At 44.2% G+C, this 72,089-nt stretch overlaps 1 protein-coding gene across 2 annotated transcripts; it reads right to left on the bottom strand.

The window, feature by feature from the left end:
• Positions 1-24,722: 24,722 nt before the first annotated feature.
• On the bottom strand, positions 24,723-67,067 carry LOC144691849 (lysozyme C-2-like). 2 transcript variants are annotated; one of them, XM_078560405.1, is made up of 5 exons: positions 66,753-67,067; positions 47,127-47,331; positions 44,700-44,849; positions 30,268-30,346; positions 24,723-25,496 (listed from the first exon to the last, which is right to left on the bottom strand). In XM_078560405.1, exons 2-5 carry the CDS (start codon positions 47,254-47,256, stop codon positions 25,430-25,432), a joined length of 426 nt encoding a protein of 141 aa, XP_078416531.1. In that variant the 5' UTR covers positions 47,257-47,331; positions 66,753-67,067; the 3' UTR covers positions 24,723-25,429. The 2 variants fall into 2 exon arrangements, with proteins under 2 accessions (XP_078416531.1, XP_078416530.1); XM_078560404.1 differs by lacking the exon at positions 66,753-67,067 and adding an exon at positions 54,928-55,062.
• Between the last annotated feature and the right edge of the window lie 5,022 nt (positions 67,068-72,089).

The following is a 72,089-nucleotide window of genomic DNA, read 5'->3' as shown; positions in this document are numbered from 1 at the left end:
CTCTGTCTAAAAATCACTAAGTTTACAATGACATATAGTTAAGATATTTGTAACTACACCCTGTGTTTCCTTAACTCACACTCTATGTTCCTGATAACAAAGCAAATATTGCATACTTTAGTCAAAGATAGGATTCAATGTGTTTGGAGTGATAGAGGTTGTTGATTGAATAGGTGACATTTGCCTTGACAATGCAAAAAGCCACTGGAAAAAATTATGCTTTAATTGGATGGTGGTTCATTCAATGTTGATGCACCAGGTACTGAATGTACTCATGATAGAAAGCTGTGATTTAGTTAAATTTGCACTGAGATTCAATCCCTGCCACTTAATTGAAACAAAGTAAGAAAATTGAGCAGATATTTCCCTGAAACTGAAGCCACTGCAGTCAATTTCAATAACTACAGAGGCATAAGCCTTGGATCACAGACTTGGTCCAAGCTGAATTCAGGAGGTGAGGTGAGAATGCCCTTGACATCAAGGCAGCATTTGACTGAGTGTGACATCAGGATGGCTGAGTGGCTGAGCAAAGTTGAAGCCAATGGGGTTTGGAGGGTGGGGGGGAAACTCATAACCGGTTAGAGTCATACGAGCACAAAGGAAGATAGTTGTTGCTGTTGGAGGCCAATCATCTCAACCCCAGGACATCACTGCAGGATGAATGCAAAATACTGTGGATGCTGGAATTTTCTTTTTATTCAACACGGGGTGTGAGCATCGCTGGCAGGGCCAGCATTTATTGCCCATCCCTAATTACCCTTGAGAAGGTGGTGGCGAGCTGCCTTCTTGAACCGCTGCAGTCCACGTGGTGTAGGTACACCCACAGTGCTGTTAGGAAGGGAGTTCCAGGATTTTGACCCAGCGACAGTGAAGGAACGATGATATATTTCCAAGTCAGGATGGTGTGTGACTTGGATGGGAACTTCTAATTGGTGGTGTTCCCATCTATGTGCTGCCCTTGTCCTTCTAGATGGTAGTGGCCGTGGGTTTGGAAGGTGCTATCTAAGGACCCTTGGTAAATTCCTGTGGTGCATCTTGTAGATGGTACACACTGTTGCTACTGTGCATCAGTAGAGGAGGGAGTTGAATGTGGTGCCCGTCAAGTAGGCTGCTTTGTCCTGGATGGTGTCAAGCTTCTTGAGTGTAATGGGAGCTGCGCTCATCCAAGGCAAGTAGGGAGTATTCCATCACACTCCTGACTAGCGCATTGTAGATAGCGGACAAGCTCTTGGGGAATCAGGTGACTTACTCGTTCCAGGATTCCTAGCTTCTGACCTGCTCTTGTAGCCACAGTATTTATATGGCTAGACCAGTTCAGTTTCTGATCAATGGTAACCCCCAGGATGTTGATAGTGGGGGATTCAGTGATGGTAATGCCATTGAACATTAAGGGGTGATGATTAGATTCTCTCTTGTTGGAGATGATCATTTCCTGGCACTTATGCTATGGTGTGAATGTTACTTGCCATTTGACAGCCTGAGCCTGGATATTGTCCAGGTCTTGCTGCATTTGGACATGGACTGCTTCAGTATCTGAGGAGTCATGAATGGTGCTGAACATTGTGCAATCATCAACGAACATCCCCACTTCTGACCTTATGATGGAAGGAAGGTCATTGATGAGGCAGCTGAAGTTGATTGGGGCAAGGACACTATCTTGAGGAACTCCTGCAGTGATATCCTGGGACTGAGATGATTGACCTCTAACAGCCACAACCATCTTCCTCTGTGCTAGGTATGACTCCAACCAGTGGAAAGTTTTCCCATTGACTCCAGTTTTGATGCCACACTCGGTCAAATGCTGCCTTGATGTCAAGGGCAGTCACTCTCACTTTGGGAGTTCAGTTCTTTTGTACATTTTTGAATCAAGGCTTTAATGAGGTTAGGAGCTGAGTGACCCTGGCAGAACCCAAACTCAGAATCAGTGAGCAGGTTATTGCTAAGCAAATGCCACTTGAGAGCACTGTTGATGACCCTTCCATTACTTTACCGATGATTGAGAGTAGACTGATGGGCCGGGAATTGCCTGGGTTGGATTTGTCCTGCTTTTTGTGTACAGGACATGCCTGGGCAATTTTCCACATAGTCAGGTAGATGCCAGTGTTGTAGCTGTACTGGAACAGCTTGGCTAGGGGTGCGGCAAGTTCTAGAGCACAAATCTTCAGCATTATTGCCGGAATATAGTCAGGGTTCAGAAGGGAAAAGGTATCCAGGGGAAGGTAGACATCCATGGGGAGGGGGGAGTTTGGAGGGGGGGAAGTGTCTGAGATAGGAAGGTGTCCGGAGAGAGGAGTGAGTTCGCAGAAGGAATATGTCCGGCAGGAGGAGGGGTTAAGGGTGGAGTGGGGAGTAAGGGGATGGGGGTTGTCCAGGTGAACGTGCAAGGGAGAGGTCTGTGGAGTCAAAGACTGCCTCCTGGGGAGTGACCTGAGGGTGGGCGCGGTAGGAGGGCATGTTACGAGGGAATGATTAGTATGAGAGGGCGAAGTGGGAACCGGAAGGGTCAAAGGGTAAGGGTGCATCAGTAGAAGGGATGGCAGGAGAGGTTGGTGGGGACTCAGAAGCAGACGCAGACAATGGGGGTGGGAAGGAGGAGGTTGGGGAGGTTAATGTGGTTGGAGGTAGGATTCTCAGGAAGGTAGGGAGATAATTAGTGCACGGCAGCAGAGTCAAAAACCAGGAAGAGAGCACTCACAGTTGCGTTGCTACCGCACCTAGTGCAAATCTGGGACGATTCCGCGCAACATGTTAAACTTTGGGAGGAAGATAAGGGCAGGCCTATACTATGAAAAATAAGAGTCTAAAAAGGTTGAAGTATCAAAGGAACTTTGGGGTACAGATACATAAATCACTAAGAGCAGTGACATAAGACCATATGTTCTAGAGGGATAGAATTGCAAAGTAGAGAATTTATGTTAAACTTATAATGAGCCTTTGTTATTCTTAACAGCTCTGTGTACTATTGGTTTTAAGAATGTTGGAAAATGACTTCAATGGGTTCAATTGGACCTTTCTTGGATTACGCTATAAAAAATACTGGTCCACTCGCGACCCTCGAACATACCAACAGGAAGGAAGTTAAGATATGGATGCTGTGGCTGCCAGACACAAAGGAGAGCTGCAAACAGAAAGGAAAGCTACAAGCAGAGGGGCTAGAGGGATAAGACCCAGATGCAGACGCAAAGATAAAGTGGAGTACAGAAAGAGGAATACACTGAATTCTTGTGAGAAGAAGAAGCAAATCACTTTCAGGAAGAAGTCAGCTTTTGTGTTTGGCAGAAAAGGAGGCAAGAGCTCTTGGAGGAACTGTGAGAGGTGACTAAAAATGATCTAAAACCTGGAAAGCTGTGTGAATAACTCTGAGACAGTAAAGGGCTGTGTGTCAGAAGTGGCCAAACTGTAAATTGGGATGTTATTGGTTAGTTGGTTGAAAAAGAACTCTGGAAAGCTACACCAACAGAACTGTAATCACCCGAGGGAGGGAGGGTTCATAGAAGTGTGCTTTGTTGATGATAATCATGCCCATGACGCTTGAGGGTGAAAGCTTTTGTTGATTAGGGCTCCTGACCTATCCTGCATGAATAAAGAACAGCATATTGTGGAACTGTGTAGCTGTATAATGAAGAGAGTACAGGGGAGCATTAACAGAATGGTAGCAGGGACATAGGTTTTCAGTTATATGGAGAAACAGGGATTGTTCTCCTCAGAGCAAGAGAGGGTAAAGAGATGATTTTAGACGAAGGGTGAAGGAAAATTCTTGTGGTTGTATAAGATGTCTCTTCGTTGTACCGACAATTTAAAGTGAAATTTACCATTTTGTTTGATGTATTTTTTTGACTGTTTAGTCATGTTTAATTTGAGCTCGTGGAACCTTGCTGGTAATTTCTTCATTTGAGGGTCATTTGGTAAATTTTGTTGGCTATTTTGGCTTCCGATCCCCTACGGGGATTGTAACATCATCATATTATAAAAAGAATGCAGTCACTGGAGGAGGTTCAAAATAACTTTACAAGGGCGATACCAGAACTGAGAAGGTATGTTTATCAAGGAAGCCTGAACAGGCCGGGATGCTATCCTGTCATAAAGAAAAGACTGAGGGGTTACTACAGAGATCTTCAAAATTATGAAAGCTTTGATAAGGTAGATGTGGAGAGATCAAAACCACGGGCTGTGAATATAAGACAGACATCAGTAAGTTGTATAGGGAATGCTGAAAGGGGTACACAAAGTGGTAAGTTTAGCAGAAAGGGTTAGTAGCTATTGTGCTAATAACTAATATACATCATCAGTGTCAGATCACGTGTGATGAGAGCTCAGTGAGAGGTGGTTCAGGAATGAACCTCGTGCTTACCCATCCCTGTACATAGCTGTATAAAGTTGACAAATGTTTGGAAGTTGCTAAATTACCTTGTTTCCAGCTGACTATGGGACCATTTATGACGATACTTCAGTAAGGCTGTGGAACTCGTTACCACATGGGTTTGAGAGGAGGCTTGTTCAGCACTTGAAGGGGAGAGGGATAGAAGGACCTGTGAATAGGGTTAGGTGTAGATGGATGTGAGAAGGCCTGTTTCTGAGCTGTAAATTTCTATGCAATTCCATGTAAATTAGGATTGCAAAGGGCCCAGCTTTAGTGCTGACCTGATCAGTGGAAGCCCAAATGGAACGATCATAGAACAGGAGGCCTTTTGGCCTGTTGTGCCTGTTCTGGCTCTTTGAAAGAGCTGAGCACTTTAAGCCTTTTCCCAATACCCTTGCAAATGAGTGCCCTTCGAGTAAGTGTACAAACATCTTTTGGAAGTTTCCATGGCACCTGCTTCCCCATCCTTTCACATGGTACATTCCAGGTCTTAGCAACCTCCTGTGAGAAACCATTTCTCCAAGTTTAACCTTGAGTTCTTTTGCCAATTTTTTCCTATGATCTCTTACCAACTAACCTACCAGAAAAAAAAACAGTTTCCCTCTACCTGCATTATCAAAACCCCTCATATAAAATCTTCTCTTTACCCTCTCTGGCTCTAAGGAGAACAATCCCCGTTTCTCCATATAACTGAAAACCTTTGCCCCTGCTACCATCCAGTTAATGCTCCCCTGCACCCTCTTCAAGGCTTTGACATACTTCCCACAAGTGTGTTGTTCAACATTGGACACAATGCTCCAGCTCAGGCCTAACCAGAGATTTGTAAAGTTTTATATTGTCTTTTCATTTACAAAGCTAAATATCCCATCTAGTTACATAACCGCCTTATCAATATGCCCTGCTACTTTCAAATATTTGCAAGTGTCCACCCTAAAGTCCCCCTGCTCTTGCACTCTCCCCAAAATAATGCCATTTAGATTGTACGACCTCTGCCAGTGGTTTGTCCCAAAGTGCATCCCTTCACACTGTGCAGCATTGAATTTCATCCACCACACGTCTGTCCGTTTTACTTATCTGCTGATTCCTCCTGAAATGTGCTGCCATATGTCTCATTCCTTACTACATTACCAAGGTTAGTATCATCCGCAAACTTCAGAATTGTACTTCATATATTCAAGTTTAGGTCATTTTTCTATAACAAGAAAAGTAATGGCCCCAATACCGACCTCACAGAGGACCTCAATGAAAACTTCTCTCTGGTCAGAAAAGCCCTCTTCTCTGCCTCCTGTCCATTAAGTTCCCAAGTAACCAGCACCCCTAATCCAATGTGCTTCTATTTTACCAGTAAGTCTGTTATGTGGTACTTTATTGGATTCCTTCTACTGCCCTAACTTCATTAACCTGTCCTGTTACCTCATCAAAGAAGTCGATCAGATTAGCCTCTCATGGCTTTCCTTTAACAAACCTGTACAACACTCTTATTAACCCAAGCTTCTCCAAGTTAGAATTGATTTTGTCCTTGTCAATGGTCGCTAGTAGTTTTCCCACCAATATTATTAGACAGACTTCTTCCAGTCATCAGGCTTGTCCACTTTTTCTTCAGCAATTCTCAAGATCTGTACCACCAAACAACACTTTTTTTGTTAAGAATGTAACTCTCAGTGCCCATGCATTCAACAATTGCCATGCACCTACCTTTTATTTTCCTAGCAATACATTCAATGTCTCCTGTTGATTTTTGAAAAGCCATAGTGCTGAAATTGGGATGACTCTTCAACATTGTGCACCGATTAGCCCATTGTCAAAGATGGTGAGTCAATAACTCTCAATCCTGACATATCTCCACTAACAAGTGGCACACAATCCTAACAGAAATACCCAGAGTAAGTATCTGAGACCATCCTTATGATCATTGAATTCACTATTGATTAAAATGCTTCTATGTTAAGACCAATAGGCTCCAATAGTATAAATCAAGAAAAAAAATGGAGGCTTGTAAGAAAGATACTGTAATAATTGTGGGAGATTTTAACCTTCATATAGTTTGGATGAATCAAATTGACAAAGGTAGAATGAGTTCATAGAGTGTATTCAGGACAATTTCTTAGAACAGTACTGCCTGAAACCAATCAGGCTGTTTTAGACCTGGTAGTGTGTAATGAGACATGATTAATAAATGATCTCATAGTAAAAGATCCTTTAGGTAAGAGTGATCATAACATGATGGAATTTCATCTTCAGTTTGAGGGTGAGAGACTTGGGTCGAAGCTAGTGTCTTAAACTTAAATAAAGGCAAATGCAAGGGTATGAGGACAGAGTTGGCTGAAGTGGAATGAGAAAATATGTTATAAGGTAAGAGAATAGGAAAGCAGTGACAGACATTTAGGAGATAGTTCATAGCTCTCAACAAAGAAAGAAGGACTCTACAAGGAAGATGCATCACCCATGACTAGCTAAGGTTACTACACAAGATAAAAGTTCATGGTGTTGAGGGTGATATATTAGCATGGATAGAGGATTGGCTAAATAGCAGGAAATAGAGAGTCAGGATAAATGTGTCCTTTTCAGATTGGCAAACGGTAACTAGTGGAGTGCCACAGGGATCAGTGCAAGGACCTCAACTATCTATGGTCTATATTACTGCCTTGGATGAAGGGACCGATTGTATTGTAGCCAAATTTGATTATGATACCAAGATAGGTAGGAAAGCAAGCTGTTGGGAGCATGGAAGGAGCCTGCAAAGGGATATAGATAAGTTTAGTGAGTGGGCAAAAAATTGGCAGAAGGATTGAAATGTGGGAAAATGTGAGGTTGTCCATTTGGCAGGAAGAATAGAAGAGCAGAATATTATTTAAATGGAGAGAGACTGCCAAAAGTTGCCATACAGAGCGATCAGCAAGTCCTTGTACATGAATCAGAAAAAAGTTTGCTTGCAGGTGCAGCAAGTAATTGGGAATGCAAATGGAATTTTGGCTTTATTGCAAGGGAGATGGAGTATAAAAGTAGGGAAGTCTTACTATAAGTGTACAGGGCATTGGTGAGACCGCACATCAAGTCCTGTGTACGGTTTTGGTCTCCTCACTTAAGGAAGGGTTTACTTGCATTGGAAGCAGTTTGGAGAAGGTTGACTAAGCTAATTCCTGCAATGAAAGTGTTGTCTTATGAGGAAAGGATGAGCAGGTTGGGCCTATACTTATTGGAGTTTAGAAGAATGAGAGGTGGTTTTATTGAAACATGGGCCTGAATTTTCAGCTGGGCAGGCGGGTGCGATCGGTGGGCCCGGGATCAACCGGGAAATGGACAACCGACCGCGATCGGCCCCCTGACCGCGATTTCACACTGGCTGGCCAACTGACAACCAGCCAGTGCGAAATGCGTGTTGAAAAGCTCAGCACTGCCGGGGTGGGGGGCGGGTGGAGGGTGGGCGATGACATTTCTGTGGGTGCGGGCACTGAGAGAAGGCTTCCTGAAGGCCGAGAGCTGCCTCATGGAGCTGAAGACCTGAAAAATCAAAACTAAAGGTTTCAAAAGCTGAAAAAAGTGCCCATGCATCATAATAAATCACCTGAAAATTTAGCTTATGAAAAGACTGCCCACAGAAATTTATTTATATTTTATTTCGTTACAGAAATCTCAATCCTGCATGCGGATGAGGTTTGTTGAAAAATGCAAAGGCCGCCAGGCTGATTCGCCCGTCTGCCAACTGTAATGTTGGACGGGCAACGTAAAATGACAAACAATTGTGCCATTAATGGGCTTAATTGCCTTCTTAATTGTTGGTGGGTGCGCTTCCGACTTTTGTGCGCGACCGCCAACTGAAATATTGCGCGAGCGCGGGATGACATTGGGATACTCACCCAAAGTCTCCTTGTGCGATTTCACGCCCGATTGGGTCAGGTGCACGCCCGCCCGATCAGCGTACAATTCAGCCCATATAAGATTCTGAGGGGTCTTGACAGGTTAGATGCTGAGAGGGTGTTTCTTCTTGTGGGGAATCTAGAACTATGGGGCACAGTTTTAAAAATAAGGTGTCTCCCATTTAAGAGGGAGATGAGGAGGAATTTCTCCTCTCAGAAAGTAATTAATCTTTGGAATTCTCTTCCACAAAGAACACTGGAGGTTGGGTATTTGAACATATTCAAGGCTGAGTTCAACAGATTTTTGATTGACAAGGGAATCAAGTGTTAGGGAGGGCAGGCAGGAAAGTGGAGTTAATGCTACAATCGGATTAATTATCCTACTAAATGGCAAAGCAGGCTTGATGGGTCAAATGGCCTATTCCTCCTCCTATTTCTTATGGTCTTATTTCTTATGGTCTCTGAAAGTTTCTTATTTATGCTTATAAAGGTATATATTGCAGGATGTGGCAGCACACACCATAGTTTCCAGCACTGCTAAAAAGAGAGACATGTTACTGAAGCTTTTCATCTTGCACTCATCAGGACAAGCACAAGAATGCCAAATTTGAAACAATCACAACAATTTGTACTACAGGAGAAAAGGGTGCTGATTGGTTGGCAGGTCTCTAATTGGCTGAGGCATTGCCATGGAGAAAGCTCTTGGCTCCCCAAACTCCAAGATAATTCAGAAAAGGCACAGACTTGAAAATGTTCCTTTTGTATTTGTTCATGGGATGTGGGAGTCACTGACTAGACCAGCATTTATTGTCCATCCCAAATTACCCTTCAAATTTCATCATCTGCTGTGGTGGGATTTGAACCTGGGATCCCCAGAGCATTATGCTGGGTTTTTGGAATGCCAGTTTAATGACAATACCACTACATCACTGTCTCCCCAGGGAACAGGCCCTTGTTTGCACAGAACAGGCCCCTGCATTTTAACATACATTGCTTTCGCACCACTTTCTCCTGTAGTATAAATTGTAGTGATGGTTTGAAATTTGGTATTCCTTTGTTTGTCCTGATGAGTGCAGGATGAAAAGCTTCAGCTCTCTTTTCAAGTTCTGTACTACTAATTGGCTGTTTCCAGTTTCTTCTAAAGACCAATTATCCATGTCCACATGAGAGGACTGGTGAGGTGAGGAGATAACTTTGGAAGCACAATGAAATGTCCTGAGGTTTTTGAGGTACTATAAAAATACAGCCCTTACTTTTATTCTTTTCAATGTAACTGTCAGTCAACATTAACAGATATTCTCCATGGCAACACTTCTACCAATCAGAGACCACTTGCCACCCAATCAGCACTCTCTTCTCATACAGTATAAAGTTGTTGCTTCCCTGACATTGGTATTCTTGCAATTGTCCTGATGAGTGCAAGATGAAAAGCTTCAACACAATGTCTTTTTTCACCAATATACATTCTTGTTTAATTTGATTTAGTGGCTGTCCCTTTAAACCTAGCTATAATTAATAACAGCTAGTTATCGATTCCCTAGGATCTTCCTGATTGCCCACTGTGACTTCATGACTTCAGCAAAAGATTGGCAAAAGTACCAAGCTGTTGGTACTGACTTAGTGATAGCACACTTGCTGCTGACTGAGATAGTTATAGGTTCATTACAGACCGATTAGCCTGACCTCAGTCGTTGGTAAGATTTTAGAGTCCATTATTAAGGATGAAATTTCAGAATACTTGGAAGTGCATGGTAAAATAGGGCAAAGTCAGCATGGTTTCATCAAGGGGAGGTCATGCCTGACAAACCTGTTAGAATTCTTTGAGGAGGTAACGAGTAGGTTAGACAAAGGAGAGCCAATGTATGTTATCTACTTGGGCTTCCAGAAGGCCTTTGACAAGGTGCTGCACAGGAGACTGCTCAGTAATATAAGAGCCCATGGTGTTAGAGGCAAGGTACTAGCATGGATAGAAGATTGGCTGTCTGGCAGGAGGCAGAGAGTGGGGATAAGGGGGTCCTTCTCAGGATGGCGGCCGGCGACTAGTGGAGTTCTGCAGGGGTCAGTGTTGGGACCACAACTTTTCACTTTATACATTAATGATCTAGATGAAGGAACTGAGGGCATCCTGGCTAAGTTTGCAGATGATATAAAGATAGGTGGAGGGACAGGTAGTATTGAGGAGGCGGGGAGGCTGCAGAGGGATTTGGACAAGTTAGGAGAATGGGCAAAGAAGTGGCAGATGGAATACAACGTGGGGAAGTGTGAGGTCATGCACTTTGGAAGAATAGAGGCATAGACTATTTTCTAAATGGGGAGAGAATTCAGAAATCTAGAGTGCAAAGGGACTTGGGAGTCCTAGTCCAGGATTCTCTTAAGGTTAACTTGCAGGTTGAGTCGGTAGTTAGGAAGGCAAATGCAATGTTGGCATTTATTTCGAGAGGACTAGAATATAAAAGCAGGGATGTGCTGCTGAGGCTTTATAAGGCTCTGGTCAGACCACATTTAGAATATTCTGAGCAATTTTGGGCCCCTTATCTCAGGAAGGATGTTCTAGCCCTGGAGAGGGTCCAGAGAAGTTTCACGAGAACGATCCCAGGAATGAAAGGCTTAACATATGAGGAACGTTTGAGGACTCTGGGTCTGTACTCGATGGAGTTTAGAAAGATGATGGGGCATCTGATTGAAACTTACAGAATACTAAAAGGTCAGGATAGAGTGGACGTGGGGAAGATGTTTCCGTTAATAGGAGAGACTAGGACCTGAGAGCACAGCCTCAGAGTAAAGGGAAGACCTTTTAGAACAGAGATGAGGAGAAACTTCTTTAGCCAGAGAGTGGTGAATCTATGAAATTCATTGCCACAGAAGGCTGTGGAGGCCAGGTCATTAAGTGTATTTAAGACCGAGATAGATAGGTTCTTGATTGGTAAGGGGATCAAAGGTTACGGGGAGAAGGCGGGAGAATGGGGTTGAGAAACTTATCAGCCATGATTGAATGGCGGAGCAGACTCGATGGGTCAAATGGCCTAATTTCTGCTCCTATGTCTTATGGTCTTATTGTCTTATGGTTCAAATCCCACTTTAGTGATTTGAGTACATAATCCTGGCTGAAACAAGACTGCAGCATTGAGGGAACATTTTTATGTCATCTATCGGATGAGATGTCAAGCCTAGGCCGAACTGTGATCTCAGGCAGATATAAAAGATCATATTGTATTACTCAATGCAGAGCAGGAGAATCCTGGTGTCCTATGGTGTCCTATCCATGGTGTCCTATCCAATATTTATCCCTCATCAAACACTCTCAAACAAATTATCTGGTCATTATCGTATTGCTGTTGGATGGGAGCCTGTTGGCTGCCATGTTTGTTAAAATGCAATAATGACTGCACTTCAAATGGACTGCAAAAGCCCTTTGGGCCCTGACAATATGAAAGGAAAATCTATCTTTCTTGTTTGTAGTTGATGATGAGGAGAGAGTTGGGTCGGCTTTGATGCTCCCCAAAAATAATCTGCCTGAACTCAGCAACCGAATGCAGCCATTGGCAATTTGAATGATTATCACATGAAAATCCACCTTCATCAGAGATGGGGGCAGTGTCCAGAAATAACATCAGAATTTATATCTTTCCAGTCTGTCTAAATGTATGCTTTAGGTGCAGGGTATCTTTGTAACTGCACCCTGTCTTTTCTTCAGTCACACCCTGTGCTCCTGATAAGAAACCAAACATTTGCTAAAGATAAGATTCAGTGTGTTTGATACCAATGTTGCTTTCGGAGGGCTGAAGATTGTTTGTTGAACCGGTTACTGTTGTGTTGGCAGGGCAAAGGACTCTGGCACAAACTGTATTTTAATTGATCAACGTTGTTATTCAATCTTGATATATCAGACATATTGAGCAAATGTGAAATTGTTCATTTTGGCAGGAAGAATGAAAAATAAGCTTATTATCTAAATGGTGAGAGATTGCAGAGTGTTGTGAATTGTGGTGGACGATTAAACAGCTCAGTGGAGGAGGCTCCATAAATATCCCCACTCTCAATGATGGGGGACCCCAGCACATCAGTGCAAAAGATAAAGCTGAAGCATTCGAAACAATTTTCAGCCAGAAGTGCCGTTTGGATGATCCATCTTGGCCTTCTCCAGGGGTCCCCCAGCATCACAGATGCCAGTCTTCAGCCAATTTGATTCACTCCATGTGATATCAAGAAACGGCTGAAGGAACTGGATACTGCAAAGGCCATGGGCCCTGACAATATTCTGACATTAGTACTGAAGACTCGTATTCCAGAACTTGCCACGTCCCCAGCCAAGCTGTTCCAATAGACCTACAACACTGGCATCCATACGACTATGTGGAAAATTCCCCAGTTAAAATGTGTACACAAAAAGCAGGACAAATCCAACCTGTCCAATTACCACCCCATCAGCCAACTCTTGATCATCAGTAAACTGATGGAAGGGATCATCAACAGTGCTATCAAGCGACACCTGCTTAGAAATAGCCTGCTCACTGATGCTCAGTTTGGGTTCTGCCAGGGCCACTCAGACCCTGAACTCCTTATAGCCTTGGTTTGAACATGGAGAAAAGAGCTGAACTCCCGAGGTGAAGTGAGAGTGACTGCCCTTGACATCAAGGCAGCATTTGGCCCAGTGTGGCATCAAGGAGCCCTAGCAAAACTGGAGTCAATGGGAATCAGGGGGAAAACTCTCTGCTGGTTGGAGTCATACTTAGCACAAAGGAAGATGGTTGTGGTTGTTGGAGATCAATCATCTCAGTTCCAGAACATCACTGCAGGAGTTCCTCAGGGTAATGTCCTTGGCCCAACCATCTTCAGCTGCTTCATCAATGACCTTCCTTCCATCATAAGGTCAGAAGTGGGAATGTTCACTGATGCTTTGACACCATGAAGTGCTGCTTCATGGTGTCAAGTACAACATACATGGGTCACCAAAGAGATGGTGGAGGTATCCAACCAACACAGGAGAAGGCTGAGGGGATTTTGAAAGCAAAGTGACCAGAGAACAAAGAAGCATCGTTTCAAAATGCAATCACAAAGATTAAAGATAGGCATGACTGAGCACATTTAAAACATTCTAATTCAGCTGGTTTCAGTGATGATGTCAAAGTTTGTTTTCTTTTCAAACACAAAAAACAACTCCGCTTGAAGCCATTTTTTTACCCTTTACCAGATAGCCCTCCTTTTTAATTCACCAAGTAACAACTTTGAAGAAGTCAGTAATTTGAGGGATACTGACTGATTAATAATCTTGTCACTCAGAAATATGTATGACCAGGAAAGGAAGCTGCTGTTGTGTGCTACTAAAAGCCTTAGAGACATTTACAGCATTATGAGTGATGGAATTATTCAAGGAAGTTTAGAACAGATGTGCAACATTAGAGCAGGCTCTCCAACGTCAAAGAATTAGGTGCCTCATTGGAAAAATGTAACTTAAGGTAGGTTTTGATAGAACAGCGTTAAGCTGTTGATGAAACATCTTGGAAAGAAAAGTATAAAGAGCTACAAAGTGTGATCTGATGCTATAACTGGGCAATTTAGTCAATTACTGAAGAATCTCATTGACAGGAGGTTGACCACTTGCTTGGTGATCGTATGTACAACTCCTTGCTCCATATTTGTGATGGGTGTATTGCTAATGGATATATTGCATTATGAAGCGGTATTCCTACCAAATCTAGTAAAGTTTGTAATGTTTAATTTGGGTTTTGAGGGTTGTCGCATTATGTGTCATAATTCTCATGTCATTGTAGAATAACCTGTCAAGTATAGATGTTTACAACTTACACAGACCTGACAGTGGAGTGATTGGGGCCAATTCAGCAATGATAATAGCGTTGAATGTCAACGGAGCTGGTTAAATTCTCTCTTGTTGGAAATGGTCATTACCAGGCACTTGTGTGGGATGAATGCTACTTGCCACTTATCGTCCAAGCCTGGGTATTGTCCACGACTTTCTGCATGTGGACACAGGCTGCTCCCAGATTAGTATTAGTAAGAAGTTTGTATTGGCGAAATTAATGGGACTGAAAGTTGATAAGTCCCCAGGACCTGATATTCTATATCCCAGAGTGTTGAAAGAGGTAGCTATGGAGATAGGAGATGCATTAGTGATCATCTTCCACAATTCTGTATATTTTGTAATGATCCCTATAGATTGGAAGGCAACAATAGTGGTCACCCCACTATTTAAGAAGGGAGGGAAAGAAAAAAGGAGGAACTAATGACCTGTTAGCCTTTCATCAGTGGTAGGGAAAATGTTGGAACCTGTTATACAGGATATGAGAAATGGACACTTATATAATAATAACTCTGATAGGGCAGAGTTAGCATGGATTTTTGAATGGGAAATCAGGTTTGATGAACCTGTTCAGGTTTTTTGAGGATGTTACTAACAGAATTGATCAAGGGATGCCGGTGGATATAGTATACTTGGATTTTCAGAAGGCTTTTGATAACGTCCCCCACAGGAGGTTGGTTAGCAAAATTAAAGCACATGGGATAGGAGGTAATATACAGGCATGGATTAAGAATTGGTTAACAGGCAGAAAACAGAAAGTAGGAATAAATAGGTAATTCTCACATTGGCAGGCTGTGACTAGTGGGGTACCACAAAGATCAGTACTTGGGCCCCAGCTGTTCACTCCATATATCAACGATTTGGATGTGGGGACCAAATGTAATATTACCAAGTCCGTAGATAACACAAAGCTAGAGTGGGAGTGTGTGTTGTGAGGAAGATGCAAAGTGGCTTCAAGAATTTTTGGACAGACTTAGTGAGTGGGCAAGAACATGACACATGGAATATAATGTGGAAAAATGTTCCCCCTTTGATAGGAAGTACAGATGTGCAGAGTATTTCTTAAATGGTAAGAGATTAGAAAGTGTAGATGTACAAAGGGAATGCGTGACCTCGTCAATAAGCCACTGAAAGCTAACATGCAGGTGCAGTAGACAATTAGGAAGGCTAATGGTATGTTAGCCTTTATCACAAGGGAGTTTAAGTACATAAGTAGTGAAGCCTTGCTTCAATTGTATAGAACCTTGGTTCAACCGCAACTGCATTACTGTGTGCAGTTTTGGTCCCCTTATCTTAGGAAGGATATTATTGCCATAGAGGGAATGCAACAAAGGTTCACTAGATTTGTTCCCAGAATGGCGGGATTGTCCTTTGAAGGGAGATTGGGGAAACTGGGCCTGTATTCTCTAGAGTTTCGAAGAAGAAGAGGTGATTTCATTGAAACCTGCAAAATACTTAAAGGATAGACAGGGTAGATGCAGGTGAGATGTTTCCCCTGGTTGGGGAGTCTAGAACCAGGGGGCACAATTTCAAAATAAGGGGAAGCTACTTAGGACCAAGATGAGGAGAAATGATTTTACTCAGAGGGTTGTGAGTCTTTGGATTTCTCCACTCTAGGGGGCAGTGGAAGCTCAGTCAGTGAGTATGTTTAAAGCAAAGATTGACAGATTTCTAAATACCAATGACATAAACAGATATGGGGATAGTGTGGGGAAAAGGCATTGAAGTGGATAATCAGCCATGATCGTAGTGAATGTCAGAGCAGGCTTGATGGGCTGAATGGCTGACTCCTGTTCCTATGTTCTTAAGCAAGTATTTCTGGAATCGTGAAAAACCTGCAGTCATCCGTGAATATCCCCATTTCTGACCTTATGATGGAAGGAAGGTCATTGAGGAAGCAGCTGAAGGTGATTGGGCCTCGGACATTAACCTGAGGAACTCCTGCAGTAAATTCCTGGGACTGAGATGATTGACCTCCAACAACCACAACCATTTTCCTTTGTGCTAGGTGTGACTCCAACCAGTGGAGAGCAGGTTTCCCCCGACTCCATTGATTTCAATTTTGCTAGGTCTCTTTGATCCATATTCAGTCAAATGCTGCCTTGATGTCAAGGGCAGTCACTCTCATCTCACCTCTCGAGCTCAGCTGTTTTGTCCATGTTTGGACCAAGGCTGTAAGGAGTTCAGGAGCTGAGTGACCCTGGCGGAACCCAAACTGAGTGTCAGTGAGCAGGTTATTGCTGAGAAAATGTTGCTTGATTGCACTTATTGGAATCTAATCAAGTGATGATTTATATGCAGTTGATAGCAAGTAATGAGTTATGTACTGAAATTGAGGGATTTGAACTCCAAATCTTGGGAAACATTACATAGAGTAAGAAAATAAAATGGCGAGGGTACAATAGCTTTGTGATAATCCAGACACCATGACTAACAATCCAGATATATGGTGCTGAATAATACAAGGCATCAGATTCCACACAACCCCCAATTAAAAGGTCGGTGGGGGGTGCCTGCGGAGGGGAGCACCAGCTCTCCTGCAGCCATTTAATGGCCAAATTCAGGAACAGGAAGTTACACCTCAGAGCTGCCGGCCAATCAGAGGCCTTCAAGACAAAGGCATGCAGCGTTGGATCGGGGTTTGGGTCAGTATTTGGGGGTCTCTCTGGACGCTGAGCTGGTAGGCCCTGGAAAGAGTGGGGGTGGGGATGGCGGCAATGAGGTTGGGGGCTTGGAGTTTGAGAGGCAAAGGCAGGGAGGGCTACCTGACAGGGTGTAAAACCTTCGGGGGGTGGGGGGTGGGTACTCCGATAGGCTCAGGGGTCTGCTCAGGAAACCTGCCAGGTTGGGTGCTTTTCTCAGGTCTCTCCTGCTGCCTGAATCTAGCAGGTGGCAGCAGGATGGGGCCCTTAAGTGGGAATTAATTGCACAATTACAGGCCTCAATTGGGCAACAGGCGGGTGGACCACCCAACACCACACCAGCCGCTGGTATAATTGTAGTGGGGGAAGGGGCAGGCTGCCTGCTGGATTTAACGAGTCTCCCCCACCTTCAAGCCCACCAGTGGGGGGGGAGTAGAAAATCTAGCTCGTGAGTTTAAATCCCACAATGGCCACTAGCAAATTTAAAATTCAATAATTAAATAAAAACTGTGGAATTGAAAAGCTTGTAATGGTGACCATGAAACTACTGGGTTGATGTCAAAATCCACCTTGTACATGATGTCCTTTGTGTCTGCCTTCCTTACCTGGAAATGTGGCTCATATGTAACTGTAGACCCTCAGATCAATGTGGTTGATTTTTAATTGCTTTCTGAAATGGCCTGGAAAGCCACTTAGTTGTATTCAAAAAGATTTTTCAAAGGCATTCAGAAATGGGCAATAAATGCTGGCCCTACCAGTCACGTCCACATCCTGTGATTGAATAAGCAAATTGCTATGCATTAAATGAGGGGTTCTTAAGCAGGGCTTGAGGGTACAAGAATATTTAAGAAGTATTTAGATATTCGCTTGCGTTGCAATAGCCTCCAGGGCTATGGGCCAAGTGCTGGAAAATGGGATTAGTGTCGTCAGACCTTTGTTGACCGGCACGGACAAGATGGGCCGAGTGGCCTCCTTCTGTGCTGTAAACGTCTATGAATCTATGAGTCTATGAGAAATCGGGTTCGTGAAAACCATGGCTTCAATCAAACTAAAACTAGTGCTTCGTGTCGGCGATGATACCCAAAATGGTGCCCTCACCCAGTGACTCACCTGGGAACTGCGCTGAAGATCTCTCGATAAGTTCAGCCTCTGCTTTCGTTCCCAAGAGCGGGATTTCCTGGCCCCGCCCACCACCGGGATCATCCAGTCCCGCTGAAAGCCAGAGGGTTTTTGGTTGGGCTGGCAAGTCTCCTGTGACGGGTCCCGCCACAACGAGATCAGAAAATCCCGGCCTCAGTGTTTTTCACAGGGGTAGAGAAATGATCCATGCACAATGTCCTTTCAGTTGGTGGCCCACGTGATTGCGTCTGGTGAGTAACGGGAAGCAGATTGAACTGTTGCACAGGCTCAACCATTTATATCAAAGTTTATCAATGTCACACCTGATACTTTCTGCCTCTGCTACAAGATATCCACAATAGGAGATCAGTATTTACAATCACCAGGTGATGAAAACAAACCAAGAGTGTACAACCCTAGTGCTCCCTTAGAATCCACGTTACATGCCATGTGATACTCAGGAAAGCTCCATACAAAGTGAACATGCTGAGCGAGAGTCGAACAAGAATTTGAACTCCTCAATCATTTTCTGGGGACTGTGACAATTAAAGACACCAACAAATTAATTTAGAGTTAGATACTGCACTGCCAGAGCAGAATGAAGGAGGGGCAACTGAGAGATCAATGGCTCTGGTAAATCAGGGTCAAGAAACAAATTCAGGGTCAAGGTATGGATTGCTACCCCTGACAGACACACTCTGTTCATCTAAATCTGCAGAGTTTAGGTGCAGGTTGACAAAGCCAAAGGTTTCGAACCCCCAAATACATCCAAGTTCTTATGTCGATCCCAAGCCAGTTGGTGTAGTATGAAATTAGATACTCATACTTTTCTTGATAATAGGTTTATTTACAGAATGCAGCAATTACATATGCCTGCTTCCTACCTTTCAACCTAGTGCCCCAGCAACATCTCTTTATAGATAAGTACTTAATTAAATGAAGCCCTTCATCAGTGTATCTAAACAATATAATTAACCATACCATTTACAGAAGTGTCCAACTGAAATTTACCCAACAAATGTTGTGTTCATTTTCCAGTACAGGATGGCTCTCACTGGTTAAGTGCCCAATGGCTCTCCTCTCACACCTCAAAGAGTTTCTCCTTTAGCCATAAGATGGGGTGGCAGTTAGGGCTACATAGGGCCAGTGGCCTGGGGGACAGCCATTACCTAGTTCATTCCTCATGGCAATGCCTTGGTCAATCTGAGTCAACAAATCAGGATAACAAATCCGTACCCTCTTCTCACACAGTATAAATTGCTGTTCCTTTTGAGATTTGGTGTTCCTACATTTCTCTTCTGATGAGTGCAAGATGAAAAGCTTTGACATGTCTCTTTTTTAATCAATACTCAAGTTCTGTTGTACCAAGCGACTGTTTATGAAACAAAAGCTCTGGAATTTCCTCCCTAAACCGTGGTTCTCTCCTCTTTTAAGATGCTTCTTAAAACTTATTCACTCAACAAAGATTTTCATCACCCACCTTAGTATCTCCTTATGTAGCTTGATGCCAAATATTATCTGATTATAAAAGCAAAATACTCAAAATTTCTCAACCAAAGATACTGTCTCCACAACACCCACAACCCCTAACCCAATTGTGGTGAGGTCTCGACCATATCCAAATCATTTTGTATGCTCTCACCCCTTCCCCTCCCTCCCAGAACCACAATAGGGTTCCCCTAGTCCTTACTTTTGAAGGCCTGACATTTGAATTCTCCACCTTGCTCTCACGCTCATATTTTTACTCTTACCCGGCTGTAGTGTGCCAATGAAGGTGCATAAAATCTCCAGGAACAGCACCGTAGTAATTGAAAGTATGACCTTTCCCACTGGCTATCAAAGGTCACGTGATTATTCTCGGAGGCTCCAACCAATGAGCCCTAAGCGTGGGTAATTCAGGGGGCGGGGCTTTCTTGTCGAGAACCTGGTTCAAGCATGCAGCATCTGAAAAGCTCTCTGTAATAAAGTTATCTGTTGCAAGTTCAAACCCTGCTCCGTCATTACATTTGGCGATGAGGGTAAAATAGCACTGACGCTGCACCTCTCCTTGTTAATGTGAGTACATCAGATCTTAAGAGAAAAGTAATGAATACTCACCAGCCATGCCACTCTTCGGCAGAATCGATCCTTACGACGTGACTATGGCAGCCTGGAGCCAATATGAAGAGCACCTTGGTTTTTATTTTGTAGCAAACAAAATTACTGTGGAGGAGAAGCAGAAAGCAATCCTTTTCAGCTTATGTGGTAGCATGACATACAATCCAATCCACAGCCTGTCAGCTCTGAACGCATCCAATTCTAAGTCCTTTAATGAATTAGTAGATGCCAGGAAAGTGCATTTTCAGCCAAAGCTATCTGTAATAATGTAGAGATTTAAGCTTAATTCCAGGGAAAGGGTCCTGAGAGAGTCCATCACAACCTAAGTAGTGAAGTTGAAGTAGCTGACTGAGCACTGCGACTTCAGAGACATGCTCAGTGATATGCTGCTGGACAAGTTAGTTTGTGGAGTTTACGATGATGCTGTTCAGCGTGTTTACTCACAGAAGTCAACATTGATTTGAAGCATGCCATGGAGCTAACACTAGCCATGGAAAGAGACTCGCAGGCTTTACAACACATACAACATGGCGCTGTTCTCCATGTGGGGCGGGAACCTACCACCAGACATGGCACGGAAACCAGAGACACAGGAGGGAAGCAAGAGGCAATGTCCACTATTTGAAAAGCGAAAAGACCTAGTAGAAACACTTCAGCAGTGACCCCAAGATAAATCTGTTATAGATATTGGGGTAACCATGGACTGGATGCCTGCAGATTCAAGGAGGCAGAATGCCATTACTGCCATAGGAAAGGCCACGTAATAAAGCAACGCAGGGCGAAATCGAAACTGCCCATAAAGCAGCAAACCAACATGACTGAATTGAATAATACAACACAACCTGAAGCTGCCGATAATAACATCTATTCCCTGTACAATATCACAGCGGTAAAAACTGAACCTGTCGCTGCGACAATCCAAGTGAGTGGGAAGCCACTAATAGTGGAGGTAGATATGGGACCCTCAACCACAAGGGTGGGAGAGCACACATTTAAATACCTACATGAAGGTACCCAGCCACTGAATCTGGAGCAAACAACGGTCCAATTGAAGACATACGCTGGAGAACCTATACAGATAAAGGGCATCACCACAGTACCTGTGTCCCAGCTTCCAGTGATCATAGTAATAGCTCAAGGACCTAATCTTCTGGACCAAGGCTTGGTTACAAAAAAATCAAGCTCAACAGGTCTGAAATGTTTCACTTGAAGGAGGAGATCCTGAACTGCTAAGGAAATATGACAGTGTATTTCGTAACGAATTAGGGAAGTTAAAAGGCTTGCAAACAAAAATGTATGTGGATTCTCAGACGACATCCTGTTTCTTTAAGGCCAGGCCTGTGCCTTATGCCTTAAAGGAAGGAGGCGGATGCAGAACTGTGCCAGTTAGAAAAGCTGGGCATCATCCAACCTGTCCAGTTTTCAGAATGAGCAGCGTCCATAGTCCCAGTGGTGAAACCTGACTAAACTATATGAATTTGTGGGGGCTATAAATTGACAGTGTACAATGCAGCCAAACTAGATAAGTATCCTACCTCGAGGATAGATGACTTATATGCAAAGCTAGCTGGAGGCAAATCCCTTACAAAACTGAACATGAGCCATGCTTACCAACAGTTAGAGCTGGATAGCATGTCTAGAGGATACGTGACCATTAACATGCACAAGGGTCTTTATCAATATATTTGCCTAACCTTTGGAGCATTGTCTGTATATGCAATCTTCCAAAGGACAGTGGAGAGTCTTTTGGAAGGACTTCGCCAAGTAGCAGTATACCTAGATGATGTTCCGATCACAGGGCCAACTGAAACTGAGCACTTGGCCAATCTGGAAGAGGTGCTCAGAAGATTGTTGGAAGCCACTGTACGATTAAAGAAAGAGAAATGTACAATCCAAGCGCCAGAAGTTACTTACCAGAGTCACAGGGTGGATGCCATGGGTTTGCATCCGGTAGAAGAGAAAGTTAGGAAATCAAAGATGCACCCTCACCATCCAATGTAACTGAACTCAAGTCTTTTCTGGGCATGGTCAGCTATTCTAGCTGCTTCTTGCCAAACTTGTTAACAGTGTTAGCATCATTACACCTGTTGTTAAAAAAGAGTCATCGTTGGTCATGGAAGTCACAACAAGAGGAAGCCTTTGTGAAAGTTAAGAAGCTATTACATTCATTATGTTTATTGGTACACTACAACCCATCGAAAGGATTGGTACTAACATGTGATGCCTTTCCTTATGGTGTGGGAGCTGTGTCATCAAATAGAATGGAAAATGGATCAGGAAAGCCAATTAGCTCTGTCTCGAGAACCCTCTCCACAAGCTGAGAGGGGTTATTCCCAAATAGAAAAGGAAGGTTTATCAGCGATATTCGGAGTGAAGAAGTTCCACCAGTACCTGCATGGGTGACATTTCACCATTGTGTCAGACCATGAACCATTAATGGGTTTATTCAGTGAGGATAAGGCCATTCCACCAATAGCATCAGTAACAATTCAACGTTGGGCTTTGATATTATCTGCATATGAGTAACCTTTATGCCCTGTCCTGGTTTTCATATTGCAATTGCGGATACACTTGGTCGTCTCCCGTTACCAGATAGCATTGTACATGCTCCAGTGCTACAAGAGGCTGTGCTTGTGCTGAATTTCTTGGACTCTTTGCCCATGTGTGCGAAGCAAATTAGAAATTGGACGAACAGAGATCCAATATTGTCAAGAGTCAGGGACTTTGTATTGCAAGGGTGGTCAAATTCACAAGTGTCTGAAGAGGTGAGACAGTCCCATTCCCGAGAAACAGTTAAGTTGTCAAGATGGAATCTTGTTGTGGGGATCAAGAGTTGTCGTACCTTCGCAAGGAAGAGAACCACTCTTGACAGAGCTTCACAGTGCGTATCCAGGCATTTCAAAGATGAAAATGCTTGTGTGAAGATGTGTCTGGTGGCCAGGCATTGACAATGACATTGAAAGCATGGTCAAGCACTGTCTCCATTGTCAGCAACAACAAAAGTTGCCTGTTTCAGCTCCACTGCATCCTGAGGAGTGGCCTGTTCGACCCTGGGTTAGACTACACATTGATTATGTAGGCACATTCTTAAGTATCATTTTTATTGATCATAAATGCACATCCTAAGTGGTTAGATGTGTATGAAGTCAGATCACTGGCATCCAACGCAACTATTGAAAAGCTGCGTCAATATTTTAGTGTACATGGCCTACCGGAAGTCATCGTTTTGGATAATGGTACAGCCTTTACCAGTACAGAATTCCGGAGATTCATGAGTTTAAATAGAATCAGACATATTAAATCAGCACCACATCATCCATCATCAAATGGTTTAGCTGAGAAAGCTGTACAAACTTTCAAATCTGGAATGAAGAGGTTATCAGAAGGTACTCTACAGACTCAACCTCCTCGCTTTCTTCTCAATTATCCTACAAAGCCACATTCGGCTACGGGTTCAACGCTGTCTGAATTATTGATGAAATGCCGGCTACATACACGGTTAAACCTGGTATTTCCAAACTTAGAGGGGAAGGTTGAGAAGAAATCAGAGTAATCAAAAATTGAACCACGATATACATAGCAAAACTCAAAGATTTGCTGTAGGCAATACAGTTTTCATGTGGGATTTTGGAAGTGGGCCTTTTGGGTTTCAAGTACAATTGTCTCACAAACTGGTCCCCCCTTGTCCTTCCAGGTGGAAGTGGAAGGCCGAATTGTTTGAAAACATGTGGGTCATCTAAGGAATAGAGAGACAACCAACTATTCCGCCTATGATTAACGTTGATCTCTGAGGTGACAGATAGACCTAGAGTAGACATGCCTGATGTCTCTATAGAGTTGCCAAACCCTGAACTGTAACTTTCCAATAATGTACCTGTTGCTGCAGTTTCTGGTCATGTCAGTCCAGTGGAAGAACCTCAAGTGGTAGAGCTACGCCACTCTAACCGAATAAGGAAACCACCTCAGAGACTTAACCTTTAATCACCTGAGTTGTGTATATGTATATGTTGTGGGATATTCAAAGGTTCTCTGTAAATAGAAACTTGCAAAAAAATTAAAAGGGGAGGAAATGTAATAATTGAAGGTATAGCCTCTCCTACTGCCGACCAGGAGTCACGTGATTGTTTTTGGAGGTTCCAACCAATGAGCCCTAAGCGTGGGTAATCAGGGGCGGGGCTTTCTTGTCGAGGACCTGGTTCAAGCAGGTAGCATCTGAAAATCTCTCTGTAATAAAGTTATCTGTTTCAAGTTGAAACCTGTCCCCTATGTTAAATCATTACAAGCACATTACCTTTTGATTAGTTGCGCTCAACCCTTCAGGATTCAACACTGAATTCAACAATTTCTGATTGTAACGTCTGCCTCCATTTTGCTTCCATTTCTTTGCATGTTTCAGCTTTAATCTACTTTTGCTCTTGTTTTTCTTGTGGAGAATGTCTGTTCATTATTCTGCCATTCTCACCTCCTCTAGACCTGTCTTTTGTGCCTATATTAGTCCCATTACCACTCTCTTTGTTAATGAATGTCTTCCACCTTCCATCCTCTCACAGAGCTTCCCTTTTGTTATTTTTCTATCCTCCCGGTTGACCTACATAAAGTTATTGTCTTTCTAATTTTTCCCAGATCCGAAGAAGGATCGTTGACCTGAAACGTTGACTCTGTTTCTCTGTCTGCAGTTGCTGCCGGGCCTGTAGAGCATTTCCAGAACTTTCTGTTTAAATCTGATTACGCCTCTCTGAAATATTTTAGGATGTTTTACTATGTTAAAAACATGATGTAAAGACAACTTGTTGTTGTTGAAAGACTGTTATGGACACCAACTGCTTAGATTATGTTGCTGCATTTATTTATTTCAAATTCTTGTGGGTACAATTGTGAAACAATTACCCACAAAGCTGAAGCTCAAAGTGTTACAGAAGCAGAATGGAAGCAATGAAGGGAATTGGTGCAAGGTTGGGACAAGTTAACACATCTCATGGTAGCCCTCTCTGTCCCTCACCATCACACTCTCCAAGCATAGGGAGGTTTTGAAACAGACTCAGGTCCCAAAAGTGCCACACCATCGATTGAGGTTCAGATGCACTGTACCAGGGGCAATCCACTGCTTTATTTTCACCCTCTACAGCCCAGGGGCATTGAAGCTGATCAAAGTCTCCTCCAATCTCCTCACACTCAGCAGAGAGAAGGGAACAGATTCAGGAACTCCATGGTAATCATCCTTGGGATTCACATTGGATGGTGATTCACACTGATGCAGGGAATGGACATCTCCAGGATCAGGTCCACATGACCTCCCTCCAAATGGTGATCAGATAAGGAAGTTATAACTCCTGACAATGGGCCACCCCACTTGCCCCAGCCTTACCAACCAAATGTGTAGAAAACGATCCCAGGGGCCTGACTGCTTACCATCTCTGGCAAGTGCAGTTTAATGAGATGTGAATGTCCCAGCAATGCAAAGCTAACTAGTTAAAAGAGTGTCGTGCTGCGATAGGAGGGGTACGAAGCGGAATGCTGAGAATAGTCTCTTCCATTTTTACAGTTGACAATCATCCAGAATGTGACTGTGATCTCGCCCCAAACAGCTCTTTCTCCAGCCAGGCCTGCAATGGAAAACAATGTCAGTGTGGAAGGGACAAGGACACTGAATAAGCAGAAGCTCACAGCATTTATACATAGTATTTCATAGTAATGATAAGACAGAAACAGGCCATTCAGCCCAATTGGTTTGTGCTGGTGTTTATGCCATGACTGTCCTTGCACATGACTCCATCTAATCCTATCAGTATATTCTTCTATTCCTCATGTACTTATCCAGCTTCCCCTTAAATGTATCCAGATTATTTGTCCCAGCCACTCTATGTATTTTTTATTCATTCGTGGGATGTGGGCGTTGCTGGCTAGGCCAGCATTTATTGCCCATCCCTATTTGCCCTTGTTCAGAGGGCATTTAAGAGTCAACCATGTTGCTGTGGGTCTGGAGTCACATGTAGGCCACACCAGGTAAGGACGGCAGATTTCCTTCCCTAAAGGGCATTAGCAAACTAGATGGGTTTTTACAATAATCGACAATGGTTTTATGGTTATCATTAGACTTTTAATTCCAGATTTTAATTGAATTCAAATTCCACCATCTGCCGTGGGTCTCTGGGTTACTAGTCCATTGGCAATACCACTGTGCCATCGCCTCCACTTGGGTGAAGTAAAAATACTGAGAGTGCGCATGAGTGGAGGATAAACAACAGAACAGACCAGTTGGGCTGAATGACAGCCAGTCTACTCCTAGCAGATCCAAACAAACAGGAATGAGATAATTGAACAGAGAATCTCTTTTAATGACTTTGTAGAAGTGATCAATTGCTCCTCGGGATTATTTATGTCCACATAAGAGTGCAGTATAATGTCTCATTTGAATGATGACACCTCAACAGTGCAGGTCTTAACACCACCAACAGCAAGTTTCCCTCCCAGTCACTCACCATCCTGACTTGGAACTATATCGCCATTCCTTCACTGTCACTTCATCAAAATCCTGGAAATCTCTCCTTATTAGCACTGTGGGTGTAACTACACCTCAAAGAATGTAGCGGACCAAGAATGCGGCTTACCATCACCTTCTCAAAGGACATCAGAGATGGTCAATAAATGCTAGCCTAGCCAGCGACACCCAAAACCCATGTATATGTGAAAAAAATGCATAATGTGCTCAAAGTTTTATCTGGGTTGAACCCACAACCTTCCGATCGGATTGCTAGTCTTATAGGAAGCTGCTGTAAGCAAATTCTTTTCTTTCAGTATGTGAACACCACTGGCTAGATCAGCATTTATTGCCTCTCCCTAATTGCCCCTGAGAAGGTGGTTGTGAGCTGACTTCATGGAATTTGAATTCAATAAAAATCTGGAATTAAAAGTCTGATGATGACCATGAAACCATTGTCAATTATTGTAAAAACCCATCTGGTTCACTAATGCCCTTTAGGGAAGGAAATCTGCTGGCCCCCAAACCCACAGCAATGGGTCTTTCAAAAGCAATGACTCTTAAAAAAAAACAAATGCCTTCTCAACTAGGGATGGGTACTAAATGCTGCCCTGGCAGGTGACACCCACATCCCATGAATGAATCAAAAAAAACCACAACCATCTTCATTTGTGCTAGGTGTGACTCCAACCAGTGAAGATTTTCCCCCTGATTCCCAACCACTTCAGTTTTGCTCGGGCTCCTTGATGCCACACTCGGTCAATTGCTGACTTGGTGTCAAGGGCAGTTCAGGAGTTCGGGAATTCAGCTTTTTTGTCGATGTTTAAACCAAGGCTATAGTGAGGTCAGGAGCTGAATGGCCCTGGCAGAACCCAAAGTGAGTGTCAGTGAGTTATTGCTGAGTAAGTGCTGCTTGATAGCACTTGTCGACTAAACCTGCCATCACTTTGCTGATGATTGTGGGTAGACTGATGGGGCAATAATTGGTTGGGTTGTATTTGTCGTACTTTTTGTGGACAGGATATACTTGGGCAGTTTTCCACATTGTTAGGTAGATACCAGTATTGTAGTTGTGCTGGAAAAGCTTGGCAAATTCTGGGGCACAAGTGTTCCGTGCTACTGCTGAAGTGTTGTCAGGGCCCATAGCCTTTGTTATATTCAGTGCCTTCAGCCATTTCTTGATATCATGTGGAGTGAATTGAATTGGCTGAAGACTGACGTCTGTGACGCTGGGGAGCTCCGGAGGAGGCAGAGGTGGATCATCCTCTTGGCACTTCTGGCTGACGATTGTAGCAAATGCTTTAGCCTTGTCTTTTGCACTGTTGTGCAGGTCTGCTCCATCACTGAGGAATGGGATATTTGTGGAGCCTTCCTCTCCAATCGGTTATTTGATTGCCTTCCTGCACTTTTCATTGAACCAGGGTTGATCTCTGGCTTGGTGGTAATGATAGAGTGGGGGATATGCTGGGCCATGAGGTTACAGATTGTGGTTTATTACAATTTTGGTGCTGCTGATGGACCACAGTGCCTCATGGTTGCCCGGTTTTGAGGTGCTAGATCTGTTCACAATCTATTCCATTTTTCACGGGGGTGGTGCCACACACACGATGGAGGGTATCTTCAATGTGAAGATTAGACTTCATCTCCCCAAGAATTGTGTGGTTGCCACTCCTACTGATACTGTAATGGACAGGTGCATCTGCCACAGGCAGGTTGGTGAGGACAAGGTCAAGTATGTTTATCCCTCATGTTGGCTCCCTCACCACCTGCCGCAGACTCAGTTCAGCAGTTATGTTCTTCAGGGCTTGGCCAGTTCGGTCAGTTGTGGTGCTACTGAGCCACTCTAGGTGATGGAGTTTGAAGTACATTCCAGAGTACATTCTGTTCCCCTGCCACCCTCAGTGATTCTTCCAATTGGTGTTCGATATGGAACAGTAATGTTTCGTCAGCTGAAGGTTAGAGGGTCATGTTTGACCTGGTACCATGGAGCTTTATGGGATCCAGAGTCAATGTTGACAACTCTCAGGACCACTTCCTGCACAACTGCATACATCTGGTGGGTATGTCCTGCCTGTGGGACAGGACATATATACTGTCCCAATGGCAGGACAGATCCAGAGATGGTGATTGTGGTGCTTGGAACATTGTAAGCTATAATTCAGTGAGAATGACTATATCAGGCTGTTGCTTGATTAGCCTGTGGACAGTTCTCCCAATTTTTGACACAAGCCCCCAGATGTTAATCAGTAGGACTTTTCAGGCTTGACAGGGCTGAGAGTGCCATTGTCATTCCTGGTGCCTGGGTCGATGTGGGTGGCCTATCTGGTTTTATTCCTTAAATTGTGGAGAAAAATCACTGGGGACATATAATCTTGTTTTTCTTTCATTTCCTTAGAATCTTTACTTTATTAGTGATAAAAATATAGAAGATAGAGAGAAAAGGGCTGTTTGACAGACAGTCAAGACACATTGACAGAGGATATATCCACCTGCCAACTGGCTGTAGGAAGGCAGTGTGTCAGGAGGGTGGAGAAACGGTGGGAACAGAGGGTGGGGAAGTTTACAGTGCAGTGGTCATTTGATGGCACCTCCAGGAATTTCCCCAAACAGAGTTGGCTGCACTACCTCCAGACTCAGGGATAAGAGTGCTACAACTGAGGAATGGTTGATGCAAATCACGTCTCATCATGTTGCCATTTTCTTCTAACTAATTCTTCAAAGTCTTGGAGCTCCTCATCATCCGGTCTTATTACCTCATCTTTAGTTTTGAACCCTGAGTTTTAATTGCTATGGCTCGGCTGATGGTAAATGCCCAGCTGCCCAAATCCTGGAGGGAAACTTGCAACAGTTGCCAAAATGGTTTTTGCAAATTGTATAATATGAGGAGAGGTTCTGAAATCAGGAAATGATGTCCCCAACTACTTGTGATGATTTTATAGAAGAGTGCATGTTTTTTTTAAAATAAAAACACAATTATGCTTAAACACAAGAATGCCTTCACACAGTAAACATTAATTTAAAACAGTTCCACAATATTTTCACTATGCTCAGAGCTAACCTTCCCCTTTTCTATTTAGTAACTATCCTTACAGATTTCAAAATCTATAGAATTCCGGTAATTTTTACCACACTGTGCCTTTTTCCTTGGAGTATCCTCTGAGGCTGACAGCAACTGGTTCTCCCGATCTGGCCTTGTTCACACTGTCTTCTGGCAGGTCTGACCAGCTATCCTGCTGTCTTCTGGGAGATATAAATGGCTAATCCCCCACCCTCCATAGGCTTCACTATTTCCCTAAATGTGTTCCTTCCCTTTAATCTATTGTCTCAACCAGTCTCTTTACAAATGCTTTTGTTCCCAGACTTGATTAGGCTCTTCTTTACTTTAGCTCTTAGGTACTTCTTAAAATAATTACCTTATCTTTACCTTCTTTACTTACACCTTTTTACAACCTGCATATATCCCCCTTTGAGCTAAAAAAAAACCTAAATTAAAACTGCTCCTGTTATTGTTTTATGTAGAACTGATTGAAGTTCCTCTTGGTTCATTGACATATTAAAACCATTTTGTACTGTTGGCTTTAGACTTACAGTCACTCTGGCTCTTACTCCAACTCCCATACTCACACCCCCAACAGCCTATCTTCCAGCACATAAGAAATATGGCAGGTTTATTAACAGAAGAAAAAAGTACAATTTCTTGTTTTCTTGATGTAATGTCACCATTTTGTGGTTTTATTGATTTTGCTTTACTTTTTTCACCCCTTGATATTGTCCTGAATTGGCCCTTCAGCTTGGGGTTCCACTTAAATCTGTTTTTTCCACCATTTTTAATTCTCAACGTGAATGTTCAAAGAGTTAGCGAAAGAAAAAGAATAATGAATAAGGGATCAGCATACCAGTTCTCTATTCCAAGTTGGGAAAGGGCAACTTCCTTGGCACACTCAATGTCGTCAGTGATATCATCATCCAACAAACCTATAGAAAGGAATAACTAAATCTATTGCAGTTCCAGCATTACAACAGTGACAGCATTGCACCAGCCAATGTGTTCAGGGAAGGGCAGGGTAGGCCAGAGCCATACAGAGTTAGGGCAGGACTCACAGTGAACCGTCTATTTTACAGAAAACAGATTATTTACATAGCAGACAGCATAAAATCCAGCCCATAGGCTCTCTTTAAAAAGAGAATTGCTATTGCAACAGCAATTTCTCCAGCAAAATACAGTCAGTGGAGGGAAGTAACACAATACAAATAACATGCATAGAACCAATCCCAATCCCTGCCAATACTGTGTTCTGGAGGTTGGAATTACTCAATCATCTTCTAGATGATTTAAGGGTCACTGTTTAAAAATAAGGAGTCGCTCATTTAAAATAGGAAAGAGGAGAATTTTTTTTCTTCCTGATGATTGTGAGTCTTTGGAACTCTCTTCCTCAAAAGGAAGTGGAAGCAGAGTCTTTGAATATTTTTAAGGCAGAGCTGGATAGATTCTTGATAAGCAAGGGGGTGAAAGGTTATCGGGGGTAGGCAGGAAAGTGGGGTTGAGGTTACATTCAAATCAGCCATGATCCTATTGAATGGCGGAGCAGGCTTGAGAGGCCAAGTGGCCTACTCCTGCTCCTAAATCGTATGTTCATATGTAAAAACACTTTGGTATGTCCTGAAGCTGTGAATGGCACAAGAGGAATGCAAGTTACCTTTAGCTTCTGCTCCTGTTGTCTCAGTCACTTACTGCCAACAAGGTCTATCCAGACAGCCCTTACCATTTCCTGAGAGATATGTGTAGGTGTTGTTCATCTGTAATTTATACCAACCTGATTGAATTAAAGTTGGGGTATTTGGAGTCTGTACCAGGGCAGGGGTTAACAATTGTGCACCCTAGGCAATGAGATCCTAACCCCAGGTTCAATTCGAAAGATTCAACTCATGGAGGTTTAGCACTTTTTTTACAAATTGGGAGAGATTGGGAATGTTCCCTTGCCTGAGAACCTCTCCAAGATCCCTGAGCTGACACACAAATGGGAGAGTAGGACCTGGTCACTGAGTCACCCTCTCTGCCAGAAAATGTGTCCGCCCCCCCTTGTTCCTTCCACAGCTCGACACCACCATCCAACCCAGGGCTGGGAGATTGAAACACAGAAAAGGATTGTTTCTTTAACTTTTTCGTGCATGGGATGTAGGCATCGCTGGCTAAGCCCACATTCATTGCTCATCCCTTATTGCTCTTGAGAAGGCGATGGTGAGCTGCCTTCTTGAACCGCTGTAGTCCATGTGGTATAGGTACACCCACAGTGCTGTTAGGAAAGGAGTTCCAGGATTTTGGCCCAGTGACAGTGAAGGAAAGGCAATGTACTGTGGAGAATTCCCTCCTAAATTCAGTATCTTGTGTTTTTGCATTGACTTCACCAACTTTTATAATCAGAGTTATGCTGGCTTTTCTGCTCAACATTCTCAGAGGTCCTAGCTCACTATGACACAGAACTTCCCACAATTGTGGCAACTGATGCATCTGCAATGGGACTGGGAGCAGTGCTATTCCAGGTCCAAAATGATGGCAAAAGAAGACCTGTTTACTGTGCGTCCAGGTCATTAGCCGAAGCTGAATAGCGCTATGCTGTGATCGAATAGGATGCCCTCACAGCGACTTGGGCATATGAGAAATTCTCTGATTATGTACTGGGCCTGCACTTTAAGATTTAGACCAACCATAAGCTATTAGTAATCCTGTTGAACACAAAAGAAATTGCAAAGGTGCCACCCAGGATTCAGCGATTCCAACATCGACTCGTGATACGATGCTACCACAGAGTACGCACAGGGCAAATATCAGACTACAGCTGATACACTGTGCAGGATATCCATCATTTACCCAACATTGGAAGATAAAAACTCCATAGCAGAAGTTGAAGCCTTCACAGCCTTGACTACCAAATACTAGCCGGCAACAGGCCAGAAGTTCTGAGTTTTGTGCCCAAAGACAAGATGAAGAGCACTTCCACATTTACACATTCTGCCTGGGAGGGTGGCCAGAGTACATTCCAAATAACCCTGTCTTGAGGCAATATTTCAGACAGTGGCACCACTTCAGCATCATAGATGACCTTCTGATGTACGATATGAGAGCGGTGATACGACATACTCTCCGCCTGGAGGTCCTCCAGAAGATCCACCAAGGGCATCTTGGCATAACCAAGTGTCGAGCCAGGGCACTGCAGCCAGTACGTTGGCCAGGGATGTCTCCAGCGGTGTCGCCTGCGTCATCCACAGGCAGGAGCAGAAAGAGCCATTCCTGCCCTCATCCTTCCCATCGAGGCCTTGGAAATGCCCTGGCTTGGATTTGTTCGACTATACAGGGAAAATATTTCTTATAGTGATAGACTATTATTCCTGCTGGATAGATGTGCAAAAGTCACATGGCCCTACCTCAGAAACTGTTATTATCTCCTTGAAGAAGATGTTCTCTACACATGGCATTCCAGACATTGTCATCTCTGATGATGGAACACAATTCACCACCGAGCGCTTCCAATCCTTCACAGCGTCATATGGATTTGTGCATGCCCAAAGTTCCCCAATATACCCTCAGTCTAACAGAGAAGCTGAGAAAGGAGTAGGCACTACAAAAGGCTTACTAAAGAAGAGTGATAAATTTGAGCTTTCTGCACTTGGTCATCGCACCACACCATCAGGTGATGTGTTTTCCACATGTGAGCTGCTGATGGGCTATAGACTGAAGACCAAACTCACTTTCCTATCCCACACCTTGCTACCAAATATCATGGGGGAAGACCACGATTGAGCTAGGAAGAAGGAAGAAGCCTACCCAGCGAGTCAAGCTGGTATGTTTAACCAGAGGCATAGGGATCAAGACCATTCAATTCTTGACCCCTGATAGACAGCAGGAGAGGCTATACCTTCAGTTACTACATTCCCCCCCACACCTTTAGTTTGTTACAGTTTCTATTTACGAAGAACATTTGAATAACCAACAACATATGCAGATATACAACTTCAAGTCATTAAATATTAAGTCTCTGAGGTTAGAGCCGCATAGCTCTACCACTTGAGGTTGCCCCACAGGATCGACATGATCAGGAACTGCAGCACCAGATACATCATTAGAAAGTGGCAGTTCAGGTTTGGCAACTCTATTGAGATATTGGGCATTTCTGTTCTAGGTCGATCTGTCACCACAGGAATTGATGGTTCAATGACGGAATAGTTGGTTGTTGGAATGTCTCTCTATCACGAATATGGTCCACGTGTTTTCGAACAATTCTGTCTTCCACTTCTACCTGGAAGGAGAAGGGACCAGCTTCTGAGACAATGGCTCCAGGAAACCAACAAGCTCCACTTATGAAATTCTGCATGATTATTGTGTATCCTACAGTGAATGTGCATGCTTTGCTCTGTATATCGTGATTCAATTTTTGATTACTCTGATTCCTCTCTACCTTCCCCTCTAAGCTTGGAACCACCAGACTTAACCTTGTATGTAGCCAGCGTTTCATTGATAATTCAGACAGTGTTGAACCCGTAGTTGAATGTGGTGTTATACGATAATTGAAAGCGGGAAAGTCGAGTTTCTAGAGTACCTTTTGATAACCTCTTCATTCCAGATTTGAAAGTTTGTGCAGCTCATTTGATGAGCAATGATATGGGGATGATTTAATATGTCTGATTGCATTTGATTTAATGAATCTCTGAAACTCTGTACTGCTAAAGACTGTACCATTATCAGAAATGATTATTTCTGATAGGCCATGTACACGAAAACAATGATGCAGCTTCTCAATAGTTGCGCTCAATGTTGGTAATCTGACTTTGTTTCCATCCATCCATTTTGAATGTGCATCTATGACCAACAGAAACATGGTACCTAAGAATGGTCCTACATAATCGACATGTCGTCTAACCCAGGGTCGACCAGGTCACTCCCACAGATGCAGTGGAGCTGAAACAGGCAACTTCTGTTGTTGCTGACAATGGAGATAGTGCTTGGCCATTCTTTCAATGTCACTGTCAATGTCTGACCACTAGACACAGCTTCGTGCCAGCATTTCATCTTTGATATGCCTGGATGTGCATCGTAAAGCTCTGTCAAGAGCAGCTCTCTACCTTGTGATGGGATGACAACTCTTGATTCCCACAACAAAATTCCATCTTGACAGCTTAACTCTGTGTTTCTGATGTGGAATAGTCTCAAATCTTCAGATATAGACGAATTTGACCATCCTCACGAAACAAAGTCTCTGACTTTCGACAATATTGGATCTCTGTTTGTCCAATTTCTAATTTGCTTCGCACACACAGGCGAAGAATCCAAGAAATTCAGTAATAGCACAACCTCTTGTGGTACTGGAGCATGTACAATGCTATCTGGGAACAGGAAATGACTGACTATGAGACATTTGTAATATGCAAGCCAGGATGGTACATAAAGATATACTCATACGGATCAGGAAACCACCTGAAAGGCTGAACTTGTAATTTCATGACCTGTGTAAATATTGTAATGTCATGAGATAAATATCCTTACAAATACAAAATGTACAGAAAAGTTAAAGGCGGAGGAATGTAGTAATTATAGTTTTGGACTGTAGCTTTAAGAATAATCCTGTGTTGTAGGATCACATGATCTGCGTAAACCAATGAGTTAGCAGCGCGGGGAACCTCTAAGGAGGGAGTTCTTCTTTAGTTATAGAGTTTGATGCACACGTTTAGTTGCTGCTGTTGCCTTGTAAATAAAGTTAAATGTTTCCACCAAGAAAAATTGTCTGAAGGTCAACTCTATAACAGCATGGCAGTGGTCAGGCTTAACCACTGGAACTGTGGGTGCTGCCCATTCGAGAACTGGACAGGTTGGATGATGCCCAACTTTTCTACCCAGCACAATTCCTGCATCCACCTTCTCCTTCAATGCATGAGGCACAGGTCTGGTGTCACTTGAGGATCCACATATATTTTTACTTGCAAGCCTTTTAACTTCTCTAATTCATCCCAAATACACTGTCGCATTTCCTTAGCAGTTCAGGAACTCCCCCTGTTTTCAGGTGAAATATTCCAGACCAGTTAAGCTTGATTTTCTGTAACCAGACTCGGCCCAGAAGACTGGGTCCTTCTCCTGTCACTCTTATCACAGGCAGCTGGGCTGTCTGTTGCCTATAAGATTCTGGTACTGTGCCGGTGCCCTTTACCTGTATCGATTCTCCAGCGTCTGTCTTCAATTTAGCGGTTGTCCACTCCAAATTCAGTGGCAGGGAACCTTCATTTAGGTATTTAAATGTGTGCTCTCCCACCACTGTGATTGAGGCAGCTGTGTCCATTTCCATTATCAGTGGCTTCTCATTAAGTTGGATTGTGACAGTGATAGGTTTGGTTTTTACAGTGGTGATGTTAAACAGGGAATAAACGTTGGTATTGACAGCTTCAGGTATTTTTCAATTCAATCATGTTGGTTTGCTGCTTTACGGGCTGTTTTGACTTTGCCCTGCGTTGCCTTACTACGTGACCTTTCTTATGGTACTAATGGCAATCTGACTCCTTGAATTTACAGGTCTCCGCTCCGTGGTCACCTCCACATCTATAACAAATTAACCTTGGAGTCGCTGCTGAAGTGTTTCTACTCAGCCTTTTTGTGTTTCTAACAGCGGGACATTGCCTCTCGCTGTGCCTCTGGTTTTCTCACCAGGCTCAGCGGTAGGTTCCCGTCCCACATGAAGAACGACACCATGTTGTTTGTGTTGCAAAGCCTGCGGGTCTCTCGCAGCACTTTCCATGGTGAATGACGTTCCCAGGGCACGGCTTCAAGTTGATGCCAGCCTCTGCGAGTAAACGGCGCTGTCTGGCATCGTCCTGAACCCCACAAACTAATCGGTCCAGCAGCATATCATTTAGTGTGTCCCCAAAGTCACAGTGTCTTGTCAACTGCTTCAGCTTCGCGACATAGGTTGCGATGGACTCTCCTGGGGCCCTAACTCTGGAATTAAACTTAAACCGTTGCATTATTACTGATGGCTTCGGCTGGAAATGCGTTTTTATGAGGTCCACTAATTCACTGTAGGAATTAGAATTGGGCCTGTTCAGAGCTATCAGGCTGCGAATGAGATATTATGCCTTGCTACCACATGCACTCAAAACGATGGCTTTCTGCTTTTCCTACACGGTAATTCCGTTTGCTATGAAATAAAACCCGAGGCGCTCTACATACTGGCTCCAATCTTCCATCGTTGCATCGTAAAGATCGATTCTGCCGAAGAGTGGCCCGACCGGTGAGTGGTCTTTTATTTTTCTTAAGATTCGACGTACTCACGTTAACAAGGCGAGGTGCAGCGTCGGAGCTATTTTACCCTCGTCGCTGAATGTAATGACTTGACAGAATGGACAGGTTTCAACAAGAAACAGATAAACCTTATTACAGAGAGCTTTTCAGATGCTACGTGATCAATCATCAGGAAGCCCCGCTACCCCTGGATTGCCCGCACTTAGGGTTCATTGGTTGGAGCCTCAAAGAACATCACATGACCCCTGGTAGACAGCAGGAGAGGCTATATCTTCAGCTACTACAACAACCGATATCATATCCGGTCAAGACTCAGTCAGGCATTATTCGGAGGATTAGATCTGCCCTAATTTCAATGGACAGAAAACCATTAACAGCATGGGCAGAAAACCCTAGGTCTCAAGAGAATGTCACTCCTACAGGACCACAAATGAAGGAGACCAGGAGTGACAACCCTTCCCAAACTGACCTCAGAGCAACAAGATTCCCATCTACCTCAGAAGGAGTTCCGCACTCATTCAAGAAGACTGGTGAAACCACCAAAGAGACTCTCCCTTTAAGAGAAGGAACTTTGGGGGGTGGTGTAGGAGAATGTGTATATAATAGCATGGGATAAAGACTCAGGGGAGATGTAGAGTAAAGGGTTAACTCTAATGATAGCTACTGAGCATGTGCGCAAGGAGCTATGTCACAGTGACGTCACTCACTGATTGGAGATGAGTGTGTAGTATCTCAGAGAGTAGTTCCAGCTACATCTTGTATAATTTAACCTTTGTAAATATTTAGCACGTCAATAAATGTTTTTGAACAAAAGACCATTGCCTCCAACAAGATATCTTCAAGAGTAAGAAGTCTACAAACCCCAAGATAAACCCACAATAACAGGCTCTCATCCAGGCAAGTGGAGATTATTCCATCACACTCCTGACTTGTGCCTTGTAAATGGTGGACAGGCTTTGGGGAGTCAGGAAGTGAGCTACTTACTGCAGAATTCATAGAAACACAGAAACATAGAAAATAGGAGCAAGAGTAGGTCACTCAGCCCTTTGAGTCTACTCTGCCATTCAATATTATCACAGCCGATCCTCTATCTCAACGCCATACTCCCGTTCTCTCCCAATACCCCTTGGCACCTTTAGAGTCGAGAAACATATCTATTTCCTTCTTACATATATTCAGTGACTTGGCCTCCACAATCTTCTGTGGTAGAAAATTCCACAGGTTCAACACCCTCTGAGTGAAGAAGTTTCTCCTCATCTCAGTCCTAAATGGTCTACCCTGTATCCTGAGTCTGTGACCCCTTGTTCTAGAACAACCAGCCAGAGGAAACATCCCTGCATCCAATCTGTACATCCCTGTCAGAATTTTATATGTTTCAATGGGATCTTCTCTCATTCTTCTAAACTCCAGTGAATAAAGGCCTAGTCGGCCCAATCTCTCATCATACGACAATCCTACCATCCCAGGAATCAATCTGGTGAACCTTCGCTGCACTCCCTCTACGGCAAGTATATCCTTTCATAGGAAAGGAGGCCAAAATTGCACACAATGCTCCAGGTGTGATCTCACCAAGGCCCTGTACATCTGCAGTAAAATACCCTTGCTCCTGTACTCAAGTCCTCTGGCAATGAATGTCAATACACCATTTGCTATTTAACTACTTGCTGCACCTGCATGCTTGCTTTCAGTGATTGGTGTCCAAGGACATCCAGGTCCCTTTGTACATCAACATTTCCCAATCTATCACTGTTTAAATAATATTCTGCCATTCTGTTTTTCCTACCAAAGTGCCATGTATTGGCCCACTCACTCAACCTGTCTAAATCGCCTTGAAGTCTCTTAGCATCCCTCTCACCACTCACGTTCCCACCAAGTTTTGTGTTGTAAGCAAACTTGGAAATATTACATTTGGTTCCCTCATCCAAATCATTGATATATATTGTGAATAGCTGGGGCCCAAGCACTGATCCCTGCAGTACCCCAATAGTCACCGCCCGCCACTCTGAAAAAGACCAATTTATTCCCGCTCTGTTTCCTGCCTGCTAACCAATTCTCAATCCGTGTCATTTTATTATCCCCAATCCCATGTGCTTTAATTTTAGACACTAACCACTTACGTGGGACTTTATCAAAAGCTTCCTGTGTTATGACACAGCAGATGGTAAATGCTGAGCTGTTCAAATCCCAGAGGGAAACTTGAAACAACTATCACAACTAATTTTCAGTTTGTATGTTTCGAGATGCAGGCTTTGAATTCAGTAATAATAAGACTACTAACACCTCTTTTTGGTCCTCTTCCCTGTCAAAGTACTTTTAAAGCATATTTACATGACATACCTTCTGCTTCTTTCTTCTACCTGGAGTATTTACCTGGAGTATTTATTAAATAATTCACTTCACTCAGCTTACTTTCAATCTTGTAAGGCCCACTAAATCTTGCATTTAATGAGTAACCTAGTACCAGTAACAAAGCTAATACTTTCTCTCCAGCAACAAAATTCTGAGCTGTGTCTTCCCTGCCTGCTTTCACTTTCATCACTTGCTGTGATATCTTTAAGTGTTCCCTAGCCAACTCACATGTTCTGTCTCATCTCTCTCTGAAATTTGGTACATAATCTAGGAGAGTAGTTTCTGAATTTAGACCCACCAATTTCTCAGAAATCAATTTCAGTGGTCCCCTTACCTCATGACTATAAACTAATTCGAAAGGACTAAAACCAGTTGATGCATTAGGAGCATCCCTAATAGCAAATAACAAGAATGGAATTCCCCTATCCCAATCCTGTGGATAATTCTGGCTATATGCCCTCATGATAGTTTTTAAAGTTTGATGCCATCTTTCCAAAGCCCCTTGTGACTCAGGATGATAATCTGATGACTTCAACATTTTATTCCCAAACTGTTCATTACTTCCTTAAACAGCTGTTTAAGGACATAAAATTTGAAACCTGATCTGATTGTATTTCATTAGGTAAACCATATCTTGTGAAAAAAATTGGTTAACTCTTCCACAATTTTCTTTGCTGTAATGGTTCTCAAAGGTATTACTTCAGGAAACCTGTTAGACACATCCATTAATGTCAGTAAGTACTGATTTCTACTTTTCATCTTAGGGAGGGGTCCTACACAATCAATCATTACCCTAGTAAAAGGTTCTTCAAATGTTGGAATTGGAATTGGAATTAAAGGTGCCGACTTAAACACTGCTTGTGGTTTCCCTATCGTCTGACATGTGTGACGTGTTCTACAGAATTTGATTACATCCCCATGCAATCCAGGCCAATAAAAACATTTTTGTATCTTCGTCTGTGTCTTTCTAATTCCTAAATGTGCTCCATTGGAATTTTATGGGCTAATCTCAGAATCTCATTTCTACACTTAAATGGGATAACAATCTGATGGACCTCCCTCCAGCTTTCATTTACTGAAACATGATGCGGCCTCCATCTTCTCATTAAAACATTATTCTTAAGGTAATAACATTCTGGAATACATTTCACCTCTGTTTCTGAGTAAACTGTCTGATATAAATGTTGTATTTGCAAACCCTTTTTCTGTAACTCCACTAACCACCTTGAGTTAAACACTTCAGCTGAATTATCCTCTGTTCTTTCCTCCTGAACAATTTTATCAAACACAATGCCAGCTAATTGGACTTCAACACCTTCTCCTTGCCCTTGATCCTCCTGTTCTTCTTGTTTCAACCTATGAGCCTGTGATCTTGTTATCACATAACCTGGAAACAATCCAGGATGCTCTCTCTCTGCAACACTTCTGTTGGAAACACTTCTACAGGCTGCTCAACTACCATAGGCACCACCCACATTTGTGATCCAGCCATATCATTACCCAGAATAAATTGAACCCCTGCAATGGACAATGTTTCCACTACTCCAGCAGTCATTTCGCCTGTTTTCCACTTTCTCTTTAAATTTACCTTGCACAAAGTTTAGCATCTCCATGAACCCCACTTATTATCACCTGTTCCTGCAATACTCCCTCTGAACAACAAATATCACCATCCCACAACATTAAGGATTGACTTACCCCTGCGTCTCTTAATATTTTAACATCTTTACTAACTCCACCCTGTACACATGGAAGGATTGCCCCTTCACACACAAAATCTTTAAACATCTCTGCAACCTGCACCTCCGAACTCTCTTGGGTAAATTGTGAACACATTCCCACTTCTTAACCTATCACTGATTTTTGCTGTTTTACCTGTACACAAACCTGTGCCTGAACCTCAGAACCCACAGTACTTTTACTTCCAGAACTTTTCTGCATGCTGATAATTCCAACAGATTTTGCCTGCAATTTCCAGCACACATATTTTGTGTGTCCAACTTTATTACAATGAAAACACTTAAATTTTTGAATGTCACTTCTAACCTCAGCACCTTCCTTTCTATTCTGAGAAAAAACTTCCTGGGAATTTCCACCAATTCCTTCTCTTCCCTGACTACCCACCTTGCTTTCACCTTCCCACTTTCAATCCTTTTCTGAACTAACTCATAATCATCAGCTATCTCTGCTGTTCGTCTTACCGTTTGAACCCTCTGATCCTCCACATGACTTCTCACTACCAAAAGGATTGAACCTTTAAATACTTCTCTAAGAGCTGCATATGTCATCTCTATCTTTAACGCCTGTATCCACTGGTCAAAATTACTTTGTTTTACCCTCTCAAACTCAATACAAGTTTGCCCAGGCTGTTTTCTCATATTCCTAAATTTAGGCCTCAGGAACCAACTCATATGCACTCAAAATAGCCTTTTTTACCACGTAATAATTCACCCATACCTCTTCTGACAGTGAAGCATAAACCTCATGTGCTCTACTCACCAACTTAGATTGTAACAACAATGTCCAGTTTTCCTGTGGCCATTTAATCTGTTTAGCTATCTTCTCAAAAGAAATAAAAAATGCTCCAACATCTCTTTCCTCAGACTTTGGAAGAGCTTCTACAAATTTAAACACCTCCCCACTGGGTTTTAGGTTAAAAGTTTTTCCTCATCAGGACTTTCCTCAAAATTACAAACAAAAATCCAGCCTTTTAAGCTGGTATGCCCCTTCTCTTTTCTTCTCTATTTCCCTTGCCTCTCTTTCTTTATCCTTCTTTCTTGCCTGGAATTCCAGTTCCAGCTTCCTTTCTTTCTCCTGTCTTTCCGCTTTCTCCCTTTGAAATGCTCTTTCTTTTTCTGCCCTTTCCTTTTCTGCTGCCTCTAGCTCAAATTTTTTCATTTCCTTTGCTTGTTCAGATTCAAGCCTCTTTGTTTCTAACTGAAGCCTCACTACCCCCAGCTGTGGCTCACTAGTGTCAGGTATCACTTCCAACTTTAAATGCTGTGCTACACCTTCAATTATGTCTGATTTCCCCACCCCTGCAAGTAATCCTAATTGTAAATTATCTGCCAATTCCATTAATTTAGCTTGGCTTACCTTCTGTAAACCAACCAAAGTTATAACTTCAACTACCAGACAAGACTTAGCAATTGTCAAAGACATTTTGCAGTCTCGCCACGACATAAAAACCAACTACGCACCAACTCCTGAATACAAAGTGCTTCTCATACTCTTGACCTTAAGATTCACCAGCTCCAGCCCAATCAACAAATTTAAAATATATTCTGCAAAGGGTCCCCAATTTTTGTTATGACATAGCAGACGGTAAATGCTGAGCTGTTCAAATCCCAGAGGGAAACTTGAACCAACTGTCACAACCAATTTTCAATTTGTATGACTTGAGATGCGGGTTTTGAATTCAGTAATAATAAGACCACTGAGTCATAAGAGGTTTTTATAAAACTAAATTAAATATTTATTAATGAAAGAAAAGATTGCAAGCACATGCATATGCCTACAAATTACTGCTACAATAACTTTTAAATCCCCAAGTTAATCTGATTCCCAGTTACACCTTTGCTGAGGCAACAGTAAAACACATAGATTTTAAAAGGCCCAGGCAAAGTATACAATACCCTGAGCAGCTGAACTCAAAGTGAGTTCTCTTAAGTTCAGTCTCTGGGGGCAGCAGTTTGGTACATACAGGCTGAAGACCTTTCACATTTGTTGAATCTTAGACTGCCTACCCTTACACACAGCCTTCACTCCTTTATATATATTTTCCCTTTTGAATGCAAATACCCATTGTTTCACTATGTCTTTGGACTTTTCCTTCCTGATAATAAAAATCTCTCATAGTACTAAGTTTCACCAGTAATCTTTCAGAAAAATAAACACACTGTTTCTAAACTTCACCTGGCTAGGTGATACATTTCACCCCTCCTTTAAAAACAACCAAGCCTGGTTCATTTAAAAATGCAAGTGTCCTTTTACACCTTACAGTCTAAACTTCCCCCATATTTACCATGTCTACATCAAAGTATTCAGAATAGTTTTCCTTCAATCAAATTAAATCACACACACACCCACACACAGACACACACAGACACATCCCGCTATTACTCTGTTTTACAATAAATTTCAATAACGTTACAAGAATTATTATATCTTCCTGACATCTGAAAATCCAAATACACTGCATCCACTGCTTCTCCCTTATCTATTCTGCTAGCCATGTCCTCAAAAACTCAAAAAAGTAGGTTTGTCAAACATGATTTCCCTTTCATAAATCCATGTTGACTTTGTCTAATCTTGTTGATATTTTCTAAGTGTCCTGTTATCACATCCTTTATAATAGACTCTAGCATTTTTCCCTACTGCTGATGTTAGACTAGCCAGTGTGTAATTCCCTGTTTATCCTCCCCTCTTTCTTTAAATAATGGGGTTACATTTGCCACCCTCCAATCTGCCGGGACTGTTCTATAATCTACAGAATTTTGGAAGATGACAACCAATACATCCACTATTTCTATGGCCACCTCCTTTAGCACCCTGGGAATTCTTCGTTTCTGAACTGCTCTTACAGCCATAGCCACATTTATATGGCTAGTTCAGTTCAGTTTCTGAGGAATGGTAACCCCCAGGATGTTGATAGTCGGGGATTCAGCGTTGGTAATGCCATTGAATGTCAAGGGGAGATAGTTAGATTCTCTCCTGTTGGAGATGGTCATTGCCTGGCTGCGAATGTTACTTGCCACTCATCAGCCCAACTGAATGTTGTCCAGGTCTTGCCGAATTTTGACATGGACTGCTTCAGTATCTGAGGAGTCACGAATGGTGCTGAACATTGTGCAATCATCAGCGAACATCCCCACTTCTGACCTTATGATGGAAGGAAGGTCATTGATGAAGCAGCTGAAGATGGTTGGGTCTAGGACACTACCCTGAGGAACTCCTGCAGTGAAGTCCTGGAGCTGAGATGATTGATCTCCAACAACCACAACCATCTTCCTTTATGCTAGGTATGGCTCCAACCAGCAGTGACTCTTCCCCAATTCCCATTAACTTCAGTTTTGCTAGGGCTCCTTGATGCCACACTCCATCAAATGCTGCCCTTCTCTTTGAAATCTATTTTATTTGGCAGTTTATTAGTGCCACACAACATGATATAGGATATCCTCAATGTGAAGACGGGATTTTGTGTCCTACATTCATATAGCACCTTTCACACCTTCAGGACATGTCAAAGTGCTTGACAATCAATGGAATATTTTTTGAAGTGTAGTTAACATTGTGATGTACGAAACTTGGCAGTAAATATGTACACAGCAAACTCCCACAAAGAGCAATGTTAAAATAAACTGATCATCTGTTCCTTCGGTGATATTTGTTAAGGGAGAAAGATTCACCCTGGACATGATAGATAACTCCCCTGTTCATCTTGGAAACAGTGGCCGTAGGGTTTTTTACATCAGACAGGGCCTCAGTTTAACATATCATCCAAAACTCAGAACCTCCTACAGTGCCGCACTCCTGCAGCACTGTACCAGGAAATACCAGCCTGGAGTTTGCACTCAAGTCTCTCAAGCAGGACGTGAAACTACACCCTTCTGATTCAGAGGTTGTGAGGGCTGCCCACTGAGACACAGCTGATAGCCAAAATAATAAGCATAGTTGATGGAGCGTTGGTTGACTTACTGGTACAGTTGATCTGACAGAGATTGTGGCTGAATTTGGAGATACCATCATCGCACCATCTCCTACTGTTAATCTGGAAAATCCCATAATTGGTAATTTTTGTTCTTAAATTTGAATTGAATTTACTTTCACTTTCAACCACGCACACCCCTAAAATTAAAATGGCACAAGAACAATATTGGTTAGAATATATCACACACACCAATTTTTCTCATGTTAAACCCTTGCTCTTTTTGTTAACTGTCCCAAGAAGCTGGTTAATACTGACAAAACTGCACTTAATGCAAGAGCTGCCAACCCTCTGGGAATTGAAAATTAATTTGTAAGACACTGCTGCCTGAAACTCTGAGAAGTAAGATCACAGGAGACATTTTTTAAAATATTTTTTATCAAATCTTTGATCAAATACTTGATCAAATATCAAGTATTGATATTATACTTGATATAAGTATATCAAGCATATACTTATAAGCATAGACTTGATATACTTAAGTATATCACACATTGAACCAGAGTTGGCAACCCTACTTCCTGCCCAGCTATAGATACCAAGTGATTGTAGCGAGTTTTAATAATTCCGATGGCATAAACAGTGAACCACATGATGTATGAAGTCACATGATGGCCAAGCGTGGGCAGCAGATTCTCTGCTCTGAGAGCAATCGGTGAATTCCTTCTATATTTGCCACAATAAAACAATTCATGACAAAATATCTTACAGCTCAGAAACAGGCCATTTGGCCCGATAGTTCTATGCTAGCATTTATGCTGCATCTGAACCTCCTCCCACTTTACTTCATCTCACCCTATCAACATATCTTTCCATATCTTTCGATCTCATTGATCCAGCTTCTCTCTGACAAATTGGGGTAGTTCAATTTTCTAATTTGGCAGGATGTTAATTCAGGGTCTCTGGCCTGCACACATCACCACCTACAGAAATCTAGATGATGCCACAGCCTCAAGTTCACTTGTAGCAGAAACCATCTTTCATTTACTTTCTCCTTCCCTCAGTTGCCCTTGTCCTAAAGCTGCTCCATTTAATTTTGGTTTAAGAGTCTTTCTCTGTCCCTCTTTCTCTCTCTTGTTCTGTTCCCCCCTTCTCTCACTCGCAGACCATTTATATTGCTGTTATTGACTGGCCTTTTGTTGGCTTGAAGTGGGATTTCCACCCCCATTGGAGAGGAAGACCCGCCTCCGAAATCTGCCAACCATTCAAATGGCTGGCAGTTCACTTGTCCCAGTGGTGCCACAGGGAGCGGTGGCCAGTGCAGGGACTGCAGGCAGTCCCATGGATGAGGACCGGTGATGGAACCCGGACTAAGTGGCAGAAGGTGTAGGGGGGGACATGAGGAAGAACTTTTTTACGCAGAGGGTAGTGGGTGTCTGGAATTCGCTGCCCAAGTTGGTGGTAGAGGCAGAAACTCTAAACTCTTTTAAAAAGTACCTGGATCTGCACCTTAAGTGCTGTAAGCTGCAGGGCTATGGGCCGGGTGCAGGAAGATGGGATTAGAAAGGGCACCTGAGTGTCCTCGGGCTGGCATGGACAAGGTGGGCCGAATGGCCTCCTCCTGTGCTGTAACTCTTCTATGGCTCTATGGTTCTAAGTAAGTCTAGGGTTCCGCCAGGGCCAGGTTTGCAGGCTCTGGTGAGGGAGATGGATGGCCAGGGTTCCCGGGGCAGGTGGAGGGTTGCATGCAGGGTAGGAATGCTTTGGAGGGTGGCTTGCATTGGGTACCCAGGCTGCCAGGTTTCACCGGCGGCTTGGACAATTGGCTTGGACCTCCTTACCAGGGGAAGAGTCCCAGCGTTGGTGGGAAGAGGCCCTTAAGTGGTCATAAATTTAAGAGCTTCAATTGGTGAGTGTGGGTGGGGCACATGATGGGCACGAGGCTGCTGTTAATGCCCCCAGTTACACCCCTCCGCCTGCTTAACGCTCCCTCAGGTGTGGCATAAATTCCCACATTTGTTCGTTACTCTCTAACACCAGGTATTGCACAAAACTGGAAAGGGTAAGGCCGGGATTTTCCAGCCCTGTGGTGGAGGTACCCACTGTGGGGGATTCAGTGGCTCAACCAAAAGTCCATTGCCTTTCGGCAGGACTGGACGATCCTGGTGGCAGGGCAAGGGTGGAAAATCCTGCCCCAAGACTTTTCCCAGCTCCTTCTCCTTTTCCCCCTCAAATATCCTGGGGTACAGTTCAGTCACCGCACCCAAGCTAACATCAGTGATTGTGCTGGAGTCCTGTACAGTCCAGCCCCGCACCACACACACTGCGTTTACTCTCTCATCCACCGACAGGAACCTGTGGCCTTAAATTATCACCATCGTGGAAGGAGATGAGGTGAAGGGGAAGCCCCAGATGATGCAGCGGGGATGTTTGAGTGCACTCAGCTCCGTTAATAGTGCTGATGAAGTGAGACTCACAGTTAGCCAGGCTGTGTCCGTCAAATCCATCTAATCCCTTATCCTTGAAAACCTGGACTAGTTCACATTTCTCATAGACTTTGCCACTTGTGACCAGAAACAGGAGACTGAGAACAGCGAGAATCTTCATTGGCACAGGCTGAGATCGGTTCTGCTCTTATACAGAAATATTGTGTTCAGCTCACAAAGTTCCTCAAAGATGAGTCTGGAATACAACAAAAGAAAAAAAATGCTTTTTGAATTATCCGGTGTCCCACTGATTGAACAATAATCAGATCGTGATACAAGGGGAAGGAAGATAAACAGCCAGGAACCAGGACAGATTTGTCTACTTCCTCCTCCTCTCTCTTTCTGAAGGCTGGGTCCAGTCTCCTGTGTTCCAGCAGCCTTTCACTACATTGTTCAGGTGACACATTCTTAATATGTGAGGCTGGGTTGTGGAGAAAACGTATTGAGGAACATAGGAACAGAAGGAGGTCATTCAGCTCCTCAGGCCTGTTCTCTCTGGAATTCTTCATTCACATGGAGCCCAGGAAGAAAAGGGCTTACTATCCCTCTTCTTCCTGTTCATCCCCCCATCTTTCACATTCTCCTGTTCCACCTCCTGCTCCGCCACTTCTCTCTAATGGAGAAAGATGCCTATGGCCCTTTGTGGACCAAGGCTAATTATTAACTTACTGGCGGCGGCAGCAAAGGCCTCAGTTTAAATTATTATCCGAATGTCTGCATCTCAGAGCAGTACAGCAGCGGTTGACAAATTAAACAACTCACGGGAGGAGGAGGCTCCACAAATATCCCCATCCTCAATGATGGAGGAGCCCATCACATCTTCAGCCAGAAGTGCCAAGTCGAAGATCCACTTCGGCTTCCTCCAGATCACATCATAGATGTCAGTTTCCAGCTAATTCAATTCACTCCACATGATATCAAGAAATGGCTGAAGGTGCTGGATACTGTAAAGTTTATGGGCCCTGACAATATGCCGGATATAGTACTGAAGACTTATGCTCCAGAACTTATCGCACTCCTTGCCAAGCTGTTCCAGTAAAGCCACAAAACTGGCATCTACCCGGCAGTGAATTGCCCAAGTTTGTCCTGTCCACAAAAAGCAGGAGAATCCAACCCAATCAATTACTACCCCATCAGCCTACTCTCGATCATCAGTAAAGTAATGGAAGGGGTCATCAACAGTGCTATCAAGCAACACTTTCTTAGCAATAACCTGCTCACTGACGCCCAGTTTGGTTTCCCCAGAGTCACTCAGCTCCTGCCCTCATTACAGCCTTGGTTCATGCATGGACAAAACAGCTGAACTCCGGTGGTGAGATGAGAGTGACTGCCTTTGACATCAAAGCAGCATTCGACCGAGTGTGGCAACAAGGAGCCCTGGCAAAACTAGAGTCATTGGGAATCAGGGGAAAACTCTCCACTGGTTGGAGTCATAGCTAGCACAAAGGAAGAGATAGTTGTGGTTGTTGGAGGTCAATCATCTCAGTTCCACCATCTACAAGGCTCAAGTCAGGAGTGTGATGGAATACTTCCCACTTGCCTGGATGAGTGCAGCTCCAACAACACTCAAGAAGCTTGATACCACCCAGGACAAAGCAGCCCCACTTGATTGGCACCCCATCCACAAACATTCACTTCCTCCACCACCGACACACAGTGGCAGCAGTGTGTACCATCTACAAGATGCACTGCAGGAACTCACCAAGGCTCCTTGGACAACACCTTCCAAATCTATGACCATTATTGTGGGGGCTTCACCTAGTAAGCTCTTAGCGTGGGCAATCTGGGGGAGGGCGGGCTTTCTGACAAGAGACCTGGTCGAGCATGCAAGCGCTAAAAATGTCTCTGCAATGAAGTTTAACTGTTTCTTGGTGAAACCTGTCTGCTGCGTAGAGCCATCACATTTGACGACGAGGATAAAATCTACTTACCAGCCACGCCGCTTTTTGGAAGAATCGACCCTTATGATGCTAATATTGAAGATTGGAGCCAATATATTGAGCGCCTCGGATTTTACTTTGTAGAAAATGAAATAACCACTGAAGGAAAGTGGAAAGCGATCCTCTTAAGTGTATGTGGCACTAAAACATACAACTTGATTGGTAACCTGACAGCCCCGAGCGCGCCCAATTCCAAGTCATATGGCGAATTAGTGGACCTATTGAAAACGCACTTCCAGCCGAAGCCATTCATGATATTGCAGCGCTTTAAATTCAGTTCAGCAGTCAGGCCCCGGGAGGGTCCATTGCAACCTATGTGGTGAACCTCAAGCAGTTAACAGAGCACAGCAACTTCAGAGACGTTTTAAAGGATATGCTGCGCGCCGCGGGACATTAAGGGTGACGGGAAGTCAGCGCCGATTGCCTGCCGATGTCAATATCCATTTTAAACGCACCCTAGACATCTCCCTCACTATGGAAAGTGCCGCCAGAGACTCGCAAGCTTTGCAACACATGGATAATGACACTGTACTTCATGTTAGAACCATAAAACCATAGAAAAGTTACAGCACAGAAGGAGGCCATTCGGCTCATCTTGTCCATGCCAGACTGAGGACACCCAGGTGCCCTTTCTAATCCCACCTTCCTGCACCCGGCCCATAGCCCTGCAGCTTACAGCGCTTAAGGTGCAGATCCAGGTACTTTTTAAAGGAGTTTAGAGTTTCTGCCTCTACCACCAACTTGGGCAGCGAATTCCAGACACCCACTACCCTCTGAGTAAAAAAGTTCTTCCTCATGTCCCCCCTACACCTTCTGCCACTTATCTTGAACCTATGTCCCCTGGTTTGAGAATTCTCCACCAAGGGAAACAATTTTATCCTGTCCACTCTATCTATTCCCCTCATCATTTTGTACACATGTTGGGTGGGAACCTGCCGCTGAGCCTGGCGTGAAAGCCAGACCCGCAGAATTAAAGCCCAGTTCAATGGCCGCTGTGAGAAACATTAAGAAGCCGAACAGAAACGCTTCATCGTCGGTTTCAAGGCAAAATTACTACAGATGTGGAGGTGACCACGGAGCAGATGCCTGTAAATTCAGAGAGGCAGAATGTCATTATTGTCCTAAGAAGGGTCATGTGGTTAGGCAATGCTGGACAAAGTTGAAGCAGTCTGCAAAATAGCATAAAAACTTGATAGAAGGAACGGGCACAGCAAAGGCTGAAGCTCCTGCTCCTGATGTTTACTCCTTATATAATGTGACAGCTGTGAAGACTGAGCATGTGACAGTACAAGTGAATGAGAAGCCACTGACAAAGGAAATTGATACTGGTGCCTCAACTACGGTGATAGGAAAGCACACTTTCAGGTACCTTAATGAAGGAAGGCAGCCAATAAACTTGGAGCAGACAGTTGCTAAATTAAGAACTTATATGGAAGAATCTATTCAAGTGAAGGGCATCACCACTGTCCCAGTCACTTACAAGTGACAGGCAGACCAACAGCCTGTAATAATAGTGAAAGGAGAGGGACCCAGTCCTTTAGTTTGGAATTGGCGACAGGAGGATCAAACTCGACTGGTCTGAGATATTTCACCTCAAATCTGATGAAGTCCCAGAAATTCTAAGGAAATACAACGTGGTTTTTCAGGGTGAATTCGGGAAGTTAAAAGGCCTGGCACGCCAAGATACATGTTGCTCCTCAGGTGACACCACATTTCTTTAAGGCCAAGCCTGTGCCTTGTACATTGATAGAAATGGCGGATGCAGAAATGTGCCAGCTAGAAAAGCTGGGCAGCACCCAACCTGCCCAATTCACGGAATGGGCAGCGTCCATAGCTCCAGTGGTTAAGCCTGACCACACCATACGCATCTGTGGGGACCATAAATTGACTGTAAATAAGACAGAAAAACTAGATAAGTACTACATTCCAAAGACAGACAAGCTGGCTGGAGGCAAGTTCTATATGAAACTGGACATGAGACATGCCCACCAACAATTAGAACGTCAAGGAAACACATGATTATTAACACACACAAGGGTATCCATCAGTACACTCGTCTACCCTTTGGAGTCTTGTCAGTATGTGCTTTTTTCCAGGGAACAATGGAGAGTCTTTGTAAGGATTCCCGCAAGTGGTAGTGCATTTGGATGATGTTCTCATTACTGGGTCAACCGAGACCGAACACCTGGCCCCACCTGGAGAAGGTGCTAAGAAATTCATGGAAGCCGGCGTACAGGTTAAAGAAGGAAAAATGCACATTTCAAGGGCCAGAAGTCACTTATCTAGGTCACACGGTGGACGCCAGGGGATTGCATCCTGTAGAAGAGAAAGTTCGGGCAATTAAAGATGCCACACCACCATCCAATGTAACAGAACTCAAGTCCTTCCTGGGTATGATCAACAACTATAGCCACTTCTTATCCAACCTGTCAACTGTTTTGGCTCCATTACACTCGCTGCTAAAAAAGAACCACCATTGTTCACAGGGTTCACAACAGCAAGAAGCCTTTGTGAAAGCAAAGAAATTGCTGCGTTTGCTGTGTTTATCGGTGCACTACGCCCTATCAAAAGAGTTGGTATTAACATGTGATGCCTCTACTTACGGTGTAGGAGCCATTTTATCACATAAAATGGAAAATAAATCAGAAAGGACCATTGACTATGTCTCGAGAACCCTTTCCAAAGCTGAGGAAGGCTATTCTCAGTTAGAAATAGAAGGATTATCAGTAGTATTTGGTGTTAAAAAAAAGTTTCACCAGTACCTACATGGACAGATGAGTTAAGGGTGAGGATTTACACGTGGAATTATGATATAGTAGCCATCACTGAGACATGGTTGAGGGAAGGGCAGGATTGGCAGCTCAACATTCCGGGATATAGAATCTTCAGTCGAGACAGGGGAGGGGGTAAAAGAGGTGGAGGCATTGCATTATTAGTTAAGGAGTCAGTTACAGCAGTAAAGAGAGATGATATCTTGGAGGGGGCATCGAATGAAGCTTTGTGGATAGAGCTTAGGAATAAAAAAGGGGCAGCCATATTGTTAGGTGTTTATTATAGACCCCCAGATAGTCAGTGGGAAATTGAGGAGCAAATATGTGCACAATTTGTGGAGGTGTGTAAAAACAATAACAATATTAGGTGATTTCAACTTTCCCAACATGAATTGGGATAGACATAGTGTTAAGGGCTTGGATGGAGTAGATTTCTTGAAATGTGTACAGGAGAACGTTTCAGGTGAATATGTAGAGGGTCCAACAAGCATTGCTGGACCTAATTCTGGGAAATGAAGCCGGACAGGTGGCTGAGGTGGTGGTGGGGGTGCATTTTAGTGATAGCGACCACAACATGGTACAGTTTAAGTTTGTTATGGACAAAGAAATTGACAAGTTGCAAAAAAATGTTTTGGGTTGGGGGAGAGTGGATTTTAGTAAAATAAAGCAGGATCTGGCCAAGGTAGACTGGGAACAGCTACTTGTGGGGAAATCTACAGAGGAGCAGTGGGGGGTGTTCAAAAAGGAAATGGGGAGGGTACAGGCTCAATATGTTCCCCGAGGGTGATAGGAAGGAGTAACAAGCCCAGAGCACCATGGATGACCAGAGATATTCAGGTTACGATGAGAAGGAAAAGAGAGGCTTTTAGCAGGTACAAGGGGAGCAAATCAGCAGAGGCATTAGTGGAGTACAGAAAGTGCAGGGTGGAGCTTAGGAAAGCAATTAGGAGAGCAAAGAGGGGATATGAGAAAGCTCTGGCTGGTAAAAGTAGGGAAAATCCCCAAATATTCTATAAGTATATCAATGGGAAGAGGATAACCAGGGAAAGAATAGGGTCCATGATGAACCAAGAGGGCAATCTATGAGTGGAGCCAGAGGACATCGCTAGAGTGTTGAATGTATACTTCACATCTGTCTTCACCCAAGAGAATGAGGATGAAGGTATCAAACTCAGGGAGAGAGACTGCAAGGTTCTTAAACAAATTAATATCGGGAGTGACAAGGTATTGGAGGTGTTGGCAGGCTTAAAAGTGGACAAACCTCCAGGTACAGATGATTTGTGTCCCAGACTGCTGAGGTAGGCAAGGGAGGAGATCGCAGGGGCTCTGACCCAAATTTTTAACTCCTGTCTGGCTACAGGGGAGGTTCTAGAGGACTGGAGAACAGCTAATGTGGTTCCACTATTTAAGAAGGGTTGTAGGGAGAAGCCAGGGAACTACAGGCCAGTGAGTCTCATGTCAGTGGTAGGGAAACTATTGGAGAAAATTCTGAAGGAGAGAATCTATCTCCATTTGGAGAGGCAAGGTTTGATCAGGGATAGTCAGCATGGCTTTGTCAGAGGGAGGTCACGCCTAACAAACTTGATTGAATTTTTTGAGGAGGTGACCAGGTGTGTAGATGAGGGTAGTGCAGTTGATGTAGTTTGTATGGATTTCAGCAAAGCCTTTGACAAGTTCCCACATGGGAGACTTATAAAGAAGGCAAATACACATGGGATACAGGGTAATTTGATAAGGTGGATTCAAAATAGGCTTAGTTGTAGGAGACAGAGGGTGATGGCAGAAGGATGCTTTAGTGACTGGAAGCCAATGTCCAGTGGCGTACCACAGGGATCTGCGCCCGGTCCCCTGTTATTTGTCATTTATATAAATGACATTGATGGCTATGTGGGGGGTAGGATTAGTAAGTTTGCGGATGACACAAAGATTGGCCGGGTGGTTAACAGTGAGGTTGAGTGTCTTGGGCTACAGGAAGATATAGACAGGATGGTCAAATGGGCAGATAAGTGGCAGATGGAATTTAACCCTGAAAATTGTGAGGTGATACACTTTGGAAGGAATAATTTGACAAGGAAGTATTCAATGAACGGCATGACACTAGGAAGTTCTGTGTAACAAAGGGACCTTGGCGTGTGTGTCCATAGGCCTCTTAAGACGGAAGGGCATGTTAGTGGGGTGGTGAAAAAGGCATATGGGACACTTGCCTTTATCAATCGAGGCATAGATTACAAAAGTAGGGAGGTCGTGTTGGAGTTGTATAGAACCTTGGTCAGGCCACAGCTGGAGTACTGTGTGCAGTTCTGGTCACCACATTATAGGAAGGATGTGATTGCACTGGAGGGGGTGCAGAGGAGATTCACCAGGATGTTGCCTGGGATGAAACATTTAAGTTATGAAGAGAGGTTGGATAGACTTGGGTTGTTTTCGTTGGAGCAGAGAAGACTGAGTGGGGGGGGCGACCTGATCGAGGTGTACAAGATTATGAGGGCATTCTTCGGTACCATGCTCTTGTTAATTGTAGATGCACTTTCAAAATGGGGGTATATGTAGAAAATCATATCACTCACATCAAACGCAACTATTGAGAAGCTATGTCACTGTTTTAGCATACATGGCCTACCTGAAATTGTCATTTCTGATAATGGTACAGCCTTTACCAGCACAGAGTTCCAGAAATTTATGGGTCTGAATGGAATCCGACATATTAAAACAGCCCCTTGGCATCCCTCGTCGAATGGTCCAGCTGAGGGGGCTGTACAAACTTTAAGTCTGGTATGAAAATATTATCGGAAGGCACTCTGGAATCTTGACTTTCCTGGTTTCTCTTCAGTTATCGTACAATGCCACGTTCTACAATGAGCTCAACACCGTCGGTGTTATTAACGAAATGTCATCTGTGTACATGTTTACACTTGGCGTTTCCAAATTTAGAGGGGAAGGTAGTGCGGAAGCAGAGTTATCAGAAATTTAACTATGACATACACAGTAAAGCTCGCACGTTTAGTGTAGGTGACACGGTAAATTTCGGCAGTGGACCTTGCTGGTCTCCGGGAGCCGCTGTTTCAGAGACTGGTCTATTACCTTTCCAAGGACAAGTGGGAGATAGAATTGTCCGTAAGCACGTAGATCACAGCCGTGCTAGAGCCACATTCCAACAATTAGCTGATCAACCTGTCATTAACGTTGAACCGTCGGCTTCTGAGGTGTGTGATCGACCTAGAACAGACATTCCAGACGTTTCAGAAGAGTTGCTAAATCCTGAACTGCCTAGTTCCGATGATGTGTGTCATACTCCAACTCCAGATACTGTTCAGGAACCTCTTATACTAGCCGTATCAGAAGAACACCTCAGAGACTTGATTTATAATCACCTGAACTTGTCAGTTTGTTTATATGTTCTTCTGTGAAAAGTAATTGTAAAAAACTAAAGAGGGAGGAAATGTGGATGTATAAGGACTCCCTCCTGCCAATCACAGGTCATGTGATGTATTGTGGGGGCTCTGAACAGTGAGCTCTTAGCGTGGGGAATCCGAGGGGGCAGGGCATTCTGACGAGAAATCTGGCTGAGTGTGCAAACACTAAAAATATCTCTGTAATGAAGTTGAACTGTTTCTTTACGAAACCTGTCTGCTCCATAGAGTCATCACAACTACCATCTAGAAGGACAAGGGCAGCAGATAGATGGGAACGCCACCACCTGGAAGTTTCCCTCCAAGCCACTCACCATCCTGACTTGGAAATATATCGCCATTCCTTCACTGTCGCTGGGTCAAAATCCTGGGACTCCCTCCCTAACAGCACTGTGGGTATACCTACACCACATGGACTGCAGCGGTTCAAGAAGGCAGCTCACCACCACCTTCTCAAGGGCAATTTGGGATGAAGGATTCATGTTGGACTAGCCAGCCACGCCCACAACCCATGAATGAATTTTTAAAGTTTTGCACTTGACAGGGATAGAGTTGGAGCTAGCTTCACCCCAGGTTCTGAACTCAGATCATGCAAAACATTTAACACGGTTACAAGATTTGTAACCCTTTGAGTGAATTAATGTCTCTTCATCTCAGTCCTAAATGATCAGCCCTTATCCTGAGACTGTGTCCCTATGTTTTTGATTCTCCGAGCAACGGAAACAATCTTTTAGCATCAACCCTATCAAGTCCCTTCAGAATTTTACACGTTAGATGTAGGTTTCTTTAAAATGACTCCTCAAGGCGTATCAACATGGAGATTCCCTTTCCTAACCGGCAGCCCAGTTACAGAGAAGGATAACTGTACAGACTCACCGTGTGCTTGAAGGAATCAGGCTTGGTGACCAGGCTGTCCCTCAGATCTTGCTTCTGTGGGAAAGAGTGGCAGATACCCCCACCTTAAACCCAATGGGAGGGGCTGTGATGTGTCTTTCTTCATTCCTGTAAAGAGGTCACTGCCCCCTCCAACCCCCACACCCCTCACAACAGCCAACAGCATGTTCCTCCCCCACTGCCAGCATGAGCCAATGGGACACTTCCACTGCCTGAACTCTGGTGTCGGCAACTCTTCCCTTCCGCAGAGGGAGGCGGAGGCTGGTGGAGGGTAGGAGTGGGTGGTAGCAGGGGGAACACGGTGAATAGAGACAGGGTGGGTTAATGTTCTGGAGTCATACTGAACAGTGCACACTGTGTGACAGTTCTTCAAAGCACAGGACGAAACATTCTGTCCAAGCCCTAAACCTTCTGCATCTTATCATTAACTCAATGTCCTGCTCAGGGTGGAATATCTTGCCCTCGCTCCAACAGCTCGATGTTTAAACATTACAATACCACAATGTGTTGCTAACCCGTGAGATAATGAGTAATAAATACAGCAGTACCTATTCTCTTTACTGTACAGTAGTTCTTAAACTGAAACATCTCCAGCTATGGACCTCTGATCTGTTGAAGTGCATCAGGTAATGTTGTGTCCAAAAGAGAGCTCAGTAAAGGTGAGCAGGTAGTAGAAACTGGCTGGAATTGGAAAGGACGTCAGATTGATGGGAGTTTGTAGAGCTCCAGATAGCGGATAAAGTAGCAGGAAATAAAGGCAGCAATGCAGATGCTGGATATCAGAAATAAAAACAGAAAGTTCTGGAAAAACTCAACAGTTCTGGCAGCATCTGTGGAGAGAGAAGCAGAGTTAATGTTTCGAGGCCAATATGACTCTTCTTCAGAGCTGAACAGAGGCAGGATTATGATGGGTTTTATGCTGTTCAAAAAAGGGGAAGGCGGGGTCAGATGGAGCAAAAGGGGAAGGTCAGGGATAAGTTAGAGGGCGGGGGAGATTAAATAACAAAGTTGTCCTGGAGTAAAAAGCAAAGTGAGTGGGAATGGGACAATAAAGGAACAAAGCATTGGTCTGGATTAGGTGTTAACATCCTGGGCGTTACCATTGACCAGAAACTGAACTGGACTAGCCATATAAATACTGTGGCCACAAGAGCAGGTCAAAGGCTGGGAATCCTGCAGTGAGTAACTCACCTCCTGACTCCCCAAAGCCTGCCCACCATTTACAAGGCACAGTCAGGAGTGTGATGGAATACTCCCCACTTGCCTGGATGAGTGTAGCTCCAACAACACTCAAGAGGCTTGACATTATCGAGGACAAAGCAGTCCGCTTGATTGGCACCACATCCACAAACATTCACTCCCTCCACTACCGATGCACAGTGGCAGCAGTGTGTACCATCTACAAGATGCACTGCAGGAACACACCAAGGCTCCTTAGACAGCACATTCCAAACCCACAACCGCTACCATCTGGAAGGACAAGGGCAGCAGACACGTGGGAACACCAATATGTGGAAGTTCCCCTCCAAGCCACACAGCACTCTGACTTGGAAATATATCGCCGTTCCTTCACTGTCGCCAGGTCAATGTTATGGACTTGATTTTTCAGACAGGTTTCTCATAAGAAACAGTGAACTTTATTTACAGACCTTCAGCAGCAGTTACATGCTCCCATCAAGATCCACAACTAGACACAAACCCTACCCCTAAGGTTCTCCATGCTTAGGGCTGATTCATTCCCAATGTCATGTGATACTACACAGTAGAATAAGTCTTAAAGCTCTGGTCACTACATTCCTTAAATCTACATTTACTACATTCCTCCCCCTTTAACTTTTTTTTGCAATTTGTATTTACAAGAACAACTACATTCATGACATTATCAATATATACACGGGTAATGAAACTATAAGTTCAGGTATTTTGCTGATCCAGGTGGAACATCGTAGCTCCACGACTTTAGGATCTCTTACTGAATCTTCATTTTCTGGAACTGCAGCAACACCAGGTACCTCCTTAGGCCCAGGCAGTTCAGTGTCATCCACTCTGACAGAGACATAAGGTATGTCTATCCTTGGCTGATCAATCACAACCAGGTCCACCGGTTCTACAATAGTTACAGGTGGAACATCGGTTTGTAGGGGCATCTCCTTTCTTCTCAAATGATCCACGTGTTTTCGGGTGATCCAGCCCTCCAATTCTACATGGTGCGACAACAGTCCAGCCACAGAGGTTACTACACCAGATAACCAACTCAACCCAATACCGAAGCTTTGTACAAACACTGTTTCACCGACAGCAAATTTTCGCGCTCGACTATGCAAATCATGAGTCACTTTTTGATTCCATTGACTGTTCTCTACCTTCCCACCCAACTTGGGAAGTACTGGGCTTAATCTCGTATGAAGGCAACACTTAATAAATAATTCTGAAGATGTTGAACCTGTGGGAGGTCGTTCATTGTCTTTTCTAAACCAGCTTCCATCTTGTCTTCTTCTGTCTACCACAGAGTTTGGTCTCATCCTTCATTTTGACTTTGTGGTCGGTCAGGCTTCTCTCAGGTGAAACCCCAACTAGGCTCAGCTCTGGGTTTGAGCTACCCATGGCTTCATCACCCTCCTGTGTTTTGGAAAGTTCTATGGCTTTTCCTTCTAAAGCCTCTTTTGTTTCACTCAGCTGATTCTTAAGCTCTTTTATCTCCTTCTTGTATCTGTTGGCTTCCTCCTGGAAACTTGAACATTGCTGCATCTTCTCTGCCGATTGGTTCTTCAGTTTGTTCAGAGTGACATTAAATTCATTCTGCTTCTCTTCGTAATTTTCCAGAGGTACAAACTTTGACCTGAGGGATCCTTGTAGTGTGTGTGAAGGTCTCTCAACAGGTTTTCCATTTCTTTGTGAAGATCGCTCGCTTCATCTTGAATCCTGTCATTCAGCAGAGTCCCCTTGAATTTCTTCTGCTGTCCTTCCATGCTGCTGTTTAAGACAGTTTTAATTTCCTGGTTGCTGAATGGCTACACGCTCTTGCATCCTGCTAAGGTCCTTTGACTCTCCGGGCTCTTCCTGAAGTACTTGCCTTGTCCCTTTTCTAACTCAGGAAACTCCTTCGGCTTTTTTTTTTAAATCTCACTGGCCAATCAAGGTTAATTCCCCTCAACCAATTACGACCTAGAAGGCTTGGTCCTTCACCTTCCAATACAAATCACAGGGATCTGCGCTGTCTGGTGCTTGTAATAAACAGTTACAGTGACAATACCTGTCACTTGTATGGCTTCACCGGTATACATTTTCAATTTGGCTGAAGTCTACCCCGTATTCAATTGTGAGTACCCTCGTTTAAATGTTTGAATGTGTGCTCCCCCACTACAGTGGCTGATGCACCAGTATCCACTTCCATAATCAAAGGTTTTCCAATGACCTGCAGAGTAACAGTGATTGGCTCTCTTTTCCCTACTTTCATATTAAACTGAGAATAAACTTCGGAATCAGTGGTTTCTGGTTCTTCCGCATTATGTACTTTGACCAGTTTAGTTTGCTGCCTGGGAGTCTGTCTCAGCCTTGCTTTACATTGCTTCAGTATGTGCCCTCTTTTATGACAATAATGGCACTCCACCTCTTTAAAAAGGCAAGTTTCAGGGACATGGTTGCTTCCACATCGCAAGCAATTCATCTTCAGATTTGCTGCTGAGCTGTCCCCGGTGTATTTTTTTTAATTTTCGGGTAGCAGGGACTGCCTCCCGCTTTGCGGCTGACTCCCCGGTTTAGTCGACAGGCCTGGCAGTCATTTCCCACCCCAACTGGAAAACGGCGCCATCCTGTACATCCTGTAAGGCCTGCCAAACCCGCTCGGTGCTTTCCATCGCAAGCGCTATCTCCAATGCTCTTTTAAAATCGACGCTTACCTCAGCTAAATAACTGTCGTTGAATGACATCATTGTGCAGACCAAAACGATCCCTTAACACATCGTTCAGGGCCTCCCTGAAGTCACAATTTTTCAGTTAGCTGTTTTCAACTTCGCTACGTATGTTACTATGGTCTCTCACCCTGGGCGTTTCCTCTTGAATTAAACTTGAACCTCTGCATGAAAATGACCCTTTATGAGGTCTACCAATCGGGAGCGTTCGGGGCCGTCAAACTATGGGTTAAATTATAAGGTTTACTCCCGCAGGCGCTTAGGAGAATTGCTTCCCATTTTTCCTCCACTGTTGTTTTGCTTGCTTGGAAAAAGAAATCGAGCTGCTCTATAAAATCCCCTGTGGATGAGTCGAAGGGATCGATCCTGCCAAAAAGTGGCATACCTGGTGAGTACATTTTCCCTTTCTTCTGTTTCAAACAAGTTATTCACATTCACTGGGTGAGGGACAGCATCGGGACCAATTTATCCTGATGGGCAGTTGTTACAGACTTGATTTCCCAGACATGTTTATCATAAGAAACAGTGAACTTTATTTACAGGGCTTTAACAGCAGTTACATGTTTCCATCAAGATCTACAACAATTCACAATGCTCCACCCCTCCCTAAGGTTCTCTGCGCTTAGGGCTGATTCGTTCACACTGTCATGTGATGCTACTCAGTACAATGAATCTCAAAGCTACAGCCACTACATTCTTTAAAGTTACCGTTACTCCAGTCAACATCCTGGTACTCCCTCCCTAACAGCGCTGTGGGTGTACCTACACCACATGGACTGCGGCAGTTCAAGAAGGCAGCTCACCACCACCTTCTCAATGGCAGTTTGGGATAGGCAATAAATGCTGGCCCAGCCAGCGACACATCCCACGAATGAATGAAAAAGAAAACAGAATAAAGGTCGGCGCCATCTGAAAGCAAAACACAAGAACAAGGTACAGACTGGCAGTGGGGGGAAAAATACAAAATGGAGGACAGAGTTCATGGCCTGAAGTTGTTGACCTCAATGTTGAGTCCAGAAAGCTGCAAAGTGCCTAATCGGAAGCCGAGGTGCTGTTCCCCCAGTTTGAGTTGTGCTTCGCTGAAACACTGCAGCAGGCCGAGGACAGGAATGTGAGCGTGAGAGCAAGACGCTGAATTGAAATGGCGAGTGACCAGGAGGTCAGGGTCATGCTCGCAGACTGAGCAAAACTGTTCTGCAAAGCAGTCACCCAGTCTGTGTTTGATCTTTCCATTGTAGAGGAGACCGCATTGTGAGTAGTGAATACAATAGACTCAGTTGAAAGGAATACAAATAAATTGCTGCTTCACCTGGATAGTGAGGAGAGAAGAGTCAAAGGGACAGGTATTATACCTCCTGCAATTTCATGAGAAGGTGCTGTAAGAAGGGGAAGGGGTATTGGGGCTGATAGACGAGTGGACCAGGGTGTCGCAGAGGGAACAGACCCTTCAGGATGCTGACAGGGGCGGGGTGAGAGGAAGATGTGTTTGGTGGTGGCATCATGCTGGAGTTGGTGGAAATGGCAGAGAAGGGGAAGGGAAGGGAAGGGGTGAGGGCAGAATTGCGGCAAATTGTTTGGGCACAGTTGAGGGTCCTGTCAATCACAGTTGGGGGCGGTCGAGGTATTCCTTGGATGAGGAGAAAGGAAGACATGTTGGAAGTGCTGTTATGGAAGGTGGCATCCATGACATAAACACGGAGATCAGAGAAGCTCGGTGCAGGGCAGAAATGTTATAATTGGAGACTTTAACTTTCATCAAGACTAGGCGAAGCAGAACAGCTCGAGTCCCAAGGGAAGGGAACGTCTTGAGTACGTTCGAGACAACTTTCTAGAACAATACAGTCTTGAACCAACAAGAGAACTTGCCACCTTAGATTTAGTAATGAATTGATCAATAAACTAACTGTGAGGGGACACCTACTAACAGGGTTACCATAATATGATCGTGTTCAAAATGAGGTTTTTGAAGGAGAAGCGTGATTCATGGACCAAGGTTTTAAATTTAGGGAGGGCAGACTTTGAAGGTGGGTGAGGGGTGGGGCAGGGATTGACCACCCTGTGCAGGGCCTTCCAGACACCTCGATTTATTTTGCAATGATGGGCTGGTAATTACAGAAATGGGAAATTCTTCTCTGTTATTCCAGTAAATGAAGGACAGTTAGAACAATGGGATATAAATGAGAGTTATTTGAAAGAAGTTGATGTTGTAATGGACTGAATGAGTGTTTGGGAAAAGCTGCCAGATGATAAACATTGGATCAGTTCAAAGTCCTATTGGGTAGCTTTAGAGTTTTGAGTTTCAACAGAATGAATGGCCTCCTGTTCCCATGTTTCTTTCCTTATCTCCCGATATCTAAGGAGTGGTGGTTTGTTCTTTCTGAGGACAAAGGGATAGTACATGTCCTTGAAAAGAGAGGAGAATCGCATTTCTTATAAATAATCTGTTCTTGACGGCACTCCAGGAAACTCCTATGGAAGTTAAAGTGCAGAGAAAACAAGAAAACAAACCTCAAAAAAGCATTTGAGGAAACGAGAGACCGGTGTGTCTCTTTATAATTCTTTTGAACACCAGGTATTGGGGGTGAGGGTTGGCTTGGCAAGGTCCAGGTTCTTGGTTCAGCTGAGGTGAAAACCCTTTTCCAAAAGGGTTAGAGCAAAGGCTTTTTTTATTTGTTCATGTGGGGATTGCTGACATGGAGGGAAACTTGCAGGAAGTGGTGTTCCCGTCTGCTGCTTCCCTTGTTCCTCCTGGTGGAGGGGTCACAGGTTTGGAAGTTGCTGTCAAAGGGACTTTGGTGAGTTTCTGCAGTGCCTCTTGTATATGGTAAACACTGTTGCCATTGTGTGCCAGTGGTGGAGGGAGTGAATTTTTAAGATGGTGGATGGGGTGCCAATCAAGTGAGCTACTTCGTCCTGGATGGTGTTGAGCTTCTTTAGTGTTGTTGGAGTTTCCCTCGTTCAAGGAAATGGAGAGTATTCCATCACACTCCTGACTTCCAAACTGTAGATGGTGAGTTACTCACCACAGGATTCCCAGCTTCTGATACATAAGAGCAGGCCCAACTTATGCAATTGCCTGCATTGGCTCCCGGTCCATTAAATCTTGATTATAAAATTCTTCTCCTTGTATTCAAACCTCTCCAGGGTTTCACCCCCTCCTCATCTCTGTAACCTCCTCAGGCCTACGTCCCACCAAGAACCATGTGATGCTCCAATTCTGGCTCCTTGTGGATGTCCTACTTCCTTCACCACACCATTATTGGCTCTACCTTCAGCTGTCTATGCCCTAAGCTCTGGAGTTCCCTCTTTAAACTTCTTTGCCTCTCCACCTCTCTCTCTTCCCTCCTTTAAAATGCACCATAAAGCTAGATCTTTGACCAAGTTTTTGGTTTCCTGTTCTCCTGAGCCCTGTTTCGGTTCAGTGTCAATGATTGCATGATGCCTTTGGATGTTTTCCTAGGTTAAAGGCGCTACATAAATGCAAGATTTTCTGTAGCCAACTTGACTAGAAGGGAAACACTGGACTTGCTCACAGTTCAGTTGGATGTGAGTGTTGGAGAAATTAGAGCTTTGAATTTGCATGGAGCAAACAGCCTTTGTTATCTACTGATAACTGAGTAAGCATTTTCAGAGAAAAATGGATTGTAGAGCTTCCTGGTAGGAGAAAACCTTGAAATATATTCCTGAAAATCTCATGCTTTTGAAGAATTGGAGCCAAAATTCGGAGACTGTTCGGAGACTGGTTGTTTTTTTTAATTCAACTTATCTGATGAGTGTAATAATGGTCGATTTGTGGGGCGGTAGGGCCCAGACTCCGGACCCAATGGCAAAAGGGTTAATTGCATCTCGTGTAGTGATCAGGAAAATGAAGACCTTCCTCATTCTCAGTGCCCTGCTCACAGGGGCAAGTCCGTATGTCTATCAGAAATGTGAGCTTGCCCATCTTTTACACAAAAATGGGATTGGATGGATATCGTGGCAAACAGTCTGGCAAAAGTGACCCACCAGATTGTGTCTGATCTTGCTTTCATTTTAAAATTATTCCAGATTCATGGGGCAGAATTTTCTGCCTGTTGGGCGGGCGGGCCCGACCCAATCTCTGGCAGGCGGGGAGCTGATCCCCGCCGGAGAAGCGGGCCCTGCCGCCATTTTACGTGGACGGGCCAATTAAGGCCCGCCCAGCGCGACATCCTGAGGGAAGCGCTATGCGTTTCCTGTGCGGGCGGGGGGGATTCCCCAAATGCGAGAGTGCGCTCTTTCCCGCATGCGCACGATAAAGCGTACATCTCCCTGAAGCTAAGTGCAGCCTCAGGGAGATCACTTACACTTTTAAAAGGATTAAAAATAGAAAATAAAAATCCTTAACATGTCCCCCTCGTGTCACATGAGATGGGACATGTTCCTAAATTACAGTAAAACATTATTCAATTGTTTAAAACCCTGCATGAAACCTCATCCCGCCGGTGGATGAGGTTTCATGTTTTCTCTATTTGCCGCGGGGGCTCCTGGCCGACCCGCCGACCTTAAGGTTGGACGGGCAGGTTCTTTAATTGTTTAAATGATCCTGTCAATGACCTCAATTGGCCACTGACAGGTCGGCCGGCCCGCAGCTGATTTTGCTACGCCCCCACCTTCCTGCTCACCGACGGCAAAATTCTGCCCGTTAACTCTGCAAAAAATTGGTTTCTGCCAAACTTTGTCAAGGTCTTGAGCTTAACTTTATGGGCAGAATTTTGCCCTTGGCGGGTGGGCCAAGAAAGCTGACCATCGCTGCGATCAGCACAGCACCGCTCTTTCACACTGGCGGGCCGATGAAAGCCTGTCTAGCGTGGAACGTGAGCGGCAGTGCTGAGTGCTGCCTGCGCTGGGGTGCAGGGGGTGCGGGGAGGCAGGGTGAAATGAAAAATTTAAGTTTTTATTTTATTTTCATTTTGCTTTTGGAAACCTCATTCTGCCCCCGGATGAGATTTCCAAAAAAAACGCAAAGGCTGCTTGGTATTTCCACCTGCCTGCCTGCCAATCGTTAGGTTGGACGGGCGGCGAAAACTTTATGTTAATTGATAACTTGATGGACGTAACAGGCCTTTTAATTGTCAGCGGGCGCACTGCCGGCACCAGCACAAGCGCCCGCCGACCGAACTACCGCGCAACTGCGCGTTGACGTCAACACGATCGGCCACTGTTAACGGGCGTCATTTCACCCGGGCGCGCACCCAACTGCCGAGCAAAAAGTTTGCCCTGTACTTTGGTTACAGACTTACGAATACAAAAAGCTTGCAGTGTTTCAATTAATGTCAATTGTTGTCAAACCTTTTAAAATAAAAATTCCCTTTTGAGAACTTTGTCGGGAACCAAACCACCTAAACTTTATAAGAACTGTCATGCCCGCCATCAAAATTAAAACGACCTCTTTCTCATGTATATAAGTTTGTATCCAGATTAAAAGCCCCACAAGTTTACCAACACATATTCTTTATCTTGGATAGCCTCCTAGTTACTCAAAAGTAACTTGCTAAATTACACTGCACTTTTCACATCTCAAGATTATGCCAAATTTCAAATAACAGTGCTTTTGGGTTGCAGATTTCCTTTCATATTTATTTCTTCAAAAGAAACCCCTTTTCATCCATAGAAACCATGTGTCTCTGTCTTTTTGTTTCCCTAGAATCCTTTTGAATTTCAAGGTAATTTTTCCTCAAAATTTTCGAATACCAACTCAAATGAGCTAAAATGAATTCATCATTTCCTGTCAGCTTGGAAGCTGGTGGGAAGAGCTACTCCCTGCTAGTCTGCAGCGGGGTGGTGCAAAGGCTGATTTGCCTCAAGCAAAGGAAAACCCTGTTTTATCTTCAAAATACTTTTGAATTGTGATTTTGGGCAGAAATCTCAACTCGAACCTTTATACTCAAAACATTAGAATGTTCCAGTTTACTTTTCCTTTAACACAACTCATAACCTAAGGCTTTAACTCAAAGTGCTGAACTCCACACGCCAATGACAATTTAGGGAAGAAAACGCATTAAAGCTCATGTACAAAATCTTCCTTGCACACAAAAACCTCATTGTGCACAAGCACATACATCTATAACGGTATGGATTTCCATTCTTATAACTTTTATCTTAACAACTTAAAACTTTCATATTCTAAACGAAACTTCAAGTAGCAGTGGGGGGAGTAAAGGGACATTTGAGACACTACCTACAGGGACAATGAAAACGGCTGAAGCTCACATTTCCTCTGCTCCTGCCTGTCTGTCACTGCTTGTTAACCCCCCCTCGGGGTGCCCCCCCCTCTCTCTCTCTCTCTCTCTCCAGAATAAACAGCTCTTGTGACTTAGATCAATTCTTTTGTAAGGTATTTACCAAAAATACAGTGGGCGACCTTCCGAGTCCCTACTCTAATTTTTTGTCTGCCATGGCAGATGTTGTGTTTATAGTCCGGCTACTAGTATTGCTTTCTTACTAGGAGATGGATCCCTGCCCATCTTTCACTCCACCGGACACCAGGAAATGGTCGGTACCATTTCACCGCACCGGTTTTCTTACTAAACTGGACACTTGGAAACGGTCAATACCGTTTTACTGCATCGGTTCTCTCACTGCACTTTTAGTTTACCCTAGAAGCAATTACAATAATCCCTTCCTTCTTGTTTACCCAAGGATCCGAATTGTGCTCATGGCACCACACTACCTTTAATTACGACACTCACAGAGGCGTTTGCTGGTTTAGATCTTTAGACTGACCCACTGGCCTGCTGCTTCGAACGCCAACTGCCCTATCCAATGGGTGGTAAATGAACATACTCAGCTGTGCTCTGCTCTCAATGTTCAATCCAGTGCCGGTGCCCGATATTGCAAGGATCCTGCCAACTACGCCACTGCAGCGGTTCAAGAAGGCAGCTCACCGCCACCTTCTCAAGGGCAACCAGGGATGGGCAATAAACGCTGGCCCGGCCAGCGAAGCTCACATCCCGTGAATGAATTTAAAAAACGGAGGCCACCCGAATCTGTGAGTTTTCAAAAAAACAACAAAGGTTTATTCAAGCATATGCTGGGAGATCAGCCCTCGCTGCCTTTCCAAGGGCCCCTTTCACAATACAAAGTCTGTGACACAATTTATCTGTTAATTATTACATTTCACTGTACTGCCTAGCACAATCTCCGGTTATGTACCTAGTGAGTAGATGTCTCATTAACTCACTAGGAGGCTGGGAAATGCCTTGGTCCTAATGTCTCTCAGTCTATGCTCTTATCACTCTAACGTTTCTTTACTCATCCTGTGAAGGTCATTAAGTTGGGTTCCCACAGTACCATACCCATCATGCCTATGTGTTGGCTATATTTTCCACCATGCTTGGAAAGAGCTCTTACAGCTACACTTAAATCTATTAACTCTAATAGCTACATTTGTCTACTTTTAAAGGTGTTAATGCACATCTTAATATCAGTTTTAATATCAACTTATTTCATTATCCCACCTCAAAGCCATTTGAATAATTCAAACCCCTGATAAAGACAACTGTAGACATCCCGTCACCACCAAAAGACTCAGAAAAGGGTCATCCGTTATTTAATGTTTTCCCACTTCCAAATCTGACCCGATTAAACAAACACCGGCCACCCTTTCATTGCAATTACTTTCGGGTCTGTTTACCAGCCTCCCAAACCAGGTGCTTCCATTATCTTACACATAAAAACTTCAATCCCCAAACTAAAAGTTAAACTCATCAAACATCTGAATCATGAACTTAGATATTTTTGCCACATTTATTTGGTCCTTTTTAAACTTCTCTCCTAGGAAATTACAAGGAGAGGCAGCGGGTGTGGGGGGATGGGGAGGGACTAAGGAAATATTTTGTTATGACACTCAGGACATCCTGAGTGTGGGGCGGGCTTGATGGGTCATCTCGTCTTTACCTGCCCGACAATTTAGGAATTCAGGGCTAGTTTCCATTCTTTCTTAGGATCCCTTGTATTACTCATTCTCAGGGCATATTTTTGCCATCCTTAGTTGCCCTGAGGAGGAGGTGAGGGATTTTCTCCTTAATTTGTTACTTACTTGAGCTCCAATGGTGATGTTAGATAGGGAATCTTAGGATTTTGACCCAATGCGGATTAAGGAACAGCAAAGTACACCTAAGTCTGAATGCTGTGTGATGTTGAAGGAGAATTAGAATTGATGGTGAACATAACAACATGAAACATAAGAACTAGGAGCAGGAGTAAGGCATTTGCTCCTCAAGCCCGCTCTGACAGTCAATAAGATGGGGAAGGACTAAGGAGGTATTTTGTTATGACACTGGAACTGTCCTGAGTGTGGGACAGGCTTGATGGGTCATCTAGTCTTTGCCTGCCCATCAATTTGATCCTGACTTTAACTTCACTTTCTTGCCTTCCCCCATAACCTTTGGTGTCCTTTTATTTCTTATTGGTGGAGGCCACAGTGACTGAGTGGTACTGTGTACAGCAGAGTACACATTGCACAACTCAGCACACAGCGATTAACCGGGTTCTGCTCTTTCACTGTCAGTGCAGCATTAAGAGGCTCTCAGGCATGAGGAATCTTCCCTCCTCCTTCTGAATGGGAAGGGCCCTCAATTTTACTGGGTGAAAATTCCAGAAAGTTCGGTGTTACAATCAAATCTGTGTGAGAGGAGTGAAGGATGCTAATTAGCAGCGTGTGGCCCATCCCAGTCAGCAAATACCCTCATCTCTGAATCTTAGACCATATAAAGAGGGTTCTTTCAGTCACTGACCTGCCAACTTCTATTTTCATTGTGATTTCCAACACCTCCAGTATTTTGCTTTAAGGTACAATTATGGGATAAGAATTTACAGCCCCGTCGTGGTCCTCATGGACTTTGAAAACAGAGCCATCCAGCGGGCCGGCGAGGATCTGGACTGTTCCTGTGCTGACGGTGAGGTCGGCACTGCTCTAACTAGTGAAGGTTCAGCAATGCAACATCTATCAGACAACCATGCTGTGAGTGATGTGTCCTGCTTCACAGGCCACTGCCCTGTGCTAATTATCTCCCCTCGCTTCCGCAGGCACATCTGGGAAACAGCCAAGAGAGTACATGACCCAGGGCCTCCAATCAAACCCCAAAGAAACCTTGGAAGAGGAATCTGAAGGCACCCTCCCTGAAGTCCCATCACAGAGTGCTCACCCACACCCTCCACCAGCGCAGAGACGCACACGTCAGTGGGACCTAGCGTTTAGTAGCCTCAGGATCACAATCTGGTGAGCACATCGCACTGCCTGATCCACAGCAGGCGGAGGCTGGGACTTCCCAGGTCCCCGGCATTCAGGGGACTGCTGGAGGCTGGAAGTTTGCTGAATCTGAGTCAGATGATGAGCCTCTGGACTCAGTCATTTCACAGTTGCTGGAGCTGCAACGGCAAGCTCAGGAACATCAGGAAGGGATGTCCGCTGCACTCCTCAGATTACAAGGCATGATGGAGGAGTCCGTTCATCTTCAGGCTGAGGTGATAACACCAGCATGCCAATGCACCGAGACAACACTGGCAGGATGGTAGCTGCCATGGAGGCTTTGATCTAGGATGTCACTCCTGTACTGCCCCGTGGTCTCATCACTGAGGCCATAGTTGGCCTCCAACAGTGTGTACGCAAGAGGGGTGAGGGGCAGATTGATCTCACTCCAGTTTCCCCTACTTCTCAGGGAGTCAGCCAGGGGCCCTCGAGCACCCATAGGGAGGAGGTTCAGCAGGTGCACACCCTGGGGTCATCCACCCAGGTGACTCCGGGAGTAGCTCCAGCTGGAGCTAGAGTGTCAGCAGCTTCAGCTCCACAGGCCGAGGAGGGTGTTACTGTCATACAGCGGGACCCCGAAAGCAGGCCAGGGACCCCCAGAGGACACCCGTCAAGGTCATCACAGAGAGGGCATTGCAGTCGGCAGGCTGCCTCCACCTCCACTGTGCGCGATCGGGGAGTACCAAGATGTAGCAGCGGGATTAGGAAGGTTAAGAAGGTGTAGTTGCACCACCTGGGCACGGGTGTTAACCACTTGTATATAATGTTCACTATTGTAAATAAACTCTCAACAATGTCTCCCTGCCTATGGCTCCTTGTCCTGATGAGCAGTGTTCGTGTCACTCAGATGTGAAATTTTTCTGCACAAGATAAAGGCAGGTGTCTCAGTCCAGGGCCTCTTCCCTGTGTCTGTGCGACCTTCAGACCACAGTGATGGTCCAGCCTCAAATACACTGGACACACCAGTGATACCTGCACCTCGACGGTGCTTGTCATTGCTGCCAGAATGTAGTGGGCAGGCACCACAGAGTTTCGTCATTCTCTATGTGCACTCTCGGCACCTTTAAGGTGGGGCTGGCCTCCATCTTGTCTGCATCTTTTTTTCTGTGACCAGTGATGCTGTGCTCCTGAAAGGGTCGGGCGTTGAAGGCAGACAAAGGGTCAGATGCATTTAAAGTTTCATGGCTGCGTCTCCATGATATGACCTTGATCACAGAGCACAAGCAAGCTGCCCTTGGCCGGTCAGGAGTCAGACATTCTCAGAGGCTATGTGAAGACTTATGGAGTGTCCACACTGCATGTCATCATCATCCTCCTGCAATAGAGTGACTATTAGGGCCTCCACTTTGCCTCCATGACAGCAGCATTATCACAGAGGGTATGCGCGCTGTCATAAGCCAGACTGGAGTCAAATATTCATAGATGCAATGAGGGAATCTTATGGTGTCTCCTCTCTGCATGTCATCATCATCCTCCATGAATCTAGCACCTATGAGGGCCTCCCGAGCATGCCTGCCTTGTCTGGCCAGTGCGAGGGCCTCATTGTCATCATTGTCGCCTTTGAGGACCTCCTCATCCTCATCCCAGTCGATGTCCTCCTCATTGGAGGAGACCTCCAATTCCTCCATCTCCTCCTCAGCCAGCTCCTCTCTCTGTTTCAGTGCCAGGTTGTAAAGGGCACAGCAGACAATGATGATGCGTGACACCCTCTGTGGACTGTATTGCAGGGCCCCACCAGACCAGTCCAGGCACCGGAACCTCATTTTCAGCATCCCGATGGTTTGCTCCACCAAGTTGTGAGCTGCAGCATGAGCCTAGTTATACCTTCCCTCTGCTGCAGTCTGAGGCTACCACACGGGTGTCATCAGCCATGTCCTCTGTGGGTAGCCCTTGTCCCTGAGGAGCCAACCCTGCAGCCTCTGTGAACCTTGGAAGCCATCAGGGACCTGTGACTGACTGAGAATGTAGGAGCTGTGGACACTCCCTGGAAACTGTGCAGACCTGCAGGATGTGTTTGTGGTGGTCGCACACCAGCTGCACATTCAGTGAATGGAATCTTTTGCGGTTGATGTAGTTTGATGTGCCACATTCCCAACCCCCTCTTTCCTCAGAATCCTACCATAGTTGGTGGCTGTACACTTCACCATCTTGATTCCACATCTGGAAAATATTCCGACTCTCCATTTCCCTGCATAAACTTGGTTTGTATTGAGTTCAGAAAGTTAAGGAGTGCTCTAATCAAATAGCTTAAATTGTGAAAGGATAAATCAGATACAGAGAAGCTAATTCCTGTAGTGAGGTGTTCATAACAAGGGGGCATAATATTCAGGGCTAGGTCACTCAGGAGTGAAATCGGGGAGCACATTCTCACACAAGGGGGAATGAAAATATGGAATTGTCTCCCCCAAAATACTGTGTTTCTGGGTCACTTGAAAGTTTCACAATGGAGATCGGTAGATTATTGTCGAATCTGGGTGGAAAGAGAAACGTGTTGTTGAAGCTTTTTGACTGGCATTCATCAGGACAAATGCAAGAATGCCAAATTTCAAAATTCAGATTATTTCAGATTATTGTTGGGTAAATCTCTCGGGAATATGCTGCAGCACCAGGTTAAAGGAATGGAGACACGGGACAACCATTATTGAAGTGAATGATGGAACGGTCCTGAGGGGGCTGAACAGTCTATTCCTGTTTGTACATTCTCTTCTCATTTTTGGAATTCCTTAAAGATCCCACCTAGCATCCCCTTCTTGGAAT

The sequence above is a fragment of the Cetorhinus maximus genome, chromosome 16, assembly GCF_964194155.1.
Source record: "Cetorhinus maximus chromosome 16, sCetMax3.hap1.1, whole genome shotgun sequence".
Taxonomy (NCBI): domain Eukaryota; kingdom Metazoa; phylum Chordata; class Chondrichthyes; order Lamniformes; family Cetorhinidae; genus Cetorhinus; species Cetorhinus maximus.
Note: the sequence above shows the minus strand (reverse complement) of the source record. Positions and strands in the feature narration are given on the sequence as shown.

What these genes read in the sequence shown, in the direction of transcription:
- LOC144691849 (XM_078560405.1), bottom strand. Translation starts at nt 47,256, where the DNA reads ATGAAGATTCTCGCTGTTCTCAGTCTCCTGTTTCTGGTCACAAGTGGC. An exon ending in CGGACACAGCCTGGCTAACT is followed by an intron (nt 44,850 to 47,126) that starts GTGAGTCTCACT and finishes TTTTAATTTTAG; the next exon opens with GGGTGTGCGTGGTTGAAAGT. An exon ending in CAACTTGGAATAGAGAACTG is followed by an intron (nt 25,497 to 30,267) that starts GTATGCTGATCC and finishes TTTCCATTGCAG; the next exon opens with GCCTGGCTGGAGAAAGAGCT.